This window comes from Meriones unguiculatus, chromosome 5 (assembly GCF_030254825.1).
Source record: "Meriones unguiculatus strain TT.TT164.6M chromosome 5, Bangor_MerUng_6.1, whole genome shotgun sequence".
In the NCBI taxonomy this organism is placed as follows: Eukaryota; Metazoa; Chordata; class Mammalia; order Rodentia; family Muridae; genus Meriones; species Meriones unguiculatus.
The window spans coordinates 112,288,965-112,352,653 of record NC_083353.1 but is presented as its reverse complement, the minus strand read 5'-3'; the positions used below and the strand labels follow the sequence as shown (position 1 = coordinate 112,352,653).

The following is a 63,689-nucleotide window of genomic DNA, read 5'->3' as shown; positions in this document are numbered from 1 at the left end:
CTGTGCCTGTAACATTGCTTCTAGGCTTCAAGAGTCTCCAGTATGGACCAAAAGTCATCTCTATTCTTCCTGCCCTGGAACTTGTCATGGACTTGCTAATCACATAATGCAAGTTCTATTGCTGTGATTTAAAAGAACAAGCCAGACAAGAGCAGCTTAAGGGAAACGTGGTTTCTGCTTGTTCATAGTTCATGGGTGTAGTCCATCATGGTTGGGAGATCAAGGCAGCAGGAGGTCGAAGCAGCTGGTCACATGATATCCACAATGAAGAACCAGGCAGTGATTGTATATATGCCTGTTCAACATGAGGAAGCAATGTGTGCTCTGTGTGCATTTGTGGACAGGCATGAGATAAAATGTGTTGTGCAATCAAACTTGTTACACTTATTAATCTCTGTACCCATGAGGGTAAGTTGAGCAGTTGGGGAGGAAATGTTACCCACAGACATGAACTTAAATGTGGCCACAGGCAAAAATGTGAGGAGAGGAGGATCCAAGCAGTGGCGACCAGCGAGCACCATATCTGAGGGGCAAAGATTCTGAAACCACGAACTTGGTGAGTGGAGGGGCTGCTGAACCAAGAACAGTGACATCTTGGCTTCCAGGGAGAAAGGGGACTAACTGTGAGCTGAGACCATTTAGATTCAGGTAAGCAGCAGACTCTTCTGTGGAATTCCCCTGCGGGCTCAATCCCCAGGCACTTCCTCATATCTACCTCCCTACTCCCTCTTTTTAGAGGCAGCAGAGGAGGCCTACAGATTCCTCCACAGAGCACTGTGCCTGTCCCCAAGTGCCAGTGGCTCCTAGCAAAGAAACCCTGGTTGGAATCTAGGACACAGAATACTCAGTCCTCCCTGCCCCCACACCCTCTGGCACATCCCCAGGGAAAGGCGCCATAATCTTTCCCTGGCAGAGGTGAAGGCTACTGAGGGGACCTGCAGAATCCACCACAGAGCACTGTGCCAGGCCCTAGTGCCAGCAACTCCCAGCACAGGGCACAATGCCAGTGGACACCAAGACCTGCTGTTCTAGCACCACTGAGCTGACTGTTAGCCTACACCTGCATTTGCCCCAGCAGGATAAAACTGGAGAGTAGAGAACAAGGGGAACCCCTGTGCTTTCCAAGTGGTCCTGCTGGAGTGTGAGCACACCTTCAAGGGAGTGATTGCAGAGGCCCAGATCCAGGGTCTCTCTAAGCACGCAACCAGACAACAGATCCCTACCATCCACACCCCTATTGTGGGCAACATAGGGATTGCTGGGACAGAGTTCTCAACACTGAAACCCCTGCTCTGTGGGTCTACCAGTGAATTCCAGGCAAACAATTGCTGGAGCCCAGACAGATCTGCATACCAGTGGCAGTCAGGGATCTGCGCCTGTGCACTGCCCCATAAACAACACCTGGGAATAGTACCAGAGTCACATTCCTCACTTAGGTGCTGATGAAACACCAACACAAACAGTGGACCTCTCTCATCTTCTTGAAAAACATTCCAGAAACCAGAAAAAGGCAGTCTGAAGTACAGACAAACAAACAGTGAGGGTTACAGATGGCCAGAGGCCTGTGTAAAAACACACCCAACAAAAATCAGGACATTTTGGCTTCACCAGCAACCACCAAAATCAATGAACATTTCGATCCATCGGAAACACAAGAAAATGACTTTAAAACTAGGTTTATCCAGTTATTAGAGGCACATAAAGAAGAAATAAACAGATCTCTCAGAGAAATAGCCATAGAAATAGAAGCACATAAAGAGGAAATGAACAACTCTCTCAAAGAAATAACCACACAAGTAGAGGCAAATAGAGAGGAAACGGACAAAGCTCTCAGAGAAATACAGCCAAACAAGTAGAGGCACAATTAGTGGCACATAGAAAGGAAATAAACAAAAAAAGTAGAAGCCATCATCGAAAAACAGGACTACACATTAAAACAGATGAAGGAAATGGTGAAAGACATATAAGCAGAATTAGAATCAATAAAGAAAATACAAGCAGAGAAAACCTTGGAGATGGAGAACTTAGAGAAAAGATCAGGAATCACAAAGGTACACATAACCAAAAGAATACAAGAGATGGAAGAGAAAATCTCAGGTGCTGAAGATACACCTGCAGAAATTGACACGTCTATCAGAGAAAAAGGAAAATCACTTTTTCTTCTAAGCAGTTCAGTCTCCAAGTGGGTTCCATAGTAATAGGACAGGGACTGTCTCTGACATGAACTGATTGGCCTGCTCTTTAATTACTTCCCCCTGAGGGGGGAGCAGCATTACCAGGCCACAGAAGAAGACAATGCAGCCACTCCTAATGAGACCTAATTGACTAGGATCAAAAGGAAGGAAAAGAAAACCTCCCCTATCTGTGGACTTGGAGAGGGGCATGAGTGCAGAGGGGGGAGGAAGGGAGGGATTGGAAGTGGAGGAAGGAGGGAACCACAGGGGGGATACAGAGTGAATAAAGCGTAATTAATAAAGAATCTTTTAAAAAACCAAATTGCCTGATTAATTAATTAATTAAAAGGATATTTAACTTACTCACAAAGTATTTACTCTTGAGATATCAATCAGTCTCAACATTATTGTACTTCCCAAAATATTTTAATGAACCTACTAGTTCTTCCTTTAAAAAAAAAAAAGAAAGAAAAGGGAGAATCAGAAAACTCCCAAAGAGAAAACATCCAAGAAATCAGGGACACTATGAAAAGACAAAATCTAAGAATAATAGGAGTGAACAAAAGAAATATTCATTGGTTACTAGTACCTATCAACATCAATGGACTCAACTCTCCAATAAAAAGATGCAGACTAACAGAATGGTTGCAGAAACAGGATTCAACATTCTGCTACATCCAAGAAAAACACCTCTGCAACAAAGATAAACACTACCTCAGAGTAAAGGGCTGGAAAAAAAAGTGTTTCCAGCAAATGGACCCAGAAAACAAGTTATGGTAGCTATCCTAATATCTAATAAAATAGACTTTCCATGAAAATTAATCAACAAAAGTTGAGGAGGGACACTTCGTTCTCATCAAAGGAAAATTCCACCAGGAGGACATCACAATTCTGAACATCTATGCCCCAAGTACAAGACCGCCTACACTTGTAAAAGAAACATTATTGAAGCTGAAATCACACATCGATCCCAACACCTTAACAGTGGGACACTTCAACACCCCACTCTCACCAAGGGACAGATAATCTAGACAGAAGCAAAATAGGGAAATAAAGGCACTTACAGAGGTCCTAAATCAAATGGACCTAATAGATGTCTACAGAACTTTTCACCCAAACTCAACCTTCTTTTCAGCACCTCATGGAACCTTCTCCAAAATAGACCATATACTTGGCCACAAAGCAAGCCTAAACAGATACAAAAAAATTGAAATAATACCCTGTATTCTATCTGACCACCATGGACTAAACCTGGACCACAATAACAACAGAAATAGCAAAAAGCCTACACACACATGGAAACTGAACAACTTGCTACTCAATGACAGCTGGGTCAAGAAAGAAATAAAGAAAAAAATTAAAGACTTCCTAGAATTCAATGAAAATGAAGGTACAACATACCCAAATTTATGGGACAGAATGAAAGCAGTGCTCAGAGGAAAATCCATAGCACTAAGGGCCTTCAAGAAGAAGTTTGAAAAATCTCATACAAGCTACTTAATGGCCCAACGGAAAGCCCAAGGGGAGAAAAAAAAAGAAGCACTCTAGAGAAACAGATGGCTGGAAATAATCAAACTCAGGGCTGAAATCAATTGATTCAAAACAAATAAAACTATTCAAAGAATCAAGGAAACCAAGAGCTGGTTCTTTGAAAACATCAACAAGCTAGACAAACTAAAGGCAGAGAGAAACTATGCAAATCAGCAAAATCATAAATAAAAAGGGAGACACACCTACAGACACTTTCCACTTACAGAGGAAATCCAAACAATTATTAGGTCATACTACAAAAGCCTACATGCCACAAAATTTGAAAATCTAAAGGAAATGGACAATTTTCTTGATAAATTCCATCTACCAAAATTAAGGCCAAATCAGGTAGAAGGATTGAATAGTCCTATATTTCCGAAGGAATTGAAGCAGTCATCAACAGTCTCACTTCCAAAACAAGGCCTGAGCGAGATAGTTTCAGTGCAGGATTCTGCCAGACTTTCCAAGAAGTGTTAACTATAATTCTCTTCAAAGTATTCCAAAAAATAGAAACAGAAGGAACATTACCAAACTCATTCTATGAAGCCACAGTCACCTTGATACCTAAACCACACAAAGACCCAACAAAAAATGAAAACTTCAGACCGATCTCTCTTATGAACATTGATGCAAAAATACTCAATAAAATACTGGCAAACCGAATCCAAGAACACATAAAAGATATCATCTACCATGACCAAGTAGGCTTCATCCCAGGCATGCAAGGGTGGTTCAATATATGGAAATCCATCAATGAAATGAAGCATATAAATAAACTGAAGGAGAAAAACCACATGATCATCTCCTTAGATGCCTAAAAAGCATTTGACAAAATCCAACACCTATTCAGGTTTAAAGTCTTGCAGAGATCAGGGATACAAGGCACATACCTAAACATAGTAAAGGTAATATACAGCAAGCCTATAGCCAACATCAAACTCAATGGAAAGAAACTTAAATCAATCCCACTGAAGTCAAGGACAAGGCAAGGCTGCCCATTCTCTCCATGTCTCTTCAACATAGTACTTGAAGTCCTAACCAGAGCAATAAGACAACTAAAGGAGATCAAGGGGATACAAATCAGAAAGGAAGAGGTCAAAGTGTCACTATTTGCAGATGATATGATAGTATACATGAGCGACCCCAAAAATTCAACCAGAGAACTCCTTCAGCTGATAAACACCTTCAGCAAAGTGGCAGGATACAAAATTAACTCAAAAAAATCAGTAGCCCTCCTGTATACAAAAGACAAAAGGGCTGAGAAAGAAATTAAGGAAACAACACCCTTCACAATAGCCACAAATGACATAAGGTACCTCGGAGTAACCCTAACCAAGGAAGTCAAAGACTTGTATGAAAAAAATTTCAAATCTCTGAAGAAAGAATTAGAAGAAGATATGAGAAGATGGAAAGATCTCCCATGCTCATGGCTTGGTAGGATTAACATAGTAAAAATGGCCATCTTACCAAAAGCAATCTACAGATTCAATGCAATGCCCATCAAATTACCAACACAATTCTTTACAGACCTGGAAAGGAAAATTCTCAACTTCATATGGAATAACAAGAAACCCAGAATTGCTAAAACAATCCTCTACAATAAAAGATCTTCTGGAGGCATCTCCATCCCTGATCTTAAGTTGTACTATAGAGCAACAGTTTTAAAAACTGCATGGTACTGGCATAGAAACAGAATGGTGGATCAATGGAACCGAACAGAGGACCCAGAAATAAACCCACACACTTATGGACACCTGATCTTTGACAAAGACGCCAAAACCATACAATGGAAAAAAGATAGCATCTTCAACAAATGGTGCTGGTCTAACTGGATGTCTACATGTAGAAAAATGAAAATAGATCCATACTTGTCACCCTGCACAAAACTGAAGTCCAAGTGGATCAAAGACCTCAACATAAAACCAGACACATTAAATCGGCTTGAAAAAAAAGTGGGAAATACCCTAGAACTCATTGGTACAGGGGGAAACTTCCTGAACAGAACACCAACAGCACAGACTCTAAGAGCAACAACCAATAAATGGGACCTCATGAAACTGAAAAGCTTCTGTAAAGCAAAGGACACTGTCATCAAAACAAAGCGACCACCTACAGATTGGGAAAGAATCTTCACCAACCCTTTATCGGACAGAGGACTCATATCCAGTATATATAAAGAACTAAAGAAGCTGAAAAGCAGCAAACCAAGTAATCCACTTAAAAAATGGGGAACAGAGCTAAACAGAGAATTCTCTGTAGAGGAATACCGAATGGCAGAGAAGCACTTAAAGAAATGCTCAACCTCATTAGCCATTAGGGAAATACAAATCAAAACAACCCTGAGATTTCACCTTACACCCATGAGAATGGCCAAGATCAAAAACTCAAGTGACAACACATGCTGGAGAGGTTGTGGAGAAAGGGGAACCCTTCTCCACTGCTGGTGGGAATGTAAACTTGTACAACCACTCTGGAAATCAATCTGGCGCTTTCTCAGACAACTAGGAATAGCGCTTCCTCAAGATCCAGCCATACCACTACTGGGCATATATCCAAAAGAGGCTCAAGTACACAAAAAGGACATTTGCTCAACCATGTTTGTAGCAGCTTTATTTGTAATAGCCAGAAGCTGGAAACAACCCAGATGCCCTTCAACTGAAGAATGGATGCAGAAATTGTGGTACATCTACACAATGGAATATTACTCAGCAATGAAAAATAAGGAAATCATGAAATTTGCAGGTAAATGGTGGGATCTGGAAAGGATCATCCTGAGTGAGTTGTCTCAGAAGCAAAAAGACACACATGGTATATACTCACTCATATAGACATACAACATAGGACAAACCCACTAAAACCTGTGCATCTAAAGAAACTAAGCAAGAGAGAGGACCCTAACTAAAACGTCCAATCCCCATCCAGAAAGGCAAAGAGGATGGACATCAGAAGAAGAAGAAAACAGGAAACAACCTAGGAACCTACCACAGAGGGCCTCTGAAAGCCTCTGCCCTTCAGACTATCAAAGCAGATGCTGAGCCTGATGGGCAACTGTTGGGCAGAGTGAACGGAATTTTAGGTAAGAACTGGGAAATAGTAAGAGCTGGAGAGGACAGGGTCTCCACAAGGAGAGCAACAGAACAAGAAAATTTGAACATAGGGAACTTCCCAGTGACTCATACTCCAACCAAGGACTATTCATGGAGATAACCTAGAACCCCTGCACAGATGTAGCCCAGGGCAGTTCAGAGTCCAATTGGGTTACATAGTAATGTGAAGAGGGACTACCTCTGACATAATCTGATTGGCCTGCTCTTTGATCACCTCCCTCTGGGGGGGGTGCAGCCTTACCAGGCCACAGTACAGGACAATACAGCCACTTTTGATGTGAACTGACAGACTAAGAACAGAAAGGAGAGGAGAACCTCCCCTATTAGTGGACTTGGGGAGTGGCATGCAAGCAGAGGGAGGAGGGAGGGTGGGATTGGGATGGGAGGAGGGAGGGGCTTATAGGGGGATGCAGAATGAATAAAGTGTAATTGATGAAAAATTTAAGAAAAAAAGGGAAAAAAATAATTTAAGAACCTTAAATGACTTTCAGAATTGGAGGAAAACATGGAGTTAGTCAATTGGCATGGAGCACGTCTCGCCCCTGGGGGCAATGGTCTCCTGAACCTACTCAGACCTTGGACACCACCACTGCTAGTTCTAGAACTGACACAGGATGTTCCAACGAGGGGTTAAGGCTTCTCATAATATTTCCTATAAGCCCACACCTGTTTGTCTATATCCCCCATTTTTATTCATTATTAGCCAGATAGAGCCAAGTAATTGTGGTAATGATACTCGCTTTTTTTTAAACCCCAATGCTAGTAAAGTTAGGTATGCCCTGGTTACTCGCATGCCTCACTGGGTGCCTATGCCCATTGATGCCCCTCACGCTATGACTCTCTTCAGACAGAAAAGGGATCTTGGAACTACAGCCACCATTGTTACTACCATCTCATTGACGGCTGTTGGAGCTACCACCAGGGCATTAGCCATGAGTCATACTGGGCAGACTGCTCAGACCCTGAATAATCATTTAGCCAATGTAGCTCATGCCTTAGTTGTACATAAAGGAATTAATGCTCAACTAAAAGGAAGCTTGATGGTGTTCAATCAGAGGATTGACCTCTTGCAGGAGCAAATTGATACCCTATGGCAAATCGCTCAACCTGGCTGTCAATGAAAGTATGCTGGACTTTGTGTCACTAGCATACAACATGAGAATTTTTCCTGCGCTGCAAATCTGTCTAAACAATTGTCGAGCTATATTTTAGGTAATTGGACTGGAGAATTCGATACTACGATGGAGCAGCTGAGAGTGGCCATTGTCACAGTAAATTCTACCGGAGTGGACGCAGGACTAGCCACAGGATTATCAACATGGATTGCTGCAGCCATGAATCATCTGAAGGAATGGGCGGGCATGGGAGTGTTAGCAGGCCTTCTGGTGTTGGTCTCCTTGGTTTGCCTGTGGTATATATGCAAGATTAGAGTCTCACAACAGTGTGATGCAGCCATGATCATTCAGGCCTTTACAGCCATTGAAGCAAGACATTCTCCCCAAGCATGGTTGGATACCATAAAAAGCTAAAATGATACGCTCAGGATGCGAGGCTAAGCACTGCACTCAGGGTCAGCCGCTTTGGACCCAGAGAAGAGCATGTCTGATTGCATGCGGGTTGATGCCCCAGGTCCCGCCTCTGAGAAAAAGGTATCGGACGGGTCCGATGCTCTTTGGGTGGATGACACCTAAATGAACATCTGTACAAAGTCCCAATTTATTTCTAATATCAGAGATCAGACCTCTACTCTTGCCTGATGCGTCTAAAACAAAAAGGGGGAACTGTAGAGAGCTGCAGAATGCTATGCCTTAAAGATGGAGCTGGTTTCCGCCCTCCACCTTCCCGATGGTGAGTGCTCTCTGTCAGGAACAACTCCACATTTGGCTAAGGCCGAGGATCTGGCTTGCTTCCATGTATGTGGACCTATCTGCATTGCCCCCGTGGCACGCCTGGGTTGGCTACCCAGAGGCTATTTAAGCTGTGGGCTGGCTTTCCCCGGGGTCCGAGGATTGTTCAATGTTCCTGAATAAACTGCATTGAAAAAAAAAAAAAAAAAACACCAACACAATTCTTGCAGACAATGAAAGAAAAATTCTCAACTTCATATAGAATAACAAGAAATCCAGAATTGCTGAAACAATCCTCTACAATAAAAGATCTTCTGGAGGTATCTCCATCCCTGATCACAAGCTGTACTATAAAGCAACAATACTAAAAACTGCATGGTACTTACTGGCCTAGAAACAGACTGGTGGATCAATGGACTCAAATAGAAGACCCTGAAATGAACCCACACGCTTTGGTCACCTAATTTTTGACAAGGATGCCAAAACCATTCAATGGAAAAAAAGAGCATCTTCAACGAATAGTGCTGGTCTAACTGGATGTCTACATGTAGAAAAATGCAAATAGATCCATACTTATCACCCTGCACAAAACTAAAGTCCAAGTGGATCAAAGACCTCAGTATAAAACCAGACACACTAAACCTGTTAGAAGAACAAGAGGGGAAGAGCCTTGAACTCATTGGCACAGGATACAAGTTCCTGAACAGACCACCAACAGCAAAGGCTCTAAGAGCAACAATCAACAAATGGGACCTAATGAAGCTGAAAAGCTTCTGTAAAGCAAAGGACACTGTCATTAAACAAAACGACTGCCTAAAGATTGGGAAATGATCTTCACCAGGCCTATATCTGACAGAGGGCTAATAGCCAGAATATAGAAAGAACTCAAAAAGTTAAACAACAACAAATCAAGCAATCCAATTGAAAAATGGGGTACAGAGCTAAACAGAGAATTCTCAATAGAGGAACATTGAATGACAGAGAAATATTTAAAGAAAGGTTCAACGTCCTTAGTCTTCAGGGAAAGGCAAATCAAAATGACCCTGAGAGTTCACCTTACACCCACCAAAGTGGCTAAGATCAAAAACTCAAGTAACAACATATGCTGGAGAGGAGGTGGAGAAAGGGGAACCATCCTCCACTGCTGGTGGGAAGGTAAAATTGTACAACCACTTTGGAAATAAATCTGGCCCTTCTACAGACAATTAGGAATAGTGCTACCTCAAGATCCAGCTATACTACTCCTAGGCATATATCCAAACATGCTCCAGTACACAACAAGGACATTTGCTCAACCATGTTTGTCACACCTTTATCTGTAATAGCCAGAAAGTGTAAAGAGCCCAGATGTCCCTCAGTTGAAGAATGGATACAGAAATTGTGGTACATCTACACAATGGAATATTACTCAGCAATAAAAAACAAGGAAATGAAAAAAAAACAAGGAAATGATGAAATTTGCATGAATAAAAACTAACAAAGAAGAGACTTTATTAGGATATAGCACCAGGTCCTCATGGAGCCAGGACTGCCCTGGGAGCACTCTCAGGATGCAGCTCCGAATTACATCAATTCCTAAGAGGGTTCCTAAGAGCAAACCTCACAAGGCTCTGTGCTTCCTGCCTTCCTGCAATCCGGGTTAAAATCACAGAGCGGCATACTTTCTGTCTATGTGCAATCAGGCACACATCCTGCCTACCTACAGGAAAGCACACATCCCACGTGCTGGCAGGGGCAAGTAAACTTGTTCACAGGAGCGAAAACACGTGGCTTTTTATCTTACATAAACAAATCAGGCCGTTTCAAGAACTACTCCAGAATTCCTGGAAGCAATCTGTCCTTGGGCACATGGGGCTTACAGGTTAGAGGCATTTTTGTTTACTATTTCTTTTAAGCACATTAATTATTAAGCTTTAAACATAAAGTTCCCGTCATGACCACAATATTCTGTTTTATCCTGATTGTTTGTTTTCAGTATGTCTAGGAAATATGTTTTTCTTGAACTATATACCTCAGAAATAACCAATATTTTTATGTTAAAATGAGAAAATACCTCGTGTATTCTTCTACTGTTTTTGTTTAAGATACTCACACATACTTTGAATTATAAATCTTAAATAAATCTTAAAGCATATCCGACTTGTGTTTTTGACTTTCGTGGTCACAGAACTGTGGAGTAACTGTATGAGTTGCAGAAAGCTAAGGAAAAGACCAGATACTCATGTCTGCATGGAAATACTGCAGACTGCACTACAGAGAGGGAGAGAATTATGTGGGTGAATTCATTACACCAACATCTCCAACCTCTGGGTTTGTGATGGCTGAGAAAAACTCCATTGTGTGCTAGGAAGCTATTCTGAGCTTCTGATTTTCTAAAAGATGGGCTCACAGCAACTCTGACTCCTTGCCCCTTCCTCAAACTTGTAAAACTGATATAAGTAAAAGATTGCTTCGACTTTCTAAAACCCACTTATCACTGTGAAGTGGGGAGTGCAACAGCTCCTTTCTCAGTGAATACTGGGAGAGAGAGAGAGAGAGAGACAGCTCCTCACAGCTCAGAGGAGTAAAAGCAGTTTCTTACTGAGCTTCACATGTCACTCAAATCAGGTAACTGTGGCACCCACCTTTGAAAACTTTCCTCTAGCCGGTGCTGCATAACACATCTTCTCTTTGGGATTAAGTCTGTCAGCCTGCTAGTAGTGATTAATACCTTCGTTTGATGATATTCTAAGTCCAGTCTGTCTTCACTTGTTGCCTTGGACTCCATAACAAGTGTTTCCAAGGAAATCCAGGCTTGACTTTCACAACTTCACATACTGGCCTCTCTGGGCCTCCCAGCTGGGTCATCCCTGATACACCTCTGGCCTTAATAACTGCCCAACTATGAAGGTAGATTCCACGCTCCCTTTCTTGTGTCCTTGATCCAAAGACAGGACCATGTGACTAACACTACCAAATTCTGCTCCCTGATGGAGATGGACTGGGGCCTCCTCGTTCACTTACACATGCATTGGCTTCTTGTTAATGTTTTCTATCAGGACTTAAGGTTTTCTTTCATTTCTTTTCACCAGTTGGAAGTTTAGTTGGTGGAATATTGCCCTGAGGTCCCTACTCTTCTTTTACCATTTAGCATCAGGCTCTTCTTTAAACTTTTTATCTCTTTGAGTGCTGGACTTAGTTCCATTACCTTTCCTGGTACTCCTCCTCTCCTCAAAGTGCACATTTTGTATTTCTCTTTGTCCAGGTCGCTCCTTTTCCTGATAGAGCTGCAGAAGAGTGGCCACTGTGACCACATGGCAGAGTCAGTACTTGGCTGTCTTCAAAGCTCCTCGGCCATTAATTCAAAACGCTCCAATTTAGCCCCGGGCATATTTAAAACAAGAGCAACACCCAGCCTTATTCTTTTCCAAAATTTGACAAGAATGGTCTCAAGGCTGCCTACTAATGTTCTTCCCCTCTTACACTTCTTAAGCTGGGCTGTCATAGTTACACAGCCCTCAGCATGGCTCTCCCTGTTCCTAGGATGGCCCAGCCAGCCGTGCCTGAAATGTTCAACTGCTTTCTCAATCCAGAGTACAGAAGTCCACATTCTGCCAACAAGCAGCATGGTCAGGCCTGTTCCAGCAGTACCCCAGGCCCTGGTACCAACTTCTGTCTTAGTCACTGCTCTATTGCTGTAAAGAGATACCACAACCAGAACTAGAGAGATGGCTCAGCCATTAAAGGCTAGGCTCACAACCAAAAATATAAGAGATACCACAACCAAGGGAACTCTTATAAAAGAAAGCATTTAATTGGTAGCTGACTTACGGTTCCAGAGATTTAGGCCATTGACAACATGGCAGAGAATTTGGCCATATGCATTAAGACATGGTGTAGAAGAAGGAAATGAAGCTACATCCTCCCTGGCAGAGAGAGAAGGGAAAGAAGAGTAAGAGACAGAGAGGAAGTGACTAACATGGGCTTTTGAAACCTCTAAGCTCACCCACAGCACCACACTTCCTCCAACAAGGTCACACTTCCCAGGCTTTCTCCTTCTTTCAAACAGTACCAATCCCTGCTGACTTGGCACTCAAATAAAAGGCCATAGGAGCCAATCTTAGCCAACAACCCCATTAAGGAAGAAGACAGTCACCCTAGAGGTTTGACACCTTTTTTGCTTAGGCATTGTTCCTGTCCCTATCTGTCTGCCACCAGGAAGTCTGTCTGACTCCTCCTCTCTCATCTTGTAACACCATGACAGCATGTTCAGATAACTACACCAGCCACCCATTAGGGTTTCTAGGCCCTTGGTCATTCTCTCAGGCCAACACATGAACTATTATTCTAAACAGTATTTTTATATGCTTTCATTATTTCAACCATTTCATGTTATACTCCAAGTTTTTGTTTGTCTTATTTCCTATGGGACCTCTTAAAGCTTGGGCTTACCTCAGCACTGTTATTCCAACAAAGTCTTTCTATTTCAGACATGCCTATGTTACCCATTGCATAAGCTTTCTCAAGACTCAGATCTGTACCCTACTTTCTCTGTCTACTTTAAAACTTCAAGTAACTAGGATAGCATGTCTGCTCTCTAACAAGAAGATCTCTGTGAGTTCTGAGCCTGGATTATGCACTATCTCAGATGACATGCCCTGCCATTTGATACTATCCTGCAGTGTTAGAACCTCTTAATGTTTCTGTGTCTACCATTTCTACCATCACCTATCAGGAAGTTAAAGCTATGCATTGTCATGCTCAAAAATAATAATAATAATAAATAGGAAGTTAAGAGGAAAAAATGTAATTATTATTTCAGTGGAATTTGGACAAAAGGGGCCAGTTCAGGAGTTGGTGAGACTTCCTATTGATGATTAACTAGGGTTCAGAGGTCAATCAATGAAATTCAGAAGTTGTATTTCTTTTTCATCCTTCACATGCTTACCCGAATCCCCTTCTAGCAGGTTTATTCCTTTTCCTTAATGTCTCAAGATTATAACTGATTTCATTTATACTAACCTTCTTAAAAAATCAGTGTGGTAGGATCTTTGCAAAAATCAACATCCCTATGATCTAGAATAGAAATGTTAATGTGCTTCCCAACTCATACCTTAATGTCCTTCCAAAGCAACTGAGTTGCATCCTGAATAATAATCACTTCAGAATTGAAGCAACCACCGTTAATGCACAGATTATATTTGGCTTCTTAGCAACCCATAGCCATAAGACTTTGCAAGTGTGCCTCTATATGAGCTTTGGGGACTTCTGTTCTGACAAGAAGATTTAGGTACAGTGACTTGTAATAGGTGATATTTTTATCTTTCTCAGTATCCACAGTTTTCCTTCTTACACAAAAGACCAATAAAAACAGATTATTGAATAATCAGATAAAAGAACACTGAAAATCTCCAACCTGGACTTCTCCTGTTTACTCTTAAATGAGGAAAGAGAGAAATGGAGAGGTCTCATTCAAAGTAGTGCTAAGAGATTCTAGGTGAGTAGAAGCAGTGAGGTGACAAATGTCACACAATCACAGCACAGTCATGTACTGCAAAGATTTATTGGGCATTAAGGCTGAGAAAGCCTTCTCTAATTCAAACCAAGCAGAGTCTATGTGCATTATGGGTTTGCATGGCCTTGACCCTTTACCAGCACCATCCACCATCTGGCACCTTTCCTGAGACTGTTGTAACTTATTTGAGTTGTCCAGAGGCCATCACTGAATGCAGTGACACTAACCAAGAACTCTTGCAGAAATTCCACTCTTCTATTTAGACACCTTTGGCAAAGCTTCCTGTTTGCACAGAGTACTCATAAATAGCCAGGGTGGATTGGGGAAATCTCTACAAACAGGGTTAAGGAAGAGGACACCATAAGCCCTGTCCTCCTGTCCTTTCTTCCTACACCATGTGGAAGAACAGACAGGCTCTGCCATGTCTCATTTCAGTTCTTTTTGTCTTTCTGCCTTCTGCTTCCTCGATCCATTCAGATCCGTGAGTACCACCAAGGACTCTCCTATATCTTTCCTCCTCCAATCAAAACCATTCCTTTCCTTTCACAGTCCCTTCTCCGGAAAACCTCCCCAAAGTCTTTTTGCTATAAAATTAACAAACAGTAATTATATGTGTGTGTGTTTCCCAACTCTAACATTACATGATTATGTATAATCTTTTTGTTTTTAGAACTCTAAAGGGATCAGTGTGGCTAAACTGAGGTATTATGTGATTTAGAAAAGCATTCCTCCTAGATACCAGGAATATCTAAAATCCCAGTAATCAGAGAAATTCTTATTTGTTGAACCTTCTTACTCACTTGGAAAATGACCATTTAAACTGTTGGGACTCTTGGTTGGAAATGAATAGGCTACAGTCTAACCTTGGTGCAGGTGAGACTTTGGGCACACCAGAACTCTGTGGATGTTTGTGTCCTATAACAACACTCCTGTTAGGATCAAGGGCTTGGATTAAACTACCAGTAGAACTTGTTTGGTGTCCAAAGTGTCCACATTATTAGAATTACATTGTTAGCGAAATTTTTTTTTTTGCTCTTTTGAGATCAGAAAAATACATTTATGAACCTGGTGATACTGTGGTACAGCAGTGATCACATAGATTTTTAGCTATTTTGAAACAAAATCTCTAATGCTAGGAAAAGAAAGAATGGTTTCTACAGAGAGCTTTTCACTCATGCTCAAGTGTAACATAAGTGAATTATGCAACTCTGAATTTCACAGTCATATTATAAATTGAGGATGGAGAGTACCCAAAAATAAAAACAAGTACTAAGTTCTTTCCCAAGAATTAAAAATGGTAATGAAGAACAGTTCTGATGAATGTTTCTGGAAAATATAAATTTTCCCTCCATATCTTCATTTAAAGAAAAGAACAACCTGCAAGAACTTGAATGCTGGCTGCTTAGTGCAGGGACCACCTGTCACTTGAACCTGCCTTGGTGGGTTACACAGCAGAAGTTGAGTTATCACCACTACAAAAATCGATAATCGTCCTGCCACTCTGCTGTATCATGCTGTCAACTGCCATCTCAGACTGTGGAAATATGGATGGCAGGGGTTACTGTGATGAAACTACACTCTTAAACACTGATATCTGTCCTGGGCTGGCCCAAACTCCTTCCTTTCCAGGAAGTATATGGTGCTGGTCCCTTCCCAGCTCCTCACTGAGACCCCTGAGAAAATCTGCCTCCATCTATACCATCTGAATGAGACGGTGACAGTCACAGCCACCTTGCTGTATGGCTGGGGAAACAGAAGCCTGTTCAATGAGCTTGTGGTCGACAAGGACTTGTTCCGCTGTGTGTCCTTTACTGTGAGTACCAGAAACCTGTTCTGATTTGTTTATACATACATGTACATATGTGTGTTGATATGCATCTATAATACACATACAGATTTCTAAAAAAGATCACTCTAGAAACATATCTTTGACTTCAAGACAGGAGAAACTTAGAAATTTACCGAATTAAAAAATACCATGGATTTTCACACCTAAAATGGGAAGAGCCAATTCTTGTACTTATGCTGCTTTCCCAATGAATTTTCTCAAAAGTTTAACCACCCAGAGAAACAGACGTTTTTCCAATGCGTAGTACATTTTGCTAGTGAGTCACGAACTTTCAAGTAACACTGAGCTAATAAGGTCCACAACTCTTCTGAATAAGTATTGGTTTCTTGTTCAGGGCCTATCCTCAAGACACAGTATCTACCACCACTAATATATTATCTCCTAATTTCTACCACCATTAATGTATTGTCTTTCCCTCTACATCAGTTTCAGAGTTAGAGTTAATTTTCAATCAAGACCATATTTACTCCATAAAAATGACTGTTTGGTGCTTCCATTGAATCACATACAATTGTGTTTTCTAGTTTTTATTCTGACACTTTTATCCTCTACATAACATTTAAACAAAAATTGACGTGACCCATCTCCTTCCTGTGATGTGGAAGCAGATGAAGTGAAAAAGGAAATCTAAAAGCTGCAGAGGGTCAGACAGTTAAGGGTCTTGTATTCCTCTCTTTCTCAGCTCCCCAGACTTTTCCTTTCTGAGGAGAAGGTGTCCCTCTCTGTCCACATCAAAGGGCCAGCACATGAATTCAGCAAAAAGACGGTGGTGCTGGTGAAGAACAAAGAAAGCGTTGTCTTTCTCCAGACAGACAAACCAGTGTACAAGCCAGGACAGTCAGGTATGAAGCTACAGAGTGGGCAAAGGAATTAAGATGCCATCCTGAGCATGGCAAGAGAAGACTGAGTCTCTGGACCTCACTAGAAAATTCTCTCTCTCTCTCTCTTTCCAGTCAACTTTAGGGTTGTCTCTATGGATAAAAATCTACACCCTCTGAATGAGTTGGTGAGTCTTTCACTAGTGGGTATTGGTGAGTTCATCAAGACAAAATGCCACCTTAATATTCTAATTTCCAGCCCCTTTCTAAAGTATGAGTTGATCTGGTTTTGATTCTGATCTTTTGCCTATTTATGCCCTTTCTCAGTTACATTTGGCCATTTTATGTCTTCCTTATGTGAAAGTCCTTATTTTTCAGTCGATTCCTGATTAAGTATCTTCTTGCCACACTATGAAAGGTGGCTAGTAGGGATGATGATTCCAGTCACTACCAGCTTGACTGTAGAATGTGAAAGCCTAAATTGGACATCAAAATCACATCCTCTCCTCCAAAGGCACAGAGATAATTGTGTCAGAGAAGGAGGAAAAACTGTAAGAAGCAGAGGTGAATACTGTCAGAGCCAGAATAAATACCAGGGAACAGTCCTCTAAACACAATATGGCAGCTGCACGTTTGTACTTACACTTGTGTTAGCAGGCACAAGCACATACACTATCAAGCCCGACCAAAGCCTAGCATGGAGAGGGGAGATGTACATGAAGCCCCACTCCTAGCTGAGGAGCTCTTGTTAACTGACAGCTACTGGGAAAAAGTCGGTTGTCTTTAAGAGGGCAGACACTGGTAAGTCAACCATATTCCAATGGAAGTCCACACATCCAAGAATAAATGGGCAGTTCAAAACAAATTAATGGGTGAAAAAAAATAGAGAACCCTAAGTCATATGAGTAGGGAAGGGTGGTAGATCTAGTATAAATGGAGGGAGGGTTGACTATCATCTTAAAACACTGTACAAAATCTCAAAGAACTAGTTAAAAAGTAAACAAAATCATAATCCACTTTTACTTAATTAGTTCTTTGAAAATAAGAAATTACTATAGACACCATTTGTTGGCAAGTCTAAACATTGTATTTAACCAATAGTCTTCTGTGTAATTCTACCAAGGATAATTTTTTCTATTTTCTACTATTATTCTTCTGTCACAAGTGCAGCCTCCTCTTCCTCCACTCTCCCTAGTCTCTCCCCTAAACTTCCTTCTCCAGATCTGTTTCACTTCAGAAAAGAGCAGCCCATCTACTGATATCAGCTGAACACATCACAACAAGATACGATAAGAATAGGCCCATGCCCTCATATGAAAGCTGAGTAAGACAACCCTGTAAAAGGAAAGGGCTCCCAAGAGCAGGCAAAAGAGCCATCCAGTCATCCAGCATCTCATTCCTGGCCACACAGGCAGTATGGGGCATAAGCTGCCTCTTGTGGCTTGGGCCCAGTCCCACCTCTGAGAGCCTTGACTGGTCACAAAAGATGGCCTTTCAGGTGTCAAATCCTCCATTGCTAGGAGTCCTCAGTGAGGTCACTTTCATAGGTTCAAGGGAGTTTACACCACAATAGATTTCCATACTGCACCTTAAATGCCTCCTGTTCCGATCATCTCTCCATCTCTCCCCAAACTCTCTCTTCATTCATCCCTCCCCTGCTTGAACCTTTCTGCCTCCACTCTTACCCCACTCAAAAGATCCATTCTATTTTCCCTTCCTAGGAAGATCTCTACATCCCCGTAAAGCCCTCCTTGTTACACAGACTCTGTGGGTCTGTGGACGACAGTGTGATTGTGATTTATTTTATACTTAATATCCACTTTAAGTGAGTACATATCATGTTTGTCTTTCTGGGTCTGGGTTGCCTCACTCATAGTGTTTTTTCTATTTTGATCCTTCATTGTATACACATGTATATAGTTCTTCTGGACAATCCTTAATCCCTTTACCTATCTCTGTAGGCTCTGACACTGAAAGTTCCAGTGTAGGTTGTTGTCTTAGTTAAGGTTTTATTGTTTACTGTGAAAAGACACCATGACTATGGTCACTCTTATATATTAAAAACAAAAACAAAAAATAATTACTTGGTGCTGGCTTACAGTTTCAGAGGTTTCGTCCATTATCCTCATGGCACAAAGCATGGTGGCATGCAGGCAGACATGGTTCTGGAGAAGGAGCTGAGAGTTCTACATCTTGATCTGAAGGCAGCAGGAAAAGACTGTGTGCCACACTGGGTGTAGCTTGACCATTTGAGACCTCAAAGCCCCACCCCCACAGTGACACATTTCCTCCACCAAGACCATCCCTACTCAAACAAGGCCACACCTCCTAATCATGCCACTCCCTATGGCCAACCAGTCAAACACATGAGTCTATGGAGGCCAAACCCATTCAAACCACCACAGTTGTTGATCACTTCCTAGTTCTTTGTGTGTCTCTGTGTAACACATGTTCACTTGTCTGCACATGTGTGTGTATACACATGTGTATGCTAGCCAGGAGACAATCTTGGGTGTCAGTTTGGGGTGTCATACACCTTGAGTTCTAAGTCAGAGTTTCCCCCTAGCCTGGGTTGATGATCCTAGCCTTGATGGTCTGGCTAGGCTGCCTGGCCAATGACCCCTCTAGAGCTCTCTGTCTCTGCTTCTCCAGCTAGGACTACAGCAGGCGATTGTACCTGCTTGTTACGTAGATTCTTCGATGAAGACCAGGTACTTATTCCACAGCAGCTCACATGTGACCAACTGCCTCTCTCTCCCGTCTTTCACCTCCCGGATTCATCATAGTTACAGCACTTTCATTTTTATGATGGGTAAATTCACTTCCAGGAATTAATCCTTTCTTCAGAATTTCATCAACTACTCTGAGATGTTGATATAGATTTTACTATCAGGTTGCAGTTGTACAATCAGACTAGAAATTTGATGTGTATTTTAATAGTATATATATTGCCTTGGAACAGTAGGAATCATTTAATAGCACATGTGTCTGCTAGTACACATATATCTAACCATTATTTTAGATTCCTTTTACAGATTCCTTAGTAGTTTGCAATGTTCTTCTTAGTCCTATTCAACTTCTTAATTGACTTATTTCCCAAGTCAGAGTTTTCATTGATGAATGGAGTTTATAGAATTTATAATTTGTTGCCTTCATTTTTAATGCAATTAAGATTTTTCTATGTATATGATTACTCATTTTCCATGTTGATCTTGCTGAATTCTTTAGTCAAACTGACTTATCTTGGATTCCAAAAGGTTTTGTGTGCCGGTTATAAAGTGATCTTGCTAATAATGTGTAGGGTTCATTTCTCTTCCAGTTAAAGAATTAAAGAGAGGAAAGACCTTTAACACAGCAGGCAGAAGCAGTCAGTGGAGAAAGGATTTTTTCAGAGGTGAAGAAACAAGCACACAGCAGGCACATGGGTGGGAGGGCCCTCTGCAGAGGGGCCTGGGAAGCCCTGCCTCTCTTTCTCTGAAGGCTGGGTTCTGAAGCATCTTTGAGATGTCTTCCTTCCCTCATTTAGGAGTGATCCATTTGAACAAAGACAGAGACTTTAGGGTTAGTCTATCCTGGTCTTGGCTTAGAACCATGTGTGTCAGACTGGTCGCTGCAGAGGTGCCTTAGCATTAGGAGGTAGAGCCCTGTGCTGGGCCTTTAGATTTTTGTCTCATACCAGGAGTGTGTGGAGGAAGGGAGAATTCCACCATTTTTATTATCTGTTTGTGCTGCCTCTTTCTATCTACCTACTAGGAACTGGTAGAATATTTTCATTCTTTAGTCTAATAGTAACAATTTTACTTCTTCACTCACAGTTTTCATAATAGTTTTCTTTGTTGTCCAGATAGGCCAGGGCATCCAGGATAAATATTAAAAGATATCATATGTAGGAGATTTGTGAAAATTGCTTTTTTATGTATGTCATATTTTTATTAATATATCTCTTATGCAGTCATTAACACATACTATAAAATAGACATATGAAAATGTTACTTGTAATCATCAGATCTCATATATAACCAGCACTCTGCTTATGAGAAAACTTTGAATGTACATTTTATTTGTTTATTTTTTAATTAAATTTTTATTGTTTTTTGTGTTCCATGTATGAACTTAATTTTTTTATATTAATTACAGTTTATTCACTTTGTATCCCAGCTGTAGACCCCTCCCTCATTCCTTCTCCCTCATCTGCCCTTCCTCCCTCATCTCCTCCCATACCCCTCTCCAATTCCACGGATAGGGGAGGTCCTCCTCCCCTTCCACCTTTCCCTAGCTTATCAGGTCTCATCATCACTGGCTGCATTGTCCTCCTTTGTGGCCTGGTAAGGTTGCTTCCCACTCAGAAGAACAGGGATTGGTCAAAGAGCCAGCCATTCAGCTCAGATGGACAGGAAAAATCAGGAAACAGGACAGGAACCTACCACCGAAGGCCTGTGAAAGACTCTACTCAGCAGTGTATCAAAGCAGATGCTGAGACTCAAAACCAAACTTAGGGTAGAGTGCAGGGAATCTTATGACACTGTGGAGGGAGATATTAAGACCTGGAGAGGACAGGAACTCCAGAAGGAGAACAACAGAACCAAAATATCTGAGCACAGAGGACTTTTCTGAGACTGATACACCAACCAAAGACGGTTCATTGATATAGCCTAGAACTCCTGCTCAGATGTAGCCCATGGCAGCTCAGTAGCCAAGTGAAAATTTCTTACTTCACAGATTTGCTTACTTTGAAATGTAGAGTGACTTTTTTTAATTAATTAATTTTTTATTTAACTTTTATTAATTAAACTTTATTCATTTTGTATCCCCCCATAAGCCCCTCTCTCCTCCCGTCCCAGTCCCACCACCCCCTTTCTGCTTGCATGCCCCTCCCCAAGTCCACTGATAGGGGAGGTCCTCCTCTCCTTTCTGATCTTAGTCTATCAGTTCTCGTCAGAAATGGCTGTATTGTCAGGGTTCTAGGCTATCTCCATGAATAGTCCTTGGTTGGAGTATGAGTCTCTGGGAAGTTCCCTATGTTCAAATTTTCTTGTTCTGTTGCTCTCCTTGTGGAGTTCCTGTCCTCTCCATCTCTTCCTATTTCCCACTTTTTATATAAAATTCCATTCACTCTGTCCAAAAGTTGGCCATCAGGCTCAGCATCTGCTTTCACAGTCTGCATGGCAGAGGCTTTCAGAGGCCCTCTGTGGCAGGTTCCTAGGTTGTTTCCTGTTTTCTTCTTCTTCTGATGTCCATCCTCTTTGCCTTTCCGGATGGGGATTGGACATTTTTGTTAGGGTCTTCTCTCTTGCTTGGTTTCTTTAGATGCACAGGTTTTAGTGGGTTTGTCTTATGTTGTATGTCCATATGAGTGAGTATATACCGTGTGTGTCTTTTTGCTTCTGGGACAACTCACTCAGGATGATCCTTTCCAGATCCCACCATTTGCCTGCAAATTTCATGATTTCCTTATTTTTCATTGCTAACCCCCCGACCCTCCCCTCTCTTCTCTCCCATCCCACACATCAGCCCTGCTTAAGTCCACCTGTGCTTTGACGTCACCTCCATCAAGCATCTCTCCTACCCTGAGGAATTTCCCACCTCAGTGACCCTCTTCTTTCCTGGTTTCCACGGATACTGAAGGTCTAACACATAACTCTACATGTCTGCAGTGATGAACCACAGATAGGAAAGAACACACAGCAGTTGTCTTTCTGAGCCTTGTTTATAATTATAATTTTTTCAAGTTTCATCCATTTGCCTGAAAATCTTGTGATGTCATTTTTTTATAACTGAATAGACCTTCATTGTGTACACATGTGCCACACTTTCATCATCCCTTGTCATGACCTATCTTTCTGTACTTTCAGAAACGAGTCCTATATCACTAAATCTCCCTTACTACTGCCATTGCTTGCTCCCTTATCAGCTGCTAGAAATGGCTGTGTTCTCTAAGTTTGAGGTCACCTCAAATAAGTTTGCCTCTGCAGACAGCTCAGTTACAATAGAATCTTAAACGACCTTGTCAGTGTCTGTCTTTACTCTGTAGACTTCATCTAATCAATCAGAACCATGTCTCCTGCAAAACCTCTGAAACTGCCCCTCTTGGCTTGGTCAGCAGCAATTCTCCTTTGAAGCAAGAGAAGCTATTGAGGCCTTTCTTCCTTTATATTACTCTGGCAACAGTCAGGCATCTGTTAAAGTTCTTCAAGTGATGCATGTTGAGGACACATGTTAATCCCTTTGTAGCCCATTAGATGAAGAATGGGAATCCAGTGCCTTGCCCAGGACACCCTCAAGTTATACAATTTGACTGTATATACAGTACAAATTACTAATATTTAATATTGGTTTATATTTTAGTAAAGCAGCAGTTACTCCCTAACGAGGTATATACCCTAATAACCACACAGAGAGACCAGGATTTATTTAAATATTTTATTAGCCTAATGTGATATGCTCTGCAATATTACCCCATCCTAAAACTCCAAGCTAGTAGAGCTTTCTCCCATTCAGATTTCCAAATTTTACTTGCTTTTTGATCACATTCTAGGTCTAGTTCATTTCTCCTGATGTTTCTTGGTCCTCTCCCCTTGGATCCATCCTCTCTTCCTGTCTTTTCTCTTCCCCTCATCAGACCAGGATGTCCCACCCTATTCTCTGAACTGCTCAGCATTGGCAAGTTGACTTTTATTGGCAATACAGAAAACAAACAGTGACATGTTTACGCAACTTGAGACAGGAGGTGCATAGAGTTAATGTCACAATGCTATGTCTGGATTTAAAGCAGATAGTGGGGTAGAGAAATCAGCATTTGAGTGAACAAGGGTAAACTGGACACATGAAAAATATGCCAACAGATATACGTAAAACTAATAACTCCATTTCACACTGCAAATATACCTGATTTAAACACTAAACTCTATAATCTCCAGACTGTAAAGGCTCAGGGTGTGACTCACAGCACATCAGAGAAATCTTACAGATAATGTCCCACAGTTCCATTTCTGAGTCCCTATCAATTGAGTGAGTGGAACAACTCAGGTAGTTCTATAATATATACTTAAATTTTCTCTGTGGTGGTTAGTTGGCTTGCAAGTGGCTTTGTAATGGAGATTAAGTCCATCCAATTCTAACTGAAACTACTGTCCTAAGAACCAGTCTATAAATGTATGGAATCTGCTGTCTGTGTGAAATTTCTAGACCATTGGTTCCCAAACTTCTTAATGCTGCGATTCTTTAATACACTTCCTCATGTTGTGGTGACCCACAACCATAAAATTATTTTCATTGCTACTTCATAACTGTAATTTAGTTACTGATTTAAGCATAATGTTTTGGAGACAGGTTTGCCAAAGGGGTTACCGCCCTCTGTTCTGAACTAACAGTGCTTTCCCTTTTGTTTCAGTTTCCTGTGGTTTACATTGAGGTAAGAAGCTTCAGTGTTCATATTCAGAGAGAACTCAATCCACTGAAAGTACCTTGATGCTGGGGTATTATAGAACTACTGTGGGTCAGCAGCCTTCTGCCATTCGAGATAACTGGTTGGTTAAGTCCCACCTTTCCTTTATTTCCCTCTCCCCCAGAAGAATATTAGCAGGCTCCCAAATGCTTCCACCATGAGCACAGTGGTCTTAGATGTTTTGTTGTTCTTCATACTTTACTGAATTAGAAAACTTGCAACCTGTTTCACAGGATCCAAAAACGAACCGAATTATGCAGTGGCAGAATATCAGCACAGAGAACGGGCTTAAGCAACTGTCCTTCAGTCTGTCACTGGAGCCCATTCTGGGCTCCTACAAGATAGTGATACAAAAACAATCGGGAGTGAAGAAAGAGCACTCCTTCACCGTAGAGGAATTCGGTATGCTTGGGAAGACTGGATAGGGATATCGGATGTTATAAGTTTCTACTGATCACAGGATGAATTCTTTTGAACAAACTGAGGTCCAAATGTGCAAGGCTGGGGTTCATCTGACTGAAGCTAGGCTATCCACCTAGCAACATGGAACTTCCAACAAATTCTGGGATTTTAGGAGCAAATTACTAGGTTTTTCTCATTTAAGTAGATACCTCAGTGATTTTCAAGAAATGATATAATCTATAACCACTCAATGTTCTAACTTTATTTAGAGGGTGGACTCACCTTCACAATGTGAAATCACCATTTTGAGACAGAGACTGATCATTTAGGCAACTAGAAAAGTCATTTTTCACCTGGAATTTATCCTCTCTTTCCCAACAGTGCTTCCTAGATTTGAAGTTCAAGTAAAGGTCCCAAAGGCCATCTATATGCAAGAAGAAAAAATAAATGTGACGGCATGTGCAGTGTGAGTTATATCTTTCAATTCTTCTAACTTGAAGGATGTACTTGGGCACGGAATCACCTGGGACAATGTCTCATTGTAGAATATGTAGAAATGTGAAGGCCGTGTCCTTCCCACCTGGAATGGCCCCTGTGGTGTTCCTTTCTCCATTGTGTTCCTTTCTACTCTGCATCACTTCCTGCTCAGTCACTCACTGCCTGTGTTGCTGATGGTAATTCTCATGACACCAATAATAAAATCAATTGTATGAGGCAGTAAAGAGTCCTGGTTTTTGGAGACAGAAAGGTACCTAAGAAGAAACAGTGACCCATGTAAAGAGAACACAGACACTAAATTATGGCTCCCAGTCTGGCTCCAGCTCTAGCCACTCCCGCCCAAGTTTAACTGTAAAGCATGAGGGGTTTTTACTTGCATTTCTGTACCTCAAAAATAAAGATATTATTCTACAGCAAGTAAAACTGCTATTTCAATGTTAATCACAGGTATTCAAAGCCCACTGGAGAAATTTGCAGATATGCCCAAATCTGACAGAAAAGGCATACCTTAGTTCACATTGCTTGTCATTAAAATAAAGTGTCAAGTGGTAATAATGGGCCGTATTTGCTGTCATCACAAAACTGGATAGAATCAGTTTCAAGTTGGCAGCTTCAAGTTGGCAGTGTGGACTATGGGTGGGAAAACAGTGAGTCTCTGCTTCAGAAACACTCTTGGTGTGTGTGCATTTATCTTGTGACAGATACACCTACGGGAAGCCTGTCCCAGGACAAGCAAAGATAAGTATATGCCTTAAATATCTGTACTTCAGCCTTGGGGAAAAGCCTGAATGCAAAGAAGTCAGTTACCAGGTGAGTGAAAACTGTTCACAGGCCTATTTTTAATATCCAGGTTAACTGACACAGCAATGCATACAGCACAGCTGAGAGGAAATGCATAACCAGGCATTGAAAGAGGATATTCTGGACCTTGGGGTGTAGCTCAGTGATGGAGCACCAGCCAGGCATATGTGCAGTTCCCAGGAGCCCCTAACTGACAAGAGTGATAGTCTTAGGACCCACTATAATTAAAGGGATGTTTCAACAACTTGAGCTGACCACCAACTTTATTTTTGTGTAAATCATTGTACAAAATGGGAGGTTTGGCATTTTCATACATGAGAATCATGTATTTTAACCACATTCCCCTGTCCCCTTGCCACCTCTGCTCTCTGTGTCCTCACTCCCATATGTACTTCTCCTCTTCCTACATAGCACCCTCTACTTTCATGCCTTATAGACTGTTCTTTGAAAGTATATTTTTAATTAGCATGTATGAAATGTAAGTAAATTGTGAAAAACAATGGGCTTCCTTGCAATATATTCAATCATGTGTATCATACACTTGATCACCTCATTCATTACCTACCGTATGCTCTCCATCCCTCCTCCTGCCAGACTCTTCCTCTTCTCAAAGGGAACAACTTCCATGTTGCTGTCATATTGTTTTGTTTTTCCCTTACATATGACAGAAAACATGTGCCATCGAGTGTCTGAGTCTGGTAAATCTGGTGAAAGGTGATCATCTCTGTGCCCATAAATTCTCCTCTTCAGTTCTGATTACCCATCCATCAGCTGATGGGCTCGCTTGTTTGTGAATCACAGAGATGACAGGTTTGCCTGTGAACAGGTGTGGGGATGCTGACCCAGGTTTCGTTTCCGTATTCCCCACCGCTGACCTTGTGGTACTTTGACCTCTCCTTTTCTGAGGAGCTTCTATACTAGGTTGTAGTCTTACCCACAGCACGTGAGGTGTGCAGAGCATTGGTGCTGAGCTCACAGATAAGCATTAGAGAAACCAGGAATGTCAAACACTCCGGGAGTTCTCCTCAACAGAGGAGATGTAGACCTGTTTACCACCCAAAAGGCTGGGGATGGATGTAGGTAACACCCTGGTCATCTGCATCTGTAGGTTCAGACCACACCCGAATCTACCCAGACTCACCCTCTAGACCTTCATCCTAAGCACTGTTTCTCAGTCAGTACAATCCTTCCTTATGGGAGATGGCACTTGTACTTTGCAACAGCCTGGGAGACTTCTGTGCTACCTGCAGGACCAGGCTACTCCTGACTCCCACAGACCTTTATATCCATCTCAGTCATTCTCAGCAGCCAATGATCACCTGTAGCTGTAGCTCTTGTTCTAGGAGTGGGGCTCTGAGCAATTTCCCCATTTCACCACATTGGCAGGTTAACTTGTTCTACCATTGTGTAAGTCTTGTTCAGGCAACCACATTGTTGAGAATTTTATGGGTGTTTTTCCTGTTGTGTCTGAAAGACACTATTTTTTCAAAAGGCTTTTTGGTCTTTTACAATCTTTCTGATCCTTGTTTCATGATTTTTCCCTGATCCTTCGAGGTGGGGGTTATGGTGGAGGTGTATCCGTTGGGACTGCACATATCATAGGCAATGCTCTGCATTCTGATGAGTGTGGATCTCTATAACAGTTTCTATCTATTGAAAAATGAGTCTTTGATGAGGTGAGACCTACACATACCTGTAAGGGTAACGACATGTCTCTGCAATGTAGTAAGAAGATATATTGTTTCAGGAGAATGGTGGGAGCTGTTGGTTGTCCTCTAAGGTCTCCGTGACAGTCAACACTGTCCATTTCTTCTTGGTTTAACATTTGTGGTTTGGGTGGATGTAGAAATCCGTCCATTTTCTTCTAGGTTTTCTAAATTAATTCAGTACAGGTTTTTGAAGTATTCCCCTACAGGATTCCAAATTTCTTTAATGTCTGTGTAATGTTTCCCTGTAATTTTTGAGTCTGTTAATTTTAGGGTCTTCCTTCCTTCCTTCTTTCTTTTTCTTTATTTCCTTCTCTTTCTTTTTTTCTTTCTCTTGGTTTTTTGTACGAAAGGCCTCTTGAGCTTATCTTCTCAAATAACCATCTCTTAGACTCATTGATTCTTTGTATTCTTTATTTCTGTTTCAGTAATTGAGTTTTGAGTTTGGTTTGACCTTTCTTTTTTCTAACTCCTTGACTTGTGATATTAAGACATTTCTTTTCTTTTCATTTCTTTCATTACCAGCACCCCGAATGTAAAAGTCCTACTTGGGACAGCTTTGAATGTATTCCAGCACTTTTGTTGTATTGGGTTTTCATTTTTGTTTACTTCAAGATTTTTAAAATTTTTCTTTATTGAGTTCTTCTTTGATTTGTTTTCCTACTCGACCGTGTGTTGTTGAATTTCTATGAATTTATGTAATTTTGGAAATTCTTTTGCTGTTGATTTTAAGCTTGATTGCTTTGTGGTCATATAGGACACATTAGGTTGTTTAAGTTTTTCTGTATTTGTTCAGATTTGTTTTATTTCCCATTATGTGGTCTACTTTAGAGAAACTTCCACTCACTACTTCAAAGACTAATATTTTTGGTGCTTAGGTGTTATTTTATAGATACTGGTTAGGTCCATTTGGTGTATGATATTGAATTCTGATGACATTCTGTGATTATTTTTATTTTTTTGGTCAGATGCTTTATTGGAGAAATTAGGGTATAGAAATCAACTAGAGTTACTGACTTGGGTTTCATTTGCATCTTGAAGTCCAGTGGTATGCTTTTTATGAAAGTGTGGGTGCTAAAGTTTTGTTCGTATATGTTTATAATTGTGGTGTCTTCTCAGTAAATTGTTCCCCTGATCAGAATAAAGTGTTCTTTAACTCATCTGATTGACTTTTGATTGAAATCAGTTTTGTCAGATGTTAGAACAGGAATGTCTGCTTGCTTTCTGGTCATTTTCTTTGAATACTTTTTCTATCCTTTCCCTCTAAGGTGGTGCCTATTTTTGAAGACAAAATGAGTTTCTTGTAAGCAAAAAGACTGATTTTGTTTCTGAGCCACTCAATTATGCTATGTGCTTTGAATTGAGGCCGTTAATATTGCAGATTATCATTGAAACGTGTATGTTGATTGCTGTCATTTTGTTGTTGTTGTTGCTGTTTATATTTAATCCTATTTTATATTTCAGTAATTGTAGCTTCATTTGATTTTTTTCTAGAGTCTCTTAGCTATGCTTATTCCTGTCTTCAATTCAAAGTATTGTTTCTAGTATTCTCTATAGGGCTGGTTTGTTGGATATGAATTCTTTTACTCTGCTTATAGCCTTATAATTTTGTCAGTTTTAGGAACTTCTTGAGCCTTGTGAGTTGTTTACATCTTGAGCTTTAGGAGTTTTTATATTTCCTGAGTCTTAGTGAACCTCCTCATAAATTGAATATTTAATTCAGATGAAATTTCTATACAACACTCTGAAAGTTATTATTTTTGCCCAGATGATCAATTAATGAGTTTGTAGTACTAAAGTCACCCATTATTATTGCGTCTGGATCTGTCTGTCTTTTATTTTGTAGTTTTTAGGTTTTTGTTTTGTTTTATTTTTTGTTTTTTATGAAATTGGATGTACTAACATGTTTACTCCACATTCTTTTTTGTTTGTTTGTTTGTTTTTTATTCCTTTCACTCATTGGTAGTGAGGTTTTTATTTCTTGTCATAATTTTGCACTGGTCTATTTTATCAAATATTAGTATTGATACTCCTTCCTCTTCTCAGCTTGAATATTTCTAATCAATCCCTTTCTATCCTTTCATTTGTGTGTGTGTGTGTGTGTGTTTGTTGACATTGTTTATTCTTATTAGCTAGACATGCTTCTTAAAGAGTTAAAGTCATTTATATTTAGGGTTATTGTTAATTATTTTCTTATTCCTATGATTTTATTGCATGTTCAGATGCTATTTATCTTACTATCTTTGTAGTAGGAATAGATTAATACTAGTACTAACTAAAGACGCTAATAATATAAGCTTAGTCCCATGCTTATAGTCAGAATGCCATTCTGTACAGCAGTAAGGACTCGTTTTTCTGAAAGAAGTCCTCACATGTGGGTTTGAGTTGACCATCACATTACCTTTTTTTATCTTGCATATCAGCTAGAAAAAAATGGCTGTATCACACAAGAAGAAAACATCACTATGTTCCAAGTAAAGAAAAGTTATGATGACTACAAGTATCTTCGTGTGAATGCAAATGTCAAAGAAGAAGGGACAGGTATATAAGTAAACTCAGAATATAAAAAAGGAAGCTGTGAAAATTGATGTCTGTTCACACCAAGATGTGATTTAAAGGATGTAGAAAAAAGATGTAGAAAGCAAGCAATAACCTAACTGCATTGAACTTCCAATGTTCTTGCTGATTTCTTTTTCAGGATTCGAGTTCAGTGGATCTGGAACAACTAAAATTGAAAGAACCACAACCAAACTAGTATTTGTGAAAGCGGACTCAGACTTTAGACCTGGGATTCCATTCCGTATGAAAGTAGAGTGCTTTTGGTTCACAGATGCTTGAGCTGTATGGGGGTTCCTCAACCAAGGGCATTCTGCTCAATGTTAAACTTGTCTGACATCACTGGTTGCAAAGCAAGATGTGTAACTTAGTGGGAGAGCTTGTACTTCACACACTTAAGTGCATGACTTCAATTCCCAGAACTAAGCTGAAGACTTAGAAAGGCTACCTAGAAGCCCAGAATCTAAAATATAGGTAGCATAATTTTATTTATAAAAACTATGGACTTGACAACTGTAAACCCCAAGATGTCACTGTGTTTCAACGAAGCCACATGTGCTACATATTTGTGATAAATCCATGGTCTCCATTTGCCATGGGGCCCCAACAACTGTATCTTGTGACTGTGTCAAAGCATCTACTTCCCTTAGTCCATTCTGGATCTGTCAATGGTTTCTTATGACTAACAGGTATCTACAAAGCACCTACAAAGCATTTATTATGGAGCTAAGAATATGATACCTTCGGCCCCTGTGCTTTCACAGCACAGCCAGTTCTACTGGTGTAGATCTCAAAGTGTTAGATTTGTGTAAAGCAATGTCTTGCATCCTGAATCAGTTGGTGCAGCTTTTGGGATATTTATAGAATACTGAAACGGGTTTTTCTCTTATAATCTGTATAGTATTACCATTCCTGGGCTATACTTTTCTTCCTTGTTCAATTTAGGTTCGCCTAGTGGATGTCAACGACATTCCTCTCCCAAATGAGCAAGTCTTCATCAAACTACATGAAGCTGGGAACACCATTGCTGCTATCACTGATCAAGACGGCCTGGCAGAATTCTCCATCAACACCACAAGCATTGCAGGTTCTTACCTCACTATCAAAGTAAGTCACAGGTGAGGGCATAAGACACAAGGAGAGGTTGTGTAACAGCTTGGACTCAGTAATCTGTCCTTTAATGAAAAAACAATTCCAGGCCAAACTTTCTTATTTTAGAGCAAAATAGAATAGGTTTCTGATCATTAATGAATTTATGAGCACACATACTTCTTAACACAATATTTTCCATAGTCTTTTTTACTTTATTTCATTTTTATATATTACAAATCAGGACCTTTAAGCCAAAATGATTAAAACTCTGTTTTTATCAATTCAAGCAAGGACTGGTGTTGTGTTTCCTCAGATTCATTATCTAAATATATTGTGCCCATTTTCTAAAACATGAGACATTTATTTATTGTGTAACTGAATATAATTGACATTACACTAGTTCTTGCTTTACACACACACACACACACACACACACACACACATACACACACACACAAAGAGGGAGAGAGAGGGAGACAGAGGGACAGAGAGACATGATTCACCAAATACTAGAAATGCAATGAGGAAATACAAAAACATAGGAGACTGCAATCTGAAGTCAACAGGGACTAGACAATGATTCCCTCTGTGTATCACAGCTTAGTCAGATATGTGAGCAGGGGGAACCATTTGAAGAGAACCCAACTACATGACTTCCTACCAGAGGTATCTGAGGCCCTTCAGTCTTTTCCCTGACTCAGCATTCCCCTCTCTGAGAACCACTGTGGGTATAAGAATTCCAATGGTGTCTTACACACATTTATGGCTAAAAATTTAAATGGTGGAAATTGTAACCTACTTTCTAGAAGAAGTTGAAAGCATGTCCCTTTGCAAACAGCAATATCAGAAAGGTAATTTTTTAATTTCTGAGTTCAATAAAAACACATCAGAATTTCTATGGACTATCATGCATGCAATTCTAAAAGCTATGAATCCCTATTCTACCTACACAGGTATCAATCAAATAAAAGACCTTATGCCATACCCCAAATTATTGACATAATAAGACAAGACAAATACAAAAATTAATGAAGGGAAGAAATAATAACTATAGCTGAAAGTGATGATGAAGACAGAAAGAACAGTAAAAAGTACAATGAAACCAAAGTTGATTCTTTTCAAAGATAAATTGATTAGTTCTTATCTAAACCCAAATTAGCAAAGTAGAGGCAGATATAACAGCACATACTATGAAACCCACGGGATGCTTAGAGAATACTTTGAAAACTCTCATTCCAATAAATTAGAAAATCTAGAAGAAACAAATGAATTTCTGAACATTTATATTCTACCAAAGGTGAGCTACAAGGGTATTTAAAAAAAACAATTAAACAGATCAGCAATGAAATATAGAACTGAAGAAATAATTTTAAAGGGGCCCTCAACAATAAAGAACTGAGACTGGGAAGAACCCATTACTGAATTGAACAAAACTTCAAAAAGAAATATTATTGTGTAAAACTTCAGAAGACGGAATGCTTTTTTAGGTCCTTCTCTGAGTTTGGAATTACTCTAATACCAAAACTAGATGAGGATAAGGTATCTAGAAACCTCAGAGTAATTCACCCAACTGGCATAAAAAGAAAGTCCGTACTGAAATACTTCCATGTCAGAATCAGTAACATATTAAACAAATCATGTACCATGATCAAACTGATTTCACACTAAGAATACAGGGATGGCTTCACAATTGAAAGCTGATAACTGTAAAACGTCTATAAATAGAATCAAGAGTTAAAAATCACATGATAATCTCAGTAGATGCAACAAATACTCCATTTACAAGACACCAGCTACAATTGGTCAAGGAACGCATGCGAAGATGCTCAAGACAATTGACTATTGAGAAAATGTAGTTTAACACTGTGTTGAAATTCCATCTCATCAATCAAAATGACAATCATCAGGAAAACAGATGTTTGCAAGGCTAAGGGACTTATATACACAGCTGCTGTGAGGGAAAATGAGTATGACTATTATGTTCAGAGCTTCTATAAAAATCTGAAATGAAACCAGTACACAGGCCAGGGGTACCACGTCCCTGTACGTGCCCATGACATCAATTCTGACATATGATAGACTCGCCTACATCACCATGCTGACCTCAGCAGTACTCAACACAGCCATCTGTGGAGCCGGCATCATGCCCAGCAGTGGAGGAGTGAGAAAAGAAGAGTGGAAATATGTGCACACGGACTTTTACTCAGATATTTAGAAGAGACTCGTCTTGTCTATGGAGAAATGGGTGGATTTAGAAAGTGTCAGCCAAGAGGAAATGAGAACACTGGGAGAAAAAAGCTTTTCATGTTGTCCCTCATTTGTGGCATCTAGGGAAAGGACAGAAATGAAAACAGAGAGGATCTAGCAAGAAGGAAGAGAGTCGGGAGGAAACAGGACTGGGTAGTAAGGTGGATGAATGTGAGCAGGGTACATTTTATTAATATGTGAAAATGTTTCAGTCAGCCCATCACTTTGCAAATTTATCATGCACTAAAATTCCCATCTGTAAACATTCTTTCATATGTATTAGGTGCTCAATAAATGCTTTCTTTGTCTCAAAATATAATATTCTTGTCTTTTCTCTTTTCATTGGTATAAATATTTGCCTCAGGTTTGAAAATTTGGGATGTGAGACAATTCATTTTATGAACCTCCCTTCCAGTTTTACTAAGATGTGCAAAATATTCTATCACTGAAAGTATGCTGATTCTCAGAAGAGAGACTCTGCCTAGCAGGCGATCTATAGCACAGTATTTGTTGTTTCTCCAGGTCTACCACAAGAAAGAAAATTTGTGTCTTTTTTTTCCTTGCATGGAAGAACAATACGCAGAAGCACAGCATGAGGCCTACAGAGTTTATACTGAGAGCAGGAGCTATGTCTACCTTGAGATAGAGCCTGGCATCTTGCCCTGCAGCCAGATTCACACAGTTCAGGCACATTTTATTCTGAATGGGCCAGTTTTGTTGCTGCTGAGAGAGCTCAATTTTTACTACCTGGTGAGTTTTCACTCCAAGCTGAGAAACGCAAAGAATTCTCTTATCTCCTGACCATGTCCCCCTGACACTCTGGGTTCTGGGCTGGGTGTTTCTGCCTGGGTCTCAAACAGTAGATTCATCAGTTACAAGAGATCCTGGTAAATATAGATGTAAGCTTGGAAAATCCTTTTTGTTTTAGGTCATGGCGCAGGGCAAAATCGTCCATACAGGAAGCCACACTCACCACATGGAACCCAGTGAATGTAAGTGTTTCTCATCCAGAACCATGTCTCCAACTGAGTTCCCACATCCTCACCAGTGGGATCTCACCACTGAGTAGCTAAGGCTGCCATGGTGTTTGTATGTCTCCATAACTCTCTCCTCAATAGGAACTCAAGGTTCTGCCATCTAATGAAGGTTATCACTCATACCATGACCTTCAGGAAAAAGTTTCAGATTCGCAAACTGAGTGTCATTCTACATGGTAAAATATCTATTCTCAAGATGTAACACGTGAAAACACACAGTACTCCAAGATACACCCCAAGTGAGGAACCTATGCATTCACATGCAGATTAACCACAACAAGGCAAAACGTGTTATCTTGGTGTCTGTCCAAAAATATATGGAGAATGTCAGCCTGGTCCTTAAATCATCCTAGCTACACCCAATTTTCAAGTAACTGACTCTTTTTTATTTTTTTTTAATTACATGTGTGGTGCTTGTGGGTACATATGTGCATGTGTGGTGCCCTCCTGAGATCATTAGCATGCCAACAATTGACCACAGAGCAGCAGGAATGTCTTCCAAATGCAGGTAGTCCTCTGGAACTGTGTGTACTCATTTGTCTTTTCCTGTCAGGATTCTGACCCATCACCATCTCTTTCTTCCCAGTCCCTCCAGGTCCAGTGAAAGGCCACTTCACCTTGGAGATCCCCGTGGAGTTCAGCATGGCCCCCGTCGCTAAAATGCTCATCTATGCCATCTTGCCTGATGGAGAAGTGATTGCAGATTCTGCAAAATTTGAAATTGAAAAGTGTCTTCTCAACAAAGTGAGGAGTTTATTTTCTGAAATTTCTATTCAAAAGGGTGCAAATTATTTTCAGGATACAGATTTCAGGTGTGTGCTCCAGTGGCAAATATGTGAACAGCACCAGAGGACCAGATTTCAATTCACAAATCCTGAAAAGAAACAAGGAAGTGGGGAGCAAGAAAGGGAACCTAATCCTTAATAACTTACTAATTCAAAGTCGTTGGACTTAAAATATTTATTGTATTTATCTACATGTGCACATGTGCGTATGAACATAAACAGCAATTTTGAGAAGTCTGTTTTCTCTTTGCACATGAGTCCAGAAGATCAAGCTCAGGTCACCAGGCTTGACAGCAGCTGCCTTTACCCACTGAGCCATCTTAATGTCACAGTGCAAGAACAGTAACCCATCCCCTTTCAATACAGCCCAGCCCACAGCTATTTGCTTCACTCCCCTGGAGGTGTGGAGAGATGAATGATAGATGATAGCCAGACGGAGAGAGATGAGATGGAGAGAGAAATATAGACATACCTCCAATTAGAATACTGATTTTTCCACCCCAGGCGTTAGACCTAACATGGAAAGGCCCTTAAAATTGGGCAACTTCCAGGCTGCAGAGATGGCTCAGTGGGTGAGGGCACCTGCTGTGCTGACTTCAGCTCCCAGCACTCATGTGACAGTGAGGAATGACTGGAGGCTCCTACAACCCCAGTGTGTGGAGGTCAGAGGCAGAAGACTGCTGGGATTTGGAGTTGCCAGATTACCTCAGGAGGTCTCAAGAGAATAAGGAGAATGAGCACACCCTCACTGGCCTAGGCTGGGTGCATGGGTGCAAGCACCTGCACACACGTGTGTATACCACACTCATGTACATGTGCACACATACCAAATATGAGCAATTTGCACAACATTTTTTTAACCTGAAATGGTCACTTGTTTGTCTCAGACTTTGACTGACACATCTCCTGTTTTCCTACATCAATTCCAGGGGAGAAAGGGGAAGCAGAGAGCCTCAGTTCAGCTTCCCATAGTTCTCACAATCTGGAAACACAGATGTGTGTGCAGAGTTACACAGCGGTTCCACAAGGCACGCTTCAGGGCTGCAAGAGCTGGAAGATAAGCTAAGCTTGATTTCCCTTCCCACAGGTGGACCTGAGCTTCAACCCAGCCCGAAGTCTCCCTGCCTCACAGGCCCATCTGCGTGTCACAGCTTCTCCTCAGTCCCTCTGTGGCCTGAGAGCCGTGGACCAAAGCGTGTTGCTCCTGAGGCCTGAAGCTGAGCTCTCCCCTTCCTGGGTGAGTCCCCATCAGCCTCTGCCCAAAGGAGGCCAACAAGAGGCTCTGAGCAGGAGGAGGTCCTGGTGCTGATAAAGCAGCCATCAGCCACCAGGGCTCTTTATGTAAATACACTGTGTTTGATTCTAAGGGAGTCTCTAGGGAGCCCTTCATTGTACAACCAGAGGAACACCTCAGAAAACATGAGCCAGTAAACTCCAGACAAACCAGAAAGTAATGCTGTCAGAGTGAGTTGCAAAGCTTGTGTGTGACCCAGGCCCTCTGTGTCATGATTGTATCCTCCTACCCTAGGAGTGGCTTGTGCCATTCACAAGATCATGATGATGTGACGCTGCCGGTGGGAGCTGAATGAAAGTGTATACACATGGAATCTTGTACATCTCAAGAGTTTACCAATAAAAAAAAATATAATGACTTAAGTTTTAAATTTTGTAATACAAGGTTCTCAACTTGCTTTGAAAATTCTCAGAAGCACAACTGAAACCGTAAACTATGTCCAGGAGTCTTGCCAAGTTAATGCTAGTAAAGCTTTTCTTTATATTGAACTAAGAATAGGATTTATTAGGAATAGTTACATGATCACTGTAATAGCTTTAAATTTTGATTGACTCTACCTAATAGCATGTTTTCAAAACTAAGGGACATGTGAATTTAAAAAGAGAAATCTTTAGTCCAAATAGTTCTGGGAACTAATGTGTAAGTTAAACTGGAATCTAATATTATTTACTTTGCGATTTTATGACTCACATGCAGAAAATACTTTAGAAAGAATACTGCTTAAATGTTTTTCTTTTTGATTCTGACTCTCCCCAAATCTATTAAATAAGAGGATTCTGGAGCAAATTGTTTCAGCTGACAAACATGAGCAGTTAGTTAAAAAATGTGTATACTGCCTGAAGGGTTATGACAAAAAAACAAGATGGCGGGTCCTTCCTCTCTGCACTCTGCCCTATCCATACTTTGGGCGCCTGTCCTTTCGATGATTACAGCCATTTCTTGAGCAGTCAAGTGATTTACAGTGAGCACACTAATCGCGTTCTTTTTGCATCTTTCAAGAAAGCGGCCCCCTTGTCTCCTGTGTCTTTCAGATCTACAATCTGCCAGAGATGCAGCACAAGGACCTTACTCCAAGATCCCACCAGCTCTCTGAAGAAGATCATTATAATATGGGAGATACAGTCACATACTTAGGACCAGACGAATATGACAAGGATGTCTATGAATACATAGAGGTAAGCCATGTGATCCATTAACATGCTGTCTGTGAATTATTTAGGTTTAATGAAACGCTTTATTGGTAAAAAAAAATTTAGAGTCAGGCTGGGATCTAAGTCACTGTCAGGCCACCCACCTTACCTGTGGGCCACGGGTTCAATCCCAAGCATTCCAAAAACTGCATTTGGAAAGTGCCCGTTCGAGGCTAACTCTTTCTCTCTATTGACAAAAGTGGCACAGAGTGGGTGAGTGAGTTTTTCTTTTTGTTACTCTGGTTTTTTGAGACAAGCTCTCACTTGTGGCTCTAGCTGTCCTAGAATTGACTTTGTTGACCAGGCTGACCTCAAATGACAGAGATCCGCCTTCCTATGCCTCTGCTTCTGCCTCCCAAATGGTGGAATTGAAGACATGCACCACCATGCTTGACTGAGTGACTTTTTAAAGTAACACCATTGTATCAGAAAGAAGGTCCACATTCAGGCGGCACTGTGAATTCTGTGTTCCTCGATGCGCTCTCTAAAGAGCAAGAAAAGCACAATTGGAATAGAAATTCTACGTGAACACGTAAAACTATATCTGGTTTAGTTACTGTAGTTTTATAATGACTTTTTTGTTCAGAATTTTGAGATATTTTGCTTGATTAACAATTTCCTTTTAGGACATGGGTTTACAGGCCTTCACCAACTTGAAGATCAAACATCTTAAATTTACTACTTACTTCAGCTCTGGCCTAAGAACAGGTAAAATAATGAATCAGCTTGTATCTTAAGAAAAAGTAAATGTGAATTATATATCAAAGATGGTAAAATAAAATTGTTGAGCATGAATAGCATCCAAATAAGAGAGAAAGAACACAAACTTACTTCAGAAAAATGTGCCCATTTGTTTGCTGGTACTATAAAGAAGTTAAAGTTCCTCCAGTGTGAAAAAAAGACAAAGTGCAGTAGTTGCTGTAACAGAGAATCCTTGTGTCCAAAGAACTTTCGTAGGACTGTCATGAGAGGTGAGGAGAATTCCCTAAGTGTTAGGGATGAAGAAGAGAGGGAAAAGGCAGGCATTACAAATAAAGGTGAGGAGGATAGTAAAAAAAAAAAAAAAATTTAAAAAGCACCTGAGTCAAAGGCACATTCTCGCTCCAATCTTCAACCAACTAACCATTTCAAGTCTTTCCCTCTTCCCTCATAGGAATCACTTCCAGGGTGGCCACACCATTTGCATTCCCACACCAGCAAATGTGGGTCCCCCCCACACACCTGTCTGAACCTCCTTACCTTCCCCTACCCTCCTCCCGTCTCTCTGCTTCCTACCCAGCACTAGCTGACAGTTTTTTGGCTGCCCTTTGCTGTTCCAACCGGGATGAAATGAAATCTCAAACTTGTTTTAATATGCATTTCCCTGGTTGCTAGCATGATGAAAAAAAGTATTCATTTCTTAACCTTTTTCATTTTTTTTTTTTTGAAAAAACCATTTAGATCCACATCCCATCTTTAGATTGGGCTGTTTGTTTTCCTGACTCTTTGTTTTTTAGTTCTTTATATACTCTGGATATTTATCCTCACTTAGGTGTTTGGCTAGCAAAGATTTTCTCCTGCTCTGTGGCTTCAGCTTCAACCCCTTGATTGTTTCCTTAGTTGTGCAAAAGCATTTTAGTTTTCTGAGGTCCCACTGGTTACTTGTCCTTAATTTCTAAGGAAAAGGTCTCATTCAGAAAGTGCTTTCCTGCACGTGTATTTTGTAGGGTTCCTGCAGTTTAAGGTTTCATGTTGAGATACTTGATCCATTTGGAGTGGATTTTTGTGCAGAGTCACAGATATAGGTCTGCTTTCTTTCTTCTATGTGTGAGCATCCAGTTTTCCCAGCACCATTTGCTGAAGATGCTGTAAGTCTGTGCTTTGGCATCTAAGCCAACTATCAGATGGCTATAACTACATGCGTGTATGTTTGGGGCTTGTATTTTGTTCCAGTGATCTATGTATCTATAGTTGTGCCAGTAACAGGCTGGTTTTATCACTCTACCTCTGTAATATAACTTAAAATCATGGATCCCTGTCTTCATTATTATTTATACTCTACATACTAAAATGTACTTTAACATAAATGTGTTAACATAAAACATGATTCTGACTGGACTTTATGAATTTACCTCATAGTGATTTGAAAAGAAACTGAAATATCTTCACAAGTTTCTAAAAGCGATAGGACCTGAGACACTGTGACTTCTCTAGACAGTGAATAAACTGGGCAACTGCCCCATAGATGCTTACAGTAATGAGTGAAGAATCTAGACCCTAGGAAACACCTAGGAAGTAACGACAAAGAGAAAGACAGAGGCCAGGCTAGAGGCTGTGGCCATCACAGAGAAGGACAGGCAGAAATTAAGCTCTCCATGTGTATACATACTAAAATTTTGGGAGAGAGCTTCAGTGCTGAGAAGTCAGTTGGGAAATAGTTAGGTAAAGCTCTAACCTGATCTACATGCATATTTGATCTTAGAAAAAGCAGACGACAGACCCTCTGTTGCAAGCTTTGAATCTTAGATTTCTTGTCAATAGACACAAACCAATGCTTTGAGTAATAAACTTCCTAGTTCTGATCCAAGACTTTGTACTTGTATCTCTTTAAGTTTTTATATGAATTGAAAACCTATTAAAATAGTGGGTTAATCCTGCAGATCCAGAGAAAGAAAAACCACTGCAAGAATATCTCTGCTGATAATGTAGACACCATTCAGCTCTTGCCCAGAGTGATTCTCATTATAGCCACAGGACCTGTTTCCTGGGAGATAGTAGTATGGCTCTTCATTACTCCTAGGGGGAACATCATATTTGTAAACATTCCCTGACTATGCAACCCAAGATAAGATGCATCATCCTTCCTTCCAACTCCAACTACACTTGCTGATTTTTTTTTCCCTTCAGGATTTCATAATTTCTGCTTTTGACAAAGATGTTACCTACTCTTCCCAAAATGAGCAGTTCAATACATTATTTCCAGTATAATTGTAATAGTACTTAGCAGCCGAGAAGAAACTGAAAATTAACCTACATTCACACTGCACATTGGATCCCATTGTATTAAAGTACAATGTTCATTTTGTCCATTACACCTTCATAGGGTCTACAAAATATGATCTTGCCGATGCCAGACTTGAACCTGAAGTCACGGTGGCAAATAAAAACCTTTACCATGGAGATTCAACTATTGAGACCTTTCGAAAATATTTTCCTGAAACTTGGGTCTGGGATTTAGTCACAGTAAAGTAAGTAATTTCCTTTTGTATTATTGGGCTGGGAATGAAACTTTTCTTTGTTTTCTAGTATTTCTCTAATTAATTTCTATCATAAACAAAGGAAATAACTAACTTAAAAAACACAGATGAGATTTACGTATTTACATCACGCCTAGAAAATGCACATGAAAATTATCATGTACCTTTTTGATGCTTAAAACCGTTCAGGAACACCGTGTTGAGTAGGAAGTGAGGCAGTCCTTCATGGAGTAGGCTACTAGACTCAAACATAGAGTAGACCATGGAAGCCATGAAGTTGTTGTATGGTATTTCAGAGATGGGAGTTCAGAGGCAACTTCAACTCTAAGTTCAGATTTCCACTACCACACAGATTTTAAGGTGATGTGAGGCTAAGATCTGTATTGAAAAAACAAGACTACAGCAAGACCTTTTATTTTCCATCTGGAGTCCTGTTTGCACTGTTCACTTCCTATCACTACTTTGAAGGACTCAAGGGATGGCATTTCGTCACGACCATCTGATACCATCTGAGAAATAACTAATACACGGGCTCCCTTTCTGTGCTCCACATTCTCACTCTCCAGCTCCTCAGGACTGGCTGAAATGGAAGTGACAGTCCCTGACACCATCACTGAGTGGAAGGCCGGGGCCTTCTGCCTGTCCAATGACACTGGACTTGGGCTCTCTCCTGTGGTTTCTCTCCAAGCCTTCCAGCCCTTCTTCGTGGAGCTCACGATGCCCTACTCTGTGATCCGAGGAGAAGCCTTCACGCTCAAGGCCAATGTGCTGAACTACCTTCCTACCTGCATCCGGGTGAACACCTTTCTGAATTAAGCATGTCTAGAGGGGAAGAGGCAATTGGTGTATGTAAACTGTAACAAGGAATTACATGAAAAGAAGGAAGAAAGGGAGAAAGGGACTGTACTGGAGCCAGCAGCCCTGGTTCCAAACACTTAATCTCCAGACTCTAGCTAAACACACACAGCAGAGTTTACTAATATGGACTCTACATAAGATGTATTAGGTGATTTTTCCAATGTTTACACAGTACATACTGTACTGACAGAGACAGGACATTCCATGTGGCCTCTGTATACAGTCATAAGACACAGTCCACACATAGATCAACAAGGCTCTTTTACAATAGATTTTGTTTTTATTAGAAGTAGGTGTAGGTAATCTCCATGCATGGTACTTGGTGGGATTATGAGTCTCAGGAAAGACCCCTGTGTTCAAATTTTTTGGTTTTGTTTCTCTCCTTGTAGAGCTCCTGTCTTCTCCATATTACTATTTCCCACTTCTTTCATAAGATTCTCTGCATTCTGCCCAAAATTTGGCCATATGTCCCAACATCTGCTTTGATAGACTGCAGGGCATAGTCTTTCAGAGGCCCTATGTGGGAGGCTCCTAACTTGTTTCCTGTTTTCTTCTCTTCTGATGTCCAACCTCTTTGCCTTTTGCAATGGGGATTGAGCATTTTAGCCAGAGACCTCCCTAGAACCCCTGTACAGATGTAGCCCATGGCAGTTCAGTGTCCAAGTGGGTTCCATACAAATGGGAACAGGGACTGTCTCTGACATGAACTGATTGGCCTGCTCTTTGATCACCTCCCCTGAGGGGGGAGCAGCATAACCAAGACACAGAGGAAGACAATGCAGCCACTCCTGATGAGACCTGATAGACTAGGATCAGAAGGAAGAAAAAGAAACCCTCCCCTACCAGTGGACTTGGGGAGGGGCATGTGTGAAGAATGGGGAAGAAGGGAGCGATTGAGAGGGGAGGAGGGAGGGAAATGGAGGGAGAGATACAAAGTAAATAAAGTGTAATTAAAAATAAAATAAAATAATTTAAAAACAGAAGAAAAAGAAGAAGTAGGTGTAGACTTCAGTAGTTAAAAATCTAGTACAGTGACTATCTTTCTGCCATCAAAAGAAAACCAAGATCAATACAGAAATATATAATTGTCTCCATAATTGTTTGGGTAGATAATACACAGATGACAGCTAAATAACATTCTAGGCATGCATGTGCATATGAAATCCATGCAAGCCTTCTGTGTCAGCTTATATGACACTTTAGGCACATGTTTTCCACCAGCCCCTCCTGCTCTCTTTCTAACATAAATCCCCCTCACACTCTTTCGCCTACCTCCTCCATGCATGCTGTCCTTGCATAGTAACATCTTTGCTATTTCTTTTCCCCTGTGGGACCACAGCTGGGTGTGCAGCTGGCAGCCTCTCCAGATTTCACAGCTGTCCCGGTGGAGAAAGCCCAAGATTCTTACTGCCTCTGTGCCAACGGAAGGCACACCACGTCCTGGTTGGTGACTCCCAAGTCTCTAGGTGAGTGAAAAGTTTGCAAGGGGACTCTACCCAGAAAGGGTGGGTGTAGGCAGGTCTCCTAGATTGCATCCTTCTCATTGGGTCCCCAAGGGGAAGCTGTCAGTCACTGCTGCTTCTGGCCCGTGCTTACCCCCTTCATCAACACAGGACAAGCCCTTGAGCTGCTCAGGACTGAGGATTCCTTGCAGATCTTGGGGATTTGGCAAATGCCAAGTTCCTGGCACATCTGAGCTCAGCTCTATGGACCATTGTTTCAGGAAATGTGAATTTCTCTGTGACTGCAGAGGCACTGCAGTCCCCAGAGCCCTGTGGTTCTGAGGTGGCCACAGTCCCTGATACTGGGAGAAAGGACACAGTTGTCAAAGTCCTGCTTGTTGAGGTGAGTAACCTCCTCGACTGGCAGTGTGCTGAGTCCAGAAAATGAAGCAATGTTGACGATGTCTAGGTGAAAAATAAAAGATGATAACATGTGACCTAGAGATATTTCATGGCACCTGGCAAGCCCATGCTTTGCCATCAGCACGTGTTCTGTTTGTTTGTTTGGTTGGTTGGTTTTTTATTCACTTCCTAGTCTCTGAGCTGAAGCTTGGGGGATGGTCTATGCCAGGTTATCTTCTTAGAGCTATACCTCCTTCTTTCAATCTTATTGTGCACCCTCTCTTTTCATTGCTATCTTTCCTTATTACTTTCTTTTTCACCTGGCGTGTCCAAATTTAATATTTACGCCATTCCTGAAAGGTGGAAAATTAATCATCTAATTCCAGCCCATGACCACACAGGTAAAGAAACTGTCACTCAAAAAAAAAAAAAAAAAGTCTTCAGAATTTTTGTGTTTTCACACTCAGTAATTTCCCATGTCTGAACTTTGTGTCTTTCCATCCAAGCCTGAAGGAATTCAGGAGGAGCACACCTTCAGTTCCCTGCTCTGTGCATCAGGTGAGGAGCCCTCAAGACGGCAGTGAGAGAGTAACTGAGTCGTCTACTTAGGTCTCCTGCAATATTCTTGTGAGAAAACCAAGATCCTATCTACCTTGTAACCACAATAAAATTAACAAAACTGAGTCTTAGAAATTATCAAGATTGACACCTGCTTGATGTAGCTATCAAGAGTATAGTCATAGTTCCACCTGGGACTTCAGAGTTCATTGTAGCCTTTTTCTTTAGAACACAGAAATCTTTTCATCTATCCCATCTCAGTACTTAGAAACTTATAGGCAGGGAATAGCTAAGAAGAAGTCACAATCTAAAATTTCTAAAAAAAAAAAAAAAATGGCAGAGGGAGTCAGGGTGGAAATATAAAGGATATCTTTGGAAGGCCCATCTTTATTTTGTTTTAGATCATAAATGAAAACAAAGATTTTTATGGCTGAATTAAATTCCATATATAAACCTAGTTCATTGTGATGTACACTTAGCATACACTTTTCTGTAATGGTTGTTTTTATGACCAGCTCTTGTATCCCTGCTCCTCACTGGAAGCTGACTATCGCAAAGGAAATACAGCAACATGTCATACAAGGGAAAGCTCACTGTCCCCTGTGAAGGACATGCATAAGAGCAGAGGCTGTCCACTCAAAATAATGGCTGTGTTGCCAGGACCTCTATTAGTGTGTGGACATAGTGCCTGCTCAAAACATATTGGTCAAAAGGACTTTTTAAATGGAATAATAGATAAGTTAAAATAAAATCCATTATGGTATGAAAGTTAACAAAAGATGAAATGAGGATATTTCTCTGTAAAAGGTATAAATTAATATAACACACTGGGTAGGAGAAAATTATCATACACTACTAAAATTCATTAAACGTTTTCCATGAAAGAGAGAGCAAGAAGGGGGTCACTGGAGATCGTTGGGAAAAAGTGGCCAGGATAAGATAAAAATGCACTGTTCTTCCCACGGGTCAGTTCTGGTTCTCCTGATACTTACACTTCCACAAAGTACTCCATCCATCACCCTGCCACAGAAAAGCCATCCATGACAGCAGTGTAGCCATGATCAGTGAAACCTCCAAAGCCACTCAGGGTACTCAGGAAGAACAAAAGCTGGCTTGGGATTTATCCACCCCTCAATCTGACATACTGGAGTTCATGCACCGAGTGCGTCATTTCAGGTCTCCATGGGTGTGATAAAACACCAAAGCAGCTTGGTGAGGAGAGGTTTATTTCAGCTTTAGTGATCACAGTCCATCACGAAGGGAAAACAGAACAGGAATCTCAGGGTAGGAACTGAAGCAGACGCCGTGGAGGAAAACAGCTTACTGGCTTGCTCTCCCTGACTTGCTCAGTTTGCTTTCTTATATACCACAGGACCACCAGCTCAGATGAGGCACCACCCACCCTGGGCCAGGCCCTGCCACATCAATCATTACTAAAGGAAAATGCCCTAAGACTTACCTGCAGGCCAAGGTTATGGGGGCATTTTCGCAGCTGGGGGTCCCTGATTCCCTGAAAACACTAATATTTGTCAAAGTTCACACACACACATACACACACAAGCAGAATTTACCTAAACCAAAATTCAATGAATAAGCACATTTTCATGTGTTTGTTAAATTAACTGAATAGACGTTGATAGAAGCAGAGGCACACAGATCACAGAGACTCAGACTTTTATTTTGGACAGATGCTTTGCTTCAAAACAATGGGTGATAAAGGGGAGACAACTGAGCCTGACAAGCTGGCAGTTCCAGGAAATGTGGATATGTGATATTTACCTCAAGATCATTTGTCTAGGGAGGCGAGTATTGAAAGCTTAAGGCAAGGTTCTAATTCGAATGGCCATAGGGGACTCTGGAAATGCAGAGAACAGAAATGATTGTCTCCCCTTTTTCCTTTCTTATTAAGATGCTGGGCTATCTGAAAAATTGTCCCTGGTGCTCCCACCAACAGTAGTGAACGATTCAGCCAGAGCCCATTTCTCTGTGCTGGGTGAGTCAGTCCGTCCCTGGAGGACTTGGGACAGCAGTCACTACCACTGTCCTGCCCCACCGTGATTCCAAATGCAGCTTCTGAACTACTACCCTTGACCTCTACCATGCTTCTTTGGTCTCTATCCCCTCAATATCCACTGCTTTCCCCCAGGACCCCTCACCCTTGAAACTCTTTCACATCATAGAAGGAATTCTATTGAAGCTGTTATTTTTTTCCTGAAGATAATGGCTATTCTGATGTCACTTCTCTCACCTCCAGGTGATATCCTGAGTTCAGCCATTAAAAACACCCAGAATCTTCTCCACATGCCCTATGGCTGTGGGGAGCAGAACATGGTCCTTTTTGCTCCTAATATCTACGTACTGAAATATCTGATTGAAACTCAGCAGCTGACTCAGAAAATCAAGGAAAAAGCCATTGACTACCTCAATGCTGGTCAGTAAGGCTAACAAACAACAGTTCTTTCTTGTAAATGTTCTCTCTAGAATTGGGCTTAGCATTGGAGGGGGAAGCTGAGCAGGGTTTCCGGGAAATCCTTTAAGCCACAGGTATGAGGGTCTCTGGCTTTAGACTTCAATCCTGCTGTTCTCTGATGCATTTATTTCTTTAAAACACACCCAAATCCTTCTATTCCAGGTTATCAGAGGGAGCTGAACTACAAACACAAGGATGGCTCCTACAGTGCCTTCGGGGATCAAAATGGCCGGAGTCAAGGGAACACTTGGTAAGAAGAGTCCACTGTGTGCCAGGCCTTGTTCAATCCTTGGCCCTCATGGCAGCTATACATGCAACTTATTTCATGGAAGCATAACTGATACCTTGGCCTGAGAGGGAAATGTTTGACGTAACACAAATCATGTATTGCAGAACTGAGACTGTCTCAAGCCTCATCTGCTTTGACTCTGAATCTTGTGTTTTAGTGAATTCAATCCACTGGTGTTTTCATTTCTCACAAAGATCTTTCATCATTAAATGCCTGGCTACATATTGCTGAGCTTCAAAAGATGCTCATAACTGAGCCTTGAAAAGCTGTTGACATTCTTTATGTGACCTTGCATTACAAAGTAATGCATTATTGAGAAGGGACACACAGACAGAAAGCAAACCGGTGACAAAGGGAATACAGACTGGTGGAAACAGGAAGTAAGCCAAGGAGATGGACATCATTTTTGAGGCAGATAATGTGTAGCTGCGGTTGTAGGAGAGGAGAACTTTCTTCTCAAGAAAAGAAAATCATTGGCAAGTGGAAAAACCCACTTGAGATGAGGGTCCAGGCATATTAGGAAAACATGAGAGGGAGCAAGACAGAAAAATGGGAAGAAACCAGGAAGCCCCAGGAACCACACTGTGCTGTGTGCACATTCAAGGGAACCAGCAATGGAAGACTGCTTTGCCGTACCTGAGACATTGCCCAGGGTCATGCACTCAGAGACCCTTAGACCGATTAGCACATGTGTGGACACCTGCAAACCCACATTTGAGAGTACTGCCTCCCAGCAAAAGCTTCATCTCCCCACTCTCCCTCCCCCACCAGGCTCACAGCCTTTGTGCTCAAGTCTTTTGCCCAAGCTCGAGCCTTCATCTACATCGATGCAGCACACTTAACCCACACCTTCACCTGGCTCTCCCAGCAGCAGCAGGACAATGGCTGTTTCAGGAGCTCCGGATCACTGTTCAACAATGCCATGAAGGTGATCCATTCTGAACATGATAAACATGTTGACCTACTAGCACCTGAGAGTCAGCTCGTAATAATTACCACAGGAATGCGTCTCTAGATTTGGAAAGTACTTTTTAATAAGGGGATATGAATGAGAAATAATGAATGAGAACTTCCTTTGAATAAAGTGGACTGGCCATGAGTGGGGGGTGGGGGGCATTTGGTGGACTGCTGGCTGAATATTTGGCCTTTTTCCCTCCATTTTGTTTGCAGGGGGGAGTAGACGATGAAGTGACCCTCGCTGCCTACATAACCATTGCCCTTCTGGAGAGCACATTCCCAGCTACAGTAGGTGCCAAGCTGCTTCCCCAGCTTCCCAAACTGCTGCAAAGCTGTGGCTTGCTACCCTCTCTGGACCACATGGCAGCTCTCTGTTTTCACAATGCTTTGTATTTGTCATATTCCATTAGTGAGCGTCCTGGTACTCAATGAAACCTGGATATTTTTCAAAATTCAACTCGAAAACACAGGCTCTGATACTGTCTCTATTAGTCTGTATTTTAAATGGAATGTAGTTTATGAAAGGAATGGCTCCCCAAAGACAGAATAGATTGATTGATAATCAATGACAAGTAGAATATAGAAGAGAGGGAGGAAGAGAGGACAAGGGAGGGAAGAGGAAGGATTGATTTGAAAAACACAAATGCCTATAAGCTCTGTGTATGTCCCAGGACCTGCTAGAACCCTTTTCACGTAGTTTGGGTTTCATTGTTCTGCCAACAGCATCCTGTTGTCTCCAAAGCCCTGAGCTGCTTAGAGTCATCCTGGAAGACAGCAGAACAAAATGGAAGGAATAACTCTGTGTACACCAAGGCCCTGCTGGCCTATGCTTTCACTCTGGCAGGGAACCAGCAGAAGAGAAATGAAATCCTGGAATCACTTGATAAGGAAGCTATAAAGGAAGGTAAGAATGTGTGTTGTCATGTTTGTCTCCATCCTGTTCTAGTGAAAGGAAGGGGGGAATATACAGAGTATGGAAATAGTATTACAGGTTAGTCCCATCCCAATGGCACACTGACAGTTCTCCTTGGACTGACCCATTAAGAAATCAGCCTTTCTTCTGTACAAAAGCCTTCTCTTTAGTGTTTTCTAAGAGTGGGACCAAAATCAACAATGGACACAGCTGCAGCAAAGGTAAACATAGTGGAGACTTAACTTTTTCTCTCTGATGCACATATACCAGGAAGAGGAGAGCAAAGACTAGGAAGAACACAAAAAGAAAATAAGCTTCAGGATTTTGCTACTTCATTTGCAACTTTGAAACCAACAGGAAACTTTTCTAAGCCTTTTGGACTGAACACTGAACAAGCCATGTTTTGTTGGGTGTGAAGGAGTTAATGTCTGCTATTGTCTCCTCACCAACTCTGAGACCACACCTTTGAGGATGTAATTTAGTTAAGATCCTTTAAATTTCTGTTCATGGTCTTTCTCAGTCACAATCCATCTGACCAACTGCAGACTTACTGAGAAGTACAAATTCTGGGGATTTTGTAATGAAAATATTTAAAACCTACTACAACCTTTTTCATTTCCTTCTCTCTAATGTAGACATAGTCATGTACTGACTATTCATACTTTTAATTATTTCTCTATTTTCACCCCAAGGTAACTCTGTCCACTGGGAAAGACCCGAGAAACCCAGGAAAGCAGGGATGTCTCTGTACGAACCCCAGGCTCCCTCTGCTGAAGTGGAGATGAACGCCTATGTCCTCCTCGCTCTCCTCTCTGCTCAGCCAGCACCAACCCCTCAGGACCTGGCTATGACAGTGAGAATCGTGAAGTGGCTCACAAAGCAGCAGAATGCCTATGGCGGCTTCTCCTCCACTCAGGTCAGTAACTTTCCTTCAGAGTTCTCTTGCAGTTAGAGGATTTGAACAAGAGATGCTGGAACAGTGAAAAAATGAAACAGGAAGAGGAGAGGAAAACAAGGAAGTGTTACTCTTGGGTATGCTGACTCTGTAGGAAGTGAAGGATCATACATTCTATAATAAATGGTCCTAGGTCTGGTGCCCAGCCACAGGAGTTCTCTTCATGCCATAGTGAAATAGGCCTAGGTTCCTCTGAACTTCCAACGCAGACTCAAGACTCAATATAAATTAACGGCGAAAGTCCTGGAGGTTCCAGAATCCTAGACACAATTCTCTCCCCCTAGAATAGCACGTGGAGTACCTAGGAGATGTTCTTTGTCCAAAATCACAAATTTATTGCCCTGGTACCCTTACGTACAGTTGTTTCCTTCTCCTGGCAGACTCTCCTAATCTTATGTATGGATACATTGCCCTCGGGTTTACTCCAAGCTCCCTGATTTCTTCTTGATACTAGAAACAATCAAGACTGTAAACCATTTGTTTTATCATCTGGTCAATATAACTGGTCAATATTCCCTCTCTACAAAAAAATGTTACCACAATATCAGTAATTAATGCTCTGGAAATTCTGGCATATAATGCAGAACTGATCTCCAGAGAAGTTTAGAGACATGTTTATTTCTCTCTAAAGGAGACATAAAATGTTCAAAGGGAAACCATCCATGACACTAGGATCCCTGAAATTGCAATCCAATCCTTTGAGTCTAATTTCCTTTACTGTCCACATTGTGATCCTAAAGCCCTCACTGCCTGTTTCTGCTCCCTCTTTGGGGTCTGTAGTCAGGCAGCATCTGGAGCTGTCTTGAATGAGGAAGGATCCTGGGGGAAAGAGCCTCTCTGGAGTATGCCACCAAGGAGCAAGGCAGCCAAGGACAACACTAGCTCACAGCGTTTTCTATTTGATAAGAGAGTCATGACCAGCACTCAGCCATGGTCTTGGTGTCTCTTGATTCCTCCCCAAGTGCAGAGGAAAGTTTGGGGATGAGAGCAGGAATGTGATTTTGTGAGAAGATGGTGGCACCACCATGGGAATCAGGGACAAAGGGAAAGAAACAGTAAATGCTGGGAGGAAAATCTAATTTGTGTTTCTATTTTCCACTGGCTGGGGGGAGTTTGCATAAGCCAGGGCACTCTCTGTGGGAGACAATTCATGTGAATGTTTTGATTTTCCAATATATCCTGGATTAAAGCCTGAAATAAAGACTAGAGATCAAATAATTAGAGTCAAAACATCATGACACTTTTTCACAGCTGAAATGAACATTGGGAAGAGCTCAAGCCTTTCCCAACTGATGCTAAACTGAATGTTGTCTTCATCCCTCTCAGGACACTGTGGTGGCCCTCCATGCTTTGTCCAAGTATGGAGCAATTACTTTCTCCAGAAGTCAGAAAACTCCTTTGGTGACCATCCAATCTTCAGGGACGTTTTCCCAAAAGTTCCAAGTAGAGGACAGTAACCGCCTGTTACTGCAGCAGGTCCCTTTACCTGACCTTCCTGGGGACTATGAAATCAGTGTGACAGGAGAAGGATGTGTGTATGCTCAGGTAAGGTTCTGGGCAAGTTGTGGGTGTGCGGTGTGAGCCTCCTCCCCAGAAGGGGAAGTCTCGCATAGTCTACCTGCACATGTGAGGCTCAAATCGGGAGAAATGGATCCAAGGGCCCAGTGCCATGGAGGTAAAGGATTTCTGCTCACTACCTCCCAGACGACGCTGAAATACAACGTGCACTGGGAGAAGCAGCAGTCTGCATTTGCTCTCCGGGTGCAGACAGTACCTCTAACTTGTGATAACCCCGAAGGCCACAACAGCTTCCAGATCTCACTGGAAATCAGGTATGAGCCTCTGTCTCTGTTTATGTCTCCTTCAGCGCTGTCTTCCTAGAACACTTCACAGAGTGGGTTCAGAGGTACCTGAAATGAGTCTCTTCATCAAGAGTTTGCTTTGTCTGTAAAACAAACAAAAATACTTGACTTCAGCAAAGTGATCAATGAAGAATTGTAGAATTATAATTTCTAGTTAGCCTGCTTTAGGATTCCTTTCTTGCCCCTCTCATAATAAAATATACGTTATTATTTTTCATGAAGCCTTCACACAGGTTATTCTTCTTCAAACAAAGTAAAAGCCTTTCTGGTCTTCTAAAATTTTATTTTTCTACAAGAATAAGTTTTTAAAAAAGATATTCAGTTCTTCTGGCATTCATCACAATCTTTGTTTCAAATATAACAAGCAATAGGGTCCAACTGCAAAAACCAAAGGGATCTTGGATGCAAAGAAGACATCCTGAGTGTACCCTATCACCTCGTTTCACCTCAGTGTGTGCGTGTGTCCCTGTGCATGTGTGTATACATGTGTGCATGTGTCCCTGTGCATGTGGTCTGTGCGTGTGCACACACATATGTATATGACACAGGAGAGTCCTCAGGTTCCATAACTACTTGTTTTGAGATTAGCTCTCTTATTGGCCTGGGGCCTGCTACCCAGACTCTGCTGGCTGGCCAGCAAGCCTTAGGGTCCACCTCTTTTTAATGCACTCTCCAGATGATACTGTCATGCAGTCTATTTTCACAACTATTTCTATGACAGTAAAGGCCACGTGTTTTAAGGTATGGAAAAGCCATGCAGGCTGGTTCAGGATTACTGCTAGACCTCAAAAAAGGGCAAGATTCAACCTATTAAAATTGCTCCTTCTGTAACTCTTTGGTCTGCAGTTACACCGGGAGCCGTCCAGCCTCCAACATGGTGATTGCTGATGTGAAGATGATATCTGGTTTCATTCCATTGAAGCCCACAGTGAAGAAGGTGAGCAGACACCACATGTTTGGATACTCTGTGTCCTCAGACTAGGAGCTTACCACGTCATCACAATAATGTCAACCTGTGTCACAGCACTGTAAGTACTAACACAGGTATGGGTGTGACAGCAGCCAGCAGTAGAAACAAAAGGTGCTGAGTTCACTGAGTCCACAATCTGGCTAACAACAACCTTTAAAGTGTAATAATGATCTGGTCAATAATTATTCAGGGGAAACATTAGTACATGCCAAAATTGTAGATGTAGTTTCAGAGGTTCTAAGAAGTATGAAAATTAACAACAACCGAAGATCGATAGGAGAGTACAGAGAAAGATGTTTGCAGGCAGCCGGGCATGGTGGCACATGCCTTTAATGCTAGCACTCAGGGAGGCAGAGGAAGAGGACCACAGTGAGTTTTAGGCCATCCTGGTCTACAAAGTGAGTTCAGGACAGCCAAGGCTGCACATAGAAACCCTTTCTCAAATAGACAAAAAATGCTTTCACAGAGAATGTGGGATAGGTACTAAAAGTATAGGAGCATTTTTACCTACTAATGATTCAGACAATATTGAGTCAGGCCTTCAGTAGAGGGCACTCACAATTTTCTAAGTATATTTTCATTCTTACTGGAAAAGAAATTTTTGCAATTCATTTAAGTGAATTTGTGACATCTCCTTTTTATCACCCTCAATCCCACCGTTCATGCACCTCTTTGCCCCAAGGCCTTTGATAACACTGATGTTTTCTCTCATCTTCAGCTTGAACGGTCCCAGCACGTTAGCAGAACAGAAGTGAGCAACACCGATGTCCTGTTATATCTGGATCAGGTGAGGATCCTTCCTGCCTCCCTAGACACATCTGGGTTTAAGTCCTTGGTCTGTGTAGGTCAGGGGAGGGTCCTTCCTGCCTCCCTAGACATGCCTGAGTGGACAGTCTTTCTTGGTGCATCTATGTATGGGTAACATATGGCAGGAACAAAGCAATTCTAAAGGAAGTCTTCTGGAAAGCCAACCTCCCTCTGTTCATACTGGATGATGTTTGGAATTCTTTTTCTTTGGCTTGGAGACATGACTCAGCAGTTAGGAGCACTTACTGCTCTTGCAGAAGGCCAGAGTTTAGTTCCCAGGACCCAGTCAACTCACAACTGCTTGGGACTCTAGATCCAGGGAATCTGATGCCCTCTTCTGGTCTCCACCAGTATGGACACCCTATACACCCCTCACATCATCATCATCATCGTCATTATAATTAATAATAATAGTAATACAAACGTTTAAATTCTCATTCCTGATTGCTGGCTTTCCTGGAACTTGCCATAATGTCCCAAGTCATCAAGTCAAAGTGCTTAACTCTCACAATGGAGAAAGTGAACTATCACATATTAAGGAGGAATATGGACTTTTGGAAAAGTTTAATAGACTAGGAAAGTTTCATATTCTCCCTGGAGCCTTGCACTTCAGTTCCTCCGGTCCCTGCTCTAAAATCTGTATCACCATCCATGTATGTGGCATCAGGGAACACGGTGACTGTGAGGTTAAATGGATCCAACCCATAACTGTGTTTTAAACACCAAGGACTGAGTCCTGCTGAGGAAAAACAGTGTCCACCTCCGTTAGTCTGGATCATTAGTCTCTCTTTCCCAGGTCACCAATCAGACCCTGGCCTTCTCCTTCATCATTCAACAAGACATCCCAGTGAAAAACCTACAGCCTGCCGTTGTGAAAGTCTATGACTACTATGAGACAGGTGAGCAATTTGATTGGTTTTTCTTTTTCCTTTTTATTCCTTTGTTTTCTTGTTTGTTTAGTTGGTTGGTTTTTCATTGGGGGTGTTTGTTTGTTTGTTTGTTTGTTTTCATGGTTTCTCACTATGCAGCCAAGTGTGGCCCCAAACTCTTAAATGTCCTGACTCAGCCCCCTCAAATGTTGATATTAGGGGCACATACCATCACACCCAATATTAAAAACAAGTGTTTCTCAGACAGTGACATACATGTAGACCAGACTAGCTAAGTCAGTTCTTGATAAAAGAATATGAGTATAATAAATGTTTACAAAACTTCAAATTATTCAGCCACTGATTCCTACCTGTTTGTCCAAACAGTCATGTGGGACCAAACATGTCCAAATAAACCAAGGACCAAATGTTTTACCAAAAAGTGTCTGTGGGCTGAAAGACACACAAATATTCTCATGAATATAGCAATGCAAAGATGAACAATTACACAAATAATTATGGTAGGAATAAAAAGATGAGAGAGAGTTGTAGCCTGAGGGGTTGATGATGCTCAAAGAAAGTGAGAAGACAGAGATAGAAAATTAAGTGTTGTGGGTTTTTTGTTTTGTTTTGTTTTGTTTTTTCTGTTGAGGTAAGAGGTATATGCCAAATGATTCAGACTAGCAGAATTCAAGAAATATTGAAGAGCCGGGTGATAGTAGCACACACCTTCAATCCCAGCAATTGGGGGCAGAGGCACATGAATCTCTGTGAGTTCAAGAACAGCCTGGTATACAGAGCGAGTCCCAGGTCAGCCAGGGTTACACAGAGAAACCAGGTCTCAAGAAAGGGAGAGAGAGAGAGAGAGAGAGAGAGAGAGAGAGAGAGAGAAAGGGATTTGGACGGGTACAGCTCTACAAGGATCACTGCTACTCCTCTGCTCAAACCCTATAGATAAGCACACTTTGATTTTCTCCACAGGGTAAATGATTCTTGTGTTGCACTATTGTTCACTTATTTCAAGGGAGGCAGGCACAGCACCTGTGGAGGTTAGAGGACAATTTGGGGAAAGGGTTCTCTCCTTCTGCAATCTGGATCCTGAAGAGTGAACTCAATACAGTCAGCAGATATGGCTCAAGCACCTTTCCGCACTGAGCCATGTTTGTCCCAGGATAAAATGGTAGTTTTGAGAGGAAAACCTCCTTTGCTTGGTTTGTCTAATGTCCACAGAGAGATGACTTTTCAGCAATCATCCATGTCCTGAATGAGAAAAGTCCTCAGTCCTAGCCTATCAGCTGCCCTCCACAGAATCCTCTCTCTTCTAACTCTCTTTCTCTCGTTTTTCTCCCCTGTCTTCCAGATGAAGCAGCCTTCGCTGAATACAGCATGCCCTGCGGCACAGGTGAGCACCTGGCACTCCTTGCCACAGCCCGCCTCTGACCTCCTTCCCTTCACAACTACCCAGAACTTTGGTTAGGTGTGCTCAGACCCCACCACTGTGTGAAAACACAGAGATGTACACCTTTGGATCAGCAAGCTGACCCTGGAAGATCCTTGTAACTCCCTTACCAAGTATATCGCAGCTTATGGGAAAAAATCTGATGGATCCCATGTCCCCCATGGACAGTTTGCCTTCCTGCTGAAAATCGTGCTGTCTACACCCACTTACAGTATATTCATCCTATGTGTTTCTTTCCTCTCTCCGCATACACAGAGAAACCAAATTTTTGAAACTTGTCACTCATTGAAACTTGGACAAGGCATTGCTGGAATCTCCAAACCCAGGAACCTTCAAGATGGTGATTTTCCTTTGTCTCTGCGATATAAATACTGAACAAGCTTGGTAAATAAACATGTAGTTCAAAATGTCTCTGTCTTTGATTCTTTCTTCACTTGATCCAAATTTCCTCCATGCTCCTTCAGTGCCTTGCACTATTCCCCACATTTGCAATGAACAGAAATGACCTTCCAGCAGAAGAACACGTACTGTAAAAATGTGAGCACTTTCCAGCTGCTTTAATAATACACACCTCAGAGCATGAAGGTGACACAAAGGCAAACTTACCTCCATAAGAGAAACACGATGGGTGCCTCAGTGAAACAGGACCATAGTGCAAGCAAGAAATGGTGATTCAGGCCTGCAGGCAGAGCATTTCTGGAGGATGAGGCAGGAGAGTTGCAAAGTCAAGACCAACCTAGGCTACTCTGCAAGTACCAGGTGAACCTGAGCTTCACAGCAAAACCCTGTCAAAATAATAATAATAATAATAATAATAATAATAATAATAACAAGAGGCAGGGATCGCAGCTTGATGGTAAAATATTTGACCATTTTCAAGTCTGTGGTTTCAGTTTCTAACACAGCAGGAAAGGGGGGATATAAAGCATTCAGGTAGAAACAGCTTTTTCAAAGGAAAAGAGAGGCCCTTAGTGCCAGGAAAATGGCTATCTGATGGACTGGAGTTCCACTGTGGTCTGAATGCAAAATGTCCCATCAGGCTGTTAGAGCAATTGGTCTGTCCAAAGCTGGTGTTGTTCTGTGAGGTATTGAAATCTTTGGAATATGGGCCCTAGCTGGCAGTAGGGATGAAGTTTGAGAATTCTAGCCCAGACAGAACCTCTTGAGCCATGGAGGATGAGGAATTCCTTTCACAAGATTTTGCATACTTGGATGTAAACATCCCTAACCACAATGCTTTACTCACCACTGCATCCCCTTGACATGTAGATCTGAAGTCCCCACCTTGCTGCAGCTGACCACAAATGGTCCCTTTTATATATCTGAGGGATCGTGGTTTTTGGTAATAAATACTGTTTATTATCAGATTAAAAATTACTTTTCTTTATAAAATTTATTTATTTATTATTAGTTACTGTTTATTCGCTTTGTATCCCAGCTGTAGCCCCCTCCTTTGTCCCATCCCAATCCTACCCTTCCTCCCTCACCTTCTGCCATGTCCCTTCCCAAGTCCACTGATAAGGGAGGTCCTCCTCCCCTTCCCTCTGACTCAAGCCTATCAGGTCTCATCAGGACTGGCTGCATTGTCTTCCTCTCTGGCCCACCCCCTTGTGGGGAGATGATCAAAGAGCCAGCCACTGAGTTCATGTCAGAGACAGTCCCTGTTCCCATTGCTAGGAAATCCACTTTGATACTGAGCTGCCATGGGCTACATCTATGCAGAGATTCTAGTTCATCTCCATGCATGGCCCTTGGTTGGAGTACCAGTCTCAGAAAAGACCCCTGGGCCCAGATTTTTTGTCTCTGTTGCTCTCCTTGTGGAGGTCAAATGGTGGGAACTAGAAAAGATCATCCTGAGTGAGGTATTCCAGAAGCAGAAAGGCACACATGGTATATACTCATAAGTGGACATTAGACATGTAATATAGGATATTCATACTAAAATCTGTTCGCCTAAAGAAGCTAAGGAAGAAGGACACCCTGGATAAGATGATCAATAGTCACACAGAAAGGTAAATGGGACAGACATCAGAAGAGAAAGAAAACAAGGAACAGGACAGGAGCAAACCATAGAGGGCCTCTGAAAGACTCCACCCAGTAGGGTATCAAAGCAGATGCTAAGATTCATAGCCAAACTTTGAGTAGAGTGCAGGGAAACTTATGAAAGAAGGGGGAGATAGAAAGACCCGGAGGAGACAGAAGTGCCACAAGGAGAGCAACAGAACGAAAAACTACTTTTCTTAATGACAAAGTACTTGACAAAAGCAACATAAGCAGAATTCATTTTGACTCACCCCGAGGACACTGTCTGTAAACTCAGAAGAGACCCCGACTGCTGCTAATGCTTAGGTCCTGCAGTTGACCTTCTCTTGTCACACACATCAGACAAGTGGTGTGACAAGTGGTGTTAACACTGTCTATGATCCCTGGCTAATGGATATCAAGAGCCCTGGCTTTTACCTGGGGATGTGAGGTTCATGTCAGAGAAGATGTTGCTGGCCACAGGCCTTCTCCCCACCCCTTCCCTGAATCCTTCTTGGAGTCAAAGATAAGAAGGGACCCTGGCTCTGCCATGTAGGCCCAGATTCCTCTCTTTGGTACTCTCACCATGCTGTGGTCCATTGTTGCTAGGCTTCAACTCTCTTCAGAACCTCCACTATACTATTGGCTGGCTGTCTGTCTGTCTGTCTATCCATGGAGTCAATGACTCTTCTACTAAACTTCTTCCTGTCCTAGCAATCCATTTCAGTGAACCCCTTGAGTCTGCATCTGAGACCTTTCACAGTTTACCACAATTGGGGGAGGCATCTTGGCAGAGTGTCAGGTGGCTTATCACTTCCTGTCTGTCACCAGAAGGCTAAGTACAATGAATACTGGTGCTCAGTTGGTGTTCTCTTTTTTATTCAGTCCAGGAATTCTGGTCATGGGATGGTGCCATATCACATTAGTGTGAGTCTTCCCACTTCATTTAAGCAAAGGTAAAAACATCCCCGTTTTAAGTGCAGATTCCACAGAGTAGACAATATCAAGTGCACTGAACTGTGACTTTTGTTGCTGTTGTTTTGTGATGGTAAAACAGTGTGTTTTGCTCTTCCAGGGCCACCTTGCAAGTCAGGCAAATTAGTCCATATCACCAAGATCCCCTGTGTCTGATATTTTGACTAGACACAAGTTCTTCTTGAAGTTTTTGTGCCTGTAACTTTGCTTCTAGGCTTCAAGAGTCTCCAGTATGGACCAAAAGTCATCTCTGTTCTTCCTGCCATGGAACTTGTCATGGACTTGCTAATCACATAATGCAAGTTCTATTGCTGTGATTTAAAAAAACAACCCAGACAAGAGCAGCTTAAGGGAAACGTGGTTTCTGCTTGTTCATAGTTCATGGGTGTAGTCCATCATGGTTGGGAGATCAAGGCAGCAGGAGGTCGAAGCAGCTGGTCACATGATATCCACAATGAAGAACCAGGCAGTGATTGTATAGATGCCTGTTCAACATGAGGAAGCAATGTGTGCTCTGTGTGCATTTGTGGACAGGCATGAGATAAAATGTGTTGTGCAATCAAACTTGTTACACTTATTAATCTCTGTACCCATGAGGGTAAGTTGAGCAGTTGGGGAGGAAATGTTACCCACAGACATGAACTTAAATGTGGCCACAGACAAAAATGTGAGGAGAGGAGGATCCAAGCAGTGGCGACCAGCGAGCACCATATCTGAGGGGCAAAGATTCTGAAACCACGAACTTGGTGAGTGGAGGGGCTGCTGAACCAAGAACAGTGACATCTTGGCTTCCAGGGAGAAAGGGGACTAACTGTGAGCTGAGACCATTTAGATTCAGGTAAGCAGCAGACTCTTCTGTGGAATTCCCCTGGGGGCTCAATCCCCAGGCACTTCCTCATATCTACCTCCCTACTCCCTCTTTTTAGAGGCAGCAGAGGAGGCCTACAGATTCCTCCACAGAGCACTGTGCCTGTCCCCAAGTGCCAGTGGCTCCTAACAAAGAAACCCTGGTTGGAATCTAGGACACAGAATACTCAGTCCTCCCTGCCCCCACACCCTCTGGCACATCCCCAGGGAAAGGCGCCATAATCTTTCCCTGGCAGAGGTGAAGGCTACTGAGGGGACCTGCAGAATCCACCACAGAACACTGTGCCAGGCCCTAGTGCCAGCAACTCCCAGCACAGGGCACAATGCCAGTGGACACCAAGACCTGCTGTTCTAGCACCACTGAGCTGACTGTTAGCCTACACCTGCACTTGCCCCAGCAGGATAAAACTGGAGAGTAGAGAACAAGGGGAACCCCTGTGCTTTCCAAGTGGTCCTGCTGGAGTGTGAGCACTCCTTCAAGGGAGTGATTGCAGAGGCCCAGATCCAGGGTCTCTCTAAGCATGCAGCCAGACAACAGATCCCTACCATCCACACCCCTATTGTGGGCAACATAGGGATTGCTGGGACAGAGTTCTCAACACTGAAACCCCTGCTCTGTGGGTCTACCAGTGAATTCCAGGCAAACAATTGCTGGAGCCCAGACAGATCTGCATACCAGTGGCCTGTAAGTCACTGAAGCAGTCAGGGATCTGCGCCTGTGCACTGCCCCATAAACAACACCTGCGAATAGTACCAGAGTCATATTCCTCACTTAGGTGCTGATGAAACACCAACACACACTCTCAAACAGTGGACCTCTCTCATCTTCTTGAAAAACATTCCAGAAACCAGAAAAAGGCAGTCTGAAGTACAGACAAACAAACAGTGAGGGTAACAGATGAGCAGATGGCCAGAGGCCTGTGTAAAAACACACCCAACAAAAATCAGGACATCATGGCTTCACCAGCAACCACCAAAATCAATGAACATTTCGATCCATCAGAAACACAAGAAAATGACTTTAAAACTAGGTTTATCCAGTTATTAGAGGCACATAAAGAAGAAATAAACAGATCTCTCAGAGAAATAGCCATAGAAATAGAAGCACATAAAGAGGAAATGAACAACTCTCTCAAAGAAATAACCACACAAGTAGAGGCAAATAGAGAGGAAACGGACAAAGCTCTCAGAGAAATACAGCCAAACAAGTAGAGGCACAATTAGTGGCACATAGAAAGGAAATAAGCAAAAAAAGTAGAAGCCATCATCGAAAAACAGGACTACACATTAAAACAGATGAAGGAAATGGTGAAAGACATATAAACAGAATTAGAATCAATAAAGAAAATACAAGCAGAGAAAACCTTGGAGATGGAGAACTTAGAGAAAAGATCAGGAATCACAAAGGTACACATAACCAAAAGAATACAAGAGATGGAAGAGAAAATCTCAGGTGCTGAAGATACACCTGCAGAAATTGACACGTCTATCAGAGAAAAAGGAAAATCACTTTTTCTTCTAAGCAGTTCAGTCTCCAAGTGGGTTCCATAGTAATAGGACAGGGACTGTCTCTGACATGAACTGATTGGCCTGCTCTTTAATTACTTCCCCCTGAGGGGGGAGCAGCATTACCAGGCCACAGAAGAAGACAATGCAGCCACTCCTAATGAGACCTAATTGACTAGGATCAAAAGGAAGGAAAAGAAAACCTCCCCTATCAGTGGACTTGGAGAGGGGCATGAGTGCAGAGGGGGGAAGAAGGGAGGGATTGGAAGTGGAGGAAGGAGGGAACCACAGGGGGGATACAGAGTGAATAAAGCGTAATTAATAAAGAATCTTTTAAAAAACCAAATTGCCTGATTAATTAATTAATTAAAAGGATATTTAACTTACGCACAAAGTATTTACTCTTGAGATATCAATCAGTCTCAACATTATTGTACTTCCCAAAATATTTTAATGAACCTACTAGTTCTTCCTTTAAAAAAAAAAAAGAAAGAAAAGGGAGAATCAGAAAACTCCCAAAGAGAAAACATCCAAGAAATCAGGGACACTATGAAAAGACAAAATCTAAGAATAATAGGAGTGAACAAAAGAAATATTCATTGGTCACTAGTACCTATCAACATCAATGGACTCAACTCTCCAATAAAAAGATGCAGACTAACAGAATGGTTGCAGAAACAGGATTCAACATTCTGCTACATCCAAGAAAAACACCTCTGCAACAAAGATAAACACTACCTCAGAGTAAAGGGCTGGAAAAAAAAGTGTTTCCAGCAAATGGACCCAGAAAGCAAGTTATGGTAGCTATCCTAATATCTAATAAAATAGACTTTCCATGAAAATTAATCAACAAAAGTTGAGGAGGGACACTTCGTTCTCATCAAAGGAAAATTCCACCAGGAGGACATCACAATTCTGAACATCTATGCCCCAAGTACAAGACCGCCTACACTTGTAAAAGAAACATTATTGAAGCTGAAATCACACATCGATCCCAACACCTTAACAGTGGGACACTTCAACACCCCACTCTCACCAAGGGACAGATAATCTAGACAGAAGCAAAATAGGGAAATAAAGGCACTTACAGAGGTCCTAAATCAAATGGACCTAATAGATGTCTACAGAACTTTTCACCCAAACTCAAGAGTATACCTTCTTTTCAGCACCTCATGGAACCTTCTCCAAAATAGACCATATACTTGGCCACAAAGCAAGCCTAAACAGATACAAAAAAATTGAAATAATACCCTGTATTCTATCTGACCACCATGGACTAAACCTGGACCACAATAACAACAGAAATAGCAAAAAGCCTACACACACATGGAAACTGAACAACTTGCTACTCAATGACAGCTGGGTCAAGAAAGAAATAAAGAAAAAAATTAAAGACTTCCTAGAATTCAATGAAAATGAAGGTACAACATACCCAAATTTATGGGACAGAATGAAAGCAGTGCTCAGAGGAAAATCCATAGCACTAAGGGCCTTCAAGAAGAAGTTTGAAAAATCTCATACAAGCTACTTAATGGCCCAACGGAAAGCCCAAGGGGAGAAAAAAAAAGAAGCACTCTAGAGAAACAGATGGCTGGAAATAATCAAACTCAGGGCTGAAATCAATCGATTCAAAACAAATAAAACTATTCAAAGAATCAAGGAAACCAAGAGCTGGTTCTTTGAAATCATCAACAAGCTAGACAAACTAAAGGCAGAGAGAAACTATGCAAATCAGCAAAATCATAAATAAAAAGGGAGACACACCTACAGACACTTTCCACTTACAGAGGAAATCCAAACAATTATTAGGTCATACTACAAAAGCCTACATGCCACAAAATTTGAAAATCTAAAGGAAATGGACAATTTTCCTGATAAATTCCATCTACCAAAATTAAGGCCAAATCAGGTAGAAGGATTGAATAGTCCTATATTTCCGAAGGAATTGAAGCAGTCATCAACAGTCTCACTTCCAAAACAAGGCCTGAGCGAGATAGTTTCAGTGCAGGATTCTGCCAGACTTTCCAAGAAGTGTTAACTATAATTCTCTTCAAAGTATTCCAAAAAATAGAAACAGAAGGAACATTACCAAACTCATTCTATGAAGCCACAGTCACCTTGATACCTAAACCACACAAAGACCCAACAAAAAATGAAAACTTCAGACCTATCTCTCTTATGAACATTGATGCAAAAATACTCAATAAAATACTGGCAAACCGAATCCAAGAACACATAAAAGATATCATCCACCATGACCAAGTAGGCTTCATCCCAGGCATGCAAGGGTGGTTCAATATATGGAAATCCATCAATGAAATGCACCATATAAACAAACTGAAGGAGAAAAACCACATGATCATCTCCTTAGATGCCTAAAAAGCATTTGACAAAATCCAAC

General features: G+C 41.6%; 1 protein-coding gene across 3 annotated transcripts; it reads left to right on the top strand.

Moving 5' to 3' along the window:
* Positions 1 to 14,477: 14,477 nt before the first annotated feature.
* LOC132654285 (murinoglobulin-1-like) lies at positions 14,478 to 56,327 on the top strand. Of its 3 annotated transcripts, XM_060384148.1 has the most exons (37): positions 14,478 to 14,633; positions 15,782 to 15,965; positions 16,684 to 16,843; positions 16,955 to 17,007; positions 24,210 to 24,230; positions 24,497 to 24,665; positions 25,047 to 25,131; positions 25,865 to 25,973; positions 30,094 to 30,211; positions 30,369 to 30,478; positions 31,172 to 31,333; positions 34,088 to 34,315; positions 34,494 to 34,557; positions 35,063 to 35,110; positions 35,189 to 35,346; positions 36,475 to 36,624; positions 37,713 to 37,856; positions 38,498 to 38,579; positions 40,954 to 41,098; positions 41,674 to 41,902; positions 43,305 to 43,431; positions 43,689 to 43,810; positions 44,316 to 44,367; positions 46,277 to 46,360; positions 46,622 to 46,798; positions 47,000 to 47,087; positions 47,898 to 48,054; positions 48,297 to 48,371; positions 48,807 to 48,987; positions 49,689 to 49,912; positions 51,278 to 51,496; positions 51,656 to 51,783; positions 52,660 to 52,750; positions 53,502 to 53,570; positions 54,387 to 54,489; positions 55,820 to 55,861; positions 56,174 to 56,327. In XM_060384148.1, the coding sequence occupies exons 1-37, from the start codon at positions 14,548 to 14,550 to the stop codon at positions 56,188 to 56,190; spliced, it is 4,461 nt and encodes a 1,486-aa protein (XP_060240131.1). In that variant the 5' UTR covers positions 14,478 to 14,547; the 3' UTR covers positions 56,191 to 56,327. The 3 variants fall into 3 exon arrangements, 2 of the variants coding, with proteins under 2 accessions (XP_060240131.1, XP_060240132.1); XM_060384149.1 differs by lacking the exon at positions 35,063 to 35,110; XR_009591948.1 differs by lacking the exons at positions 55,820 to 55,861; positions 56,174 to 56,327 and having other exon boundaries at positions 52,660 to 52,841; positions 54,387 to 54,486.
* The last annotated feature ends 7,362 nt before the right edge of the window (positions 56,328 to 63,689 follow it).

Coding starts and splice junctions, on each gene's coding strand:
- LOC132654285 (XM_060384148.1), top strand. CDS start 14,548: ATGTGGAAGAACAGACAGGCTCTGCCATGTCTCATTTCAGTTCTTTTT. Junction 24,666..25,046: donor CTTCACCGTAGAGGAATTCG/GTATGCTTGGGA, acceptor CTTTCCCAACAG/TGCTTCCTAGATTTGAAGTT. Junction 34,558..35,062: donor CCACATGGAACCCAGTGAAT/GTAAGTGTTTCT, acceptor TGAGATCATTAG/CATGCCAACAATTGACCACA.